The following is a 72,089-nucleotide window of genomic DNA, read 5'->3' on the forward strand; positions in this document are numbered from 1 at the left end:
TTATGCTATTGGACATAACTATAGGGACAACTACTAGGACCACAGTCTTCTTTGTAATAGATGGTCCTACTAGTTACAATGTGTTACTAGGAAGAGATTGGATACACGGAAGTCATTGCATACCCTCATCGCTCCTTCAATGCCTGGTCTTTTGGAACAACAAGGGTGAAGTAGAGGTGGTGCAGACCGATCATAGGTCTTTTGTCGCAAAAGCAAACTCGGTGGAAAGGTTCATGTACGAAGGAAACTATGGACCTGTTAGGATTGTCCAAGATGGGGAAGAAACTCAAATCGTCACACAGAGTGAAGAGCCATTTTCAGTGGACGCACTCACTGAAATGTTCACCCAAATGAGACCAAATATAGTGGTCTTAGAAGAGCCAGTAATTGGCAAAAGAATAATCAAGGAATTTTGAATGGATTCTAAGCTACAAAAGTAAATGACCGATATTCAGGCCTTCAAAACCAAATTAATGGCTTTCAATAAAGAATGCAAGGACAAAACGAAAGAAAAGGCAGCCCTAAGAGCGCTGAAAGAAAAATGGGCAGTATTCGAGTTAGAACAAAGCATTGGCCGAAAAGTCAACAAGGTGGATTGTTTAGAAGAAAAAGTACTTACAAGGGAGCTGGACGACGAAGTGATGCGGATCATCAAACCTGGATAGGCTCAAGCGCAAGATCCTCTGATCAAAATAAATATTGGCAATGAAGGAGAAGATCGTCCAACATTCATCAGCCAGATGCTCGATCAAGAGGTTAGTGATAAATTAATCGCTTTGCTAAAGGAGTATAAAGATTATTTTGCTTGGGAATATGAACAAATGCCTGGTTTAGATAGAGACTTGGTGGAACATAGGTTACCAACTAAGCCTAATTTTAAACCTCATAGGCAGCCTCCTAGACGTTTTGCTCCTAATGTACTCCCTAAGATTAAGAAAGAGATAGAGCGATTATTGAAAGCAGGCTTTATTAGAACAGCCAAGTATGTCGAATGGTTGTCCAATATCGTGCCAGTACTAAAAAAGAATGGTAAACTAAGTGTGTACATAGACTTTAGGAATTTAAACATAGCTACACCCAAAGATGAGTATCCAATGCCCACGATGGATTCTTTAGTAGACTCAACTGCCAGACACGTCATGTATTCTTGCATGGATGGGTATTCAGGATACAATCAAATTTATATAGTTGAAGAAGACATACACAAAACTGCATTTAGATGCCCTGAGTCTCTAGGATGTTTTGAATGGGTGGTCATGCCTTTCGGCCTAAAAATGCAGGAGCAACTTATCAAAGGGCAATGAATTTAATCTTTCACGATATGATAGGCAAGTTTGTTGAAGTGTATGTAGATGATATAGTGGTCAAATCCATTAAAGAAAATGACCATTTCGAACAGTTGAGATGTTTGTTTGAGCGAATGAAGCAATATAAGTTAAAGTTGAATCCCTTGAAATGTGCATTTGGTGTTAATGTAGGGAATTTTCTTGGTTTCTTGGTACATAAAAGAGGGATTGAAACTTGATAAAAATAAAGTGAAGGCCATTTTAGAGGCCAAACCACCTAGCAACAAAAAAGAATTGCAAAGGTTTCTAGGCCAAGTAAATTTTTTAAGACGCTTTATTTCTAATTGTGCAGGGTGAACTAAAGTCTTTTGGCCGCTCTTAAAGCTGAAAAATTAGGACGAGTTCGTCTGAAAAGAAGAACATCAAAAGACTTTTGAAAACCTGAAGACATATTTATTAAGTCCACCAGTGTTGGTGTCACCAATCCAAAAGCGGCCAATGAAAGTGTACGTATCGGCTGAAAAAGAATCAATAGTTGGAATGGTCACGCAGGAAGACCAATTTGGTGAAGAAAGGGCAATTTACTACTTAAGTAGGCGGTTAACAAAATGTAAATGTAATTACTCTGCTATAAAAAATTATGTCTTACATTGTATTTCACATATATAAAATTAAGGGCTTATTTACGGCCCGTAACCGTTTATTTAATTTCTAAAGTAAATTTAGTTAAGTATATGTTCTCTCGTCCTATTTTACACCAAAGGGTAGGCCTTTGGACATTAGCTTTATCAGAATTCGAGATACAATATATACCTCAAAAGGCAGTCAAAAATCAGGCTTTGACTAACTTTCTAACCGATCATCCATGCCTTGACATGACTGAAGAAATTGAATAGAAATCAATTCGTTCGAGCTAAAACCTTGGATATTGTATTTCGATGGGTCAAAAACCTCTAAAGGTACAGGAGTAGGAGTAGCATTGATTAATCCTTTAGGGACTTGCTACAAGTTCGCGTTCACTTTAGACAGGATGTGCACCAACAATCAAGCCGAATATGAAGCCTTAATCGTAGGCCTAGAACTAATGATAGATATGGGAGTAAAAAATGTAATCGTTAGGGGCGATTCTCAATTGGTAATTCACCAATTGATTGGTGATTTTAAATGCCAAAGTGATTCCATTATAAGTCAATATGAGATTGCCCAAGAATTGTTAGAAGAATTCGACCAAGTAGAATTTCAATGCGTTAATAGTATATATAACAACGTAGCAAATGAGTTGGCCCAAATGGCCTTAGGGTACTCAAAGGTTTTGAATTGGAAGTCTACTTGGGAGTATGGAACCATATTGCCCGTGACCCAAAGAAGGGCGAGAAGTATTGAACTTCACTGCATACAAGATGGAGATGCAATGGATTGGAGAACAAAGATTAAAAGGTTCCTTAAAGAACCTAATAGAGGGATTAGTAGGAAAATGAAGCTGTGTTTGCTGAACTATACACTAATAGATGAAGAATTGTTTAAGAAACGCTCTAATGGTGTATTGCTAAAGTGTGTAAGTTTGCAAGAAGCCAGGACGATCATGGCTGAGGTGCACGAAGGGATATGTGGAGCTCATCAAACTGGCCAAAGGATGAGATGGTTAATTATTAAGAGTGGATATTTTTGGCCAAAGATGAGAGAATTATGCGTTCAGTATGCAAAAAGTTGTTTAGCATGCCAAAAGCATGGTCCAATACAAAGGGCGTCAGCACGAGAGATGACACCTATTATTAAACATTGGCCGTTCAAGGGTTGGGCAATAGACCTGATAGGGAAGATTTATCCCCCATCGTCCAAACAACATACTTTTGTTATAGTTGCAACCGACTATTTTACCAAGTGGGTAGAGGCGATACCTTTGAAAGAGATCACCCAAAAGAATATCATAGAGTTTATCCGTGATCACATCATCTATAGGTTTGGAATTCCACAAACGTTGATGGTAGATCACGGAACATCTTTGAATGGGGATCAAGTGAACAAATTTTTGAGCGAGTTTGAGGTTAAATTAGTAAACTCCACACCATATTACGCTCAATCCAATGGACAAGCAAAATTTTCTAATAAGATTCTAAAAAATATCATCAGAAAAATGATAGATGAAAATGTCAGAAATTGGCACGAATGTCTGAATAAAGCCTTATGGGCTTATAGAACATCACATCGGTCAAGTACCAAAATTACTCCTTTCCAACTTACTTATGGACAGGAGGCCGTTTTGCCTATGGAAATCAACGTGCAATCGATTAGAGTGTGCTTGCAACATAAGTTAAATGATGATGAGTATACCGAATCACTAGTTCAAAATTTATTGGGGTTGGACGAATTAAAGTTAGACGTCCTAGATAAATTGCAAGTTCAAAAACAAAGAATGGCTAAATTTTATAATAAAAAAGTCATAGCCAAGTCGTTCAGCCTAGGCGAATTAGTTTGGAAGACAATACTCCCTTTGGATAGCAAGGATCCAAAGTACGGGAAGTGGTCGCCTAATTAGGAAGGACCATACAAAGTAAACAGTGTGTTGCCCAATGGAACATATCATTTGGAAGATTTAGATGGCACCGAGCACGTAAGATTCATCAACGGTAAATATTTGAAAAAATATGTTCCTTCTTTATGGGAAAGTGAACAGATAAAAGCGTAATCAAAACATGTTGAACGATTAAGGATAAAAGGTCAAAGCGAAATACGTTCAAATAAATTTCTTTATTATCAAACGTTCATTACAAAGTTCCAAGATACAAATAATAGATGCTCTACAAGCTACAATTAAAAGTAAGCTAATCTCCCGGTTGATCGCTGAGTAAGAGGGTGGACTGGCCTCGCACCGCTTTCCTAAATGCATCGCTGCAATGGCGGATAAAGAGACTGAGAAGCACTCTCAGCATGTAAGGTGGCCCGCTAGCATCCCAAAAATTGTCTTCTATCATCGAACCCCTTGTAAAGAACAAAGAGACGATGAGAAGAACTTTAATGGGAAAAACTTCGCTGCTGGCCAAAAAATATTTCCTATATCTCCCATATCAAAGGTGACATCAAGACAAGTAATAAAATGGGCGGACCAAACAATCCATTTTTATAGAAGACGAAGGTTTTGGATTGATTGTCAGAATGCCAAACAATTGCAGCAAATTGGTTTTGAAGAAGAGAATGAAAATGAAGATGGAAGATGGAAAGTGCGAAGCATATGTGCATTTATAGGAGGTGGAGATGAAGAGACAGAATATGAGCAACCACATTCTGTCTAGTAAATGGAATTAAGTAGCCCAAAGTCTTGGGAAAAGAGGTGGAAATATCACGAGAAAATGTGCAAGATTTTTAGCACAAAGTAGTTAAATACTTGAAGGATTGGCGATTAAAAGACAAACGTCAAATAAATGCACAAGAAGTTAACGTAGATGTTCATTAATGATGTACAAGGTTACAAAGGGAAAGTCAAATTCGAAATTACAAAAAAGAAAAAAAGTTAAGGCATTATATGTCTTAATTACAATCCGCCCCATACCGAATGAATTCTTTCCCTAAGTTTTCCCCAGTCCTCGTTCTGCCGAGAGGAAGTGATGTTCAATTCGGCCACAACATCATCGTCAACTTTCAACTTCTTGTACTGCTCGACCAAAGACTTAGTTCGCTCAATTCCTTGGGAGGCGTTACGCTTTTTAGCAGCCATTCTCGCCTTGCAATCGTCCATTTTGGCGTGAAGTTCCTTCATCTGAGTAGCCAAACTAGCCATCAAAGAGTCTTCAATCATGACTTCGGAAGAGATTTCTTTCAACTCGTCCTTAGCTTTGTTGATCTCCAAAAGCAAAGACTCTTTTTCAGATACGGCGCGAAGATATTGAGTACTTTTGGCCTTCAGTTCAACATTCTTGACCAGCAAGGAGAGGACCTCGGAATGGATAACTTTCAACGTCGCTTTAAAATCAGCAGAAAGATTGAGCGACGGAAGTGTCAATGCTTGCTTCAACTTCGCATTCAAATGCTCAAGCTTATCCTTATGTCTAGCAGCACTAGCCTTACCAATGTCCATATCCATGAAGGACACGTACTCAAATATCGACTGCTTGAGGAACTTCATATCTTCCTCTGAAGAAGTAGCAGGACGACCAGCTGGAGCAGGGCAAGATGTCTTGACTTGCCCCCAGGAAGCAGACAAGTCTTGAATGGAATGCACAATCTTATCAGCATCCTGCATAGAAAATTGCCAATATTGAAGATTCTCACTACAACGAACAAGATGGAAGTAAAAGTGAAGTAAAGATTATTTCATCAATAATCTTGGAAGATGGCATATCCCCAGCCAAGTCTGCCACCTGTGGCTCCACCATTCGTGAGGACTTCCCCTTGTCTAAGCGAGAAGATGTTGCCACAACGGGCAGACTCATAGGAGCATCTGCAGAACTCAAAAGCAACAAATCAGAAACCAATAGCACAAGCAAAGGTAAAGCATCAAAAAACTGAATTACCTTCTGCTTCGATGTTTGGGGGGTCGACGCCCTGGGAAGAAGGTGGCTCATCCGTTGGTTGTGATGAGGATTCTGGGACTGAAGATATCTCTTTAAGCATGGTCCCTTCATCAGCTGGTTTGGATGAAGCAGCCTCAGCGGAGGATGATGGAGCAGGAGCTGCCGACACCAAGGCCTTCGAAGGAGAGGTTGAACTTTTCTGAGAAGTCCAAATAAACCATCAGCACACAGAAAAGTTTCAAGTATGGAAAAGCATGCTTGTGAGTAAATTAATTTAATTACCTTTCTCCTGATGATAAGAGGGGTATCATCATCATCATCAACATCATCCTCCAGAATGGGAGATGATGAGGCTGGCCGTTTGCGGCTCAGGCACTTTTGACTACAGTAGGCTTGGCAGGGAGAGACGAAGATGGACGAGCAGACTGTTTAGCGCGACGAGACGGAGAAGGACTCCGGATGGACAAAGGGGTGACTAAAACAGGAGAAGGGGAAGAAAAGCTTGGCTGGTCCAGTGAATTAAAGACACGATTGGCATCAGTCGCAAACAATCTGCACTTCACTGATGGCCAGAGTTGTTCAAAGAGGGGATGGATGGCACGGCTAGAATTGAAGGGGGCTAATGAAAAATGACTCGTCAAAAGAAGATTGCGAGCATTTATAGCCTCTGTCTCCGCCTTATTAATAATATGGAAGCGGTTTATCAAGTTCCTTGAATAGCAAGGAGGAACATGCTAGGTTTGACTGAAACCAAGTTGGCGAGCAAAAAATTGGGGAGCATATATTTCTACCCCAGCCTTGGCATTGGTCCCAGTCAAAATATCATGAAATAACTCCCTCCCGGTTAAAAACTGGATCCAAATGAGCAGAGAGGTGCTTGCGCTGTCTATAGTGGAGGGAGGATGTACATAGTTTGGAGTCAAAAAGGGAGGAAAAGGAAAGAAGGAAGGGATTGAATCCAAAGAATAAAAGAATGAAAAAATGTCCTTTCTAGATATATTTACAGGAGCCAGGGGCTCAATGGCTAGCCTATAGCAGCTAGCAGAAGGACAAGAAAATGATGAAGCACCAAGCGGTGGAAAATAGGATCTCAACCACATTTGAGTGAACCAAAGAGGTCCACTGCCAGTGGGAAATGCACCATTATTCAATTGAGATTGAAGAGAAGCAATGCCTCTATAGAGGCAGCCAAAAAGAAAGAACATAAATTCAGAGGCCTACCACGTGCCAATTCGTGCGCTATGGGTAAATAGCTCAGGGAGGGCTTTATGTTTGGCACACACAAAACATATTTACAAAACCAAACCAGAAGAAAGGCCACTCGCTCAGTATGGGAAAGCTCAGCGCTCGAGTGATTATGAAGGGTTTGCAGGCTTGAATAAGACTCGGTGAGGTTTTTACCAAACTTTGGGGCACCACCAGTACCAGGAAAAATGGTATCGCCCAAAGGTGGCAGATTCACTAGGGCCCCAACATCCCTTAAAGTAATAGACATGGGGCCAAGTGGGAAAACAAAGGTATTATACTCAAAAGACCAAAAACTTAAAGCGATCAAAAAAAGTGCTGAATCAAAAGTAGGGGGTTGAAGAGAGATTTCTAACAAATCAAAAATCCTAACATTATAAAAAAGTACCTTAGTAGGACCATGGTCCACAAGGCGAGCATGCCACCTACGGAAAACTACATTAGATTTAGGTCAAGTGCGAATACCTCTTTCGCGAAGTGGCCCCAGCAGTAGAGAGTTTAGAAATGGAGGGCCTTGAGTACAAGGGAACAGCTGGCCCACCGCCGCTTGTTCGACTGCCTCTGCATTATTGAAAAAAGGACCTAGGTAGAACTCATTGAGTTCGACATTGGCAGGTGCGAGAAAGTTCGGAGTTATGTATGGACGATTAAGGAGTTTCTGAAAGTCTTCAAAACTAAAGAAGTCGCCAGATTGAGATGTGAAGTAGCCATTAGGGACGAAATGGAGTTTTTCAGAGTTACGTAGTAGGAAAGCAAAGAGATGAACAGTAAAATTGTGAGAGAGAAGATCGAAAAAAGTGAGGCGTGATTTAATGGTGTAGTGAAATGACGTATTTGGGGGTTATAAGGGTTTGCAAAACGTCGCACCTTTTCAAGCTATGGAAGAAAACAATGATTGAAATTCATGGAAATTTCGAATGTTGCTGGAAACACAAAGTGAATATGACAAAATTTAATAATTTGTATTAATTCTGCCATATTGGGGGGTAAGTGTTGACACATAAAAATTCAACCCAAATCGAACGGCCCAAGGAATGAAGTCCAATTGGAGGATCCCCAAATCAGATAGCCCGAAAAACGAAGTCCAATCAGACAATTCAGGATGAAGGCCCAAATAGGAAGGCCCATGAATGTGGTAACACCATCGCCCAAACTTGTAAGTCGCCCAGGATCTGAGCGAATGGAGTGTCATGCAGTCGCCCAGAGCTGCTACTCTATTCTCGCCCAAACCTTCGAGTCGCCCAAGGTCTTAGCAAACACGAAGTGTTATGGTTATCAAGAAGCGTAGTTATCAAAGCAGTTATTAAGCAGCCCTATCACGTTCCACGATTCAAGGAATTCAATTAAAGACGGTTGAATGACAAAGAGTAATGGCAGTAGTTAGAAAAAGCAGTCCCATGACAAGTTGGCCATTACGAGAAAAGTGGGCAGTTATAGAACGATCAAGCATGTTTTTAGGCGGTTGATCACAAAGAGACATCCAGAGAGTATAAAAGGAAGAAAAGACATAGAGCAAAAAACCCCGAATCAAAAACTCTCGAACAGAGAACATGTAACTTTAAATTTCTTAGTTTAGATTTAAACACTTCTTTCAGTAACTCGTGTGCTTGTGCCCCTTGGAGGTATTCTGTTTTTACTTTCCGATTGTAAAGTCATCGCCAATAAAGAACACCCATTTTTGGGACTTTGTCTCAAGAAGTTTGTCCCTTGCACAATCGTCTGATCCCTTTTTAATTGTTAGCGACGAACCCGCGCGAAACAGTTTTCCTTACAAGGAGATTCTTAGCCTCTTATGTCTCCTGTAACTCATTTTAGGCCTTCACATCAGCATCATCAGTAGCTTTCTCCTGATGCCTACGAGCTTTTTCCTCTTCCATAGTAGCCTTATCGATGTCTAATGCCTCTTCGTTTGCTCTTTGTAAAGCTTGTTTTTTAGAGAAATTACTAGAGGTACAACAATGGCTATCAAAGAAATGGGGTGCCTCTTCCCTTCTACGAGAAATGCTTTGCAAAAATTGCAAGAGCAAGGGCTTAAGGAAGACCTGAATCACTTGATATAACTTGGTTTTTAATGAGTTCGATTTCAATGATACAATTGTTTTTTCAAGATTATTTCCGTGTGGTACCAAGGTAGGCCCTAGTTCAAAGTGACATGATCATATAGCTTGACTAGTGATATAGGCAAATCTTGGCATTAGCTACGCCGAACTACAACCCATCCTCACCCTAACCCAAATTCACTTACAGCCTGTTTGGGAGTGATTTTTTGCCCCAAAAAATTAATTTTTTGACCATTATTTCACTATTCCAGCCGTTATATTTGACTTCTTCTCTCACAAGTGGACCCCAATTTTTTCCTAATGATCAAAAAATCAATTTTCAAAATCACTGCCAAACATGCTCTTAATTTCTCTCTCTCTCTCTCTCTCTCTCTCTCTCTCTCTCTCTCGTATATTCTTTTTTTTTTTTTTTTTCCCGGGGACATAGAGACTCTGTCCATTCAAAGAGTAGGCCATGTCGAAAATAAAAGAGCCATCCAATTACTTATGATCCAAAAGAAAAAAAAAATGAATATCTTGGCCCAAATCTCCAGTCCCAATGCCAAAGCCTAATCCATCTCGTTACCTTCATCTGTTTTACCCGCTGTCCGCAAATCAAATTTTCAAAATCCAATTTTCCTCAATCTCCAGGTCCAACCCATAAATCAAAAACCCATTTCTAATTGTCTTCTCTTCATCTCTTCTCCATTGTTCCAATGTGAACGCATGTTAGAAATTATAAGTTCTATTTTATTTTTAATATCTAAAAAAATCTAGTTCAGTTTTTCAAATTGGACCTCTATCCTCCCTCCGGTCGTCCTCTATTCAATTAAATCTGAAATTTTCACTAAATTATACTGAATTGCAACTGCAAACCTATATGTGTATGCATGTTAATTGTTATTTGTTCTTGATTTAAATGTTTCCATTGTTCAAGATTTTAGATTTTTTATTCTAAAATTTTGAAATTTCTTCGTAAAAGTTTCACAATTAGATTAATTTCTCTTTCACAATGGCCAATGCCTACTTGGTCAAGAAGTTTAAAACTATAAAAAATTGAAAAAGTGTGATTGGATTTGGGTGAATTTTAGAAAGTAATACATTATACATTGGATGCAACTTAGAGATGACAATCGGACTCGTCGGGCCTTATATTAAAAATAATAATAATAATAATAATAATAAAAGGCATCAACATGCTGCCTATATATTAAAAATAAAATAAAATAAACCGAGCCTACCTAGCTCAATAATCTGGCCGAGCCTTGATTTCTTGGTCAAGCAGAAACTCGACTTAACTCAGGCTCACAAAAAAACTCGGACCATTTTACTCGAGTCGAAATTAAGCCTGAGTTTCAGCTCTACTCGTTGACACCACTAGCGCAACTTCTCATTTATAGCTTATACATTTGGGAAAGTAAATAAATTATACATATTTGCATTGATCTGTTTCCTAAATTTGTATTTCATCTTTTATAGCACGCTTAGGTGTGCTGTTAGCATGTCACCAGTAGATTTGGAAGCTGCAGACATACAGCTTGAAGGAAAAAAAAATTGAATATACGTCCCTTGCCTAGTGAGTTCCTAATCTCATTACCTGTTGCCTTGTCAACAAAATATTGAGATGGAATGTTGTTGCCTAGTTGGCAAATTAGTTAATTATTGTTGTAAGTTGTTGCCTTGTTGTGATATTTGTACGCTTGCACAGAAATTCTATCTTGGAGATTTTCAAAGCAAGATATTCATACTTTGAAATATAAGTTGCGACATTATGAGCTAGATATAAAGAGTGTACCTCAATTTCAAGTATCTATATTTGTTGAGTTATGTTGACAATTGATTGAGAGTAGAAGGTCGGAGACCTATATTATGGTTAATAGACTAATTCATGTTGTATTAACTTTACCTATTTCTATTGTAACTATTGAATGAGCATTTTCAGCAAATGAAACATGTAAAGACAGAACTTCGTAAGAGAATAGAGGATAACTTTCTTGCTGATTGTATGACATTCTTCATCGAACGAAAACTTGTTGAGAAGATATAGATTTGTTTATAGATAAATTTTATGTTTCAAAACAGGGAACAAATTCAAATTAGATGAATTTTACTTTAATAATAAATATGAATTTATTATATTGACTTTGAATTTTGGGCGCAAGCCCTTGCGCTCAAAATTCTTGGATTTGCTCATGACTAGTGAACCATTGAAATGAGATTATGTGTCAAGAATCCAATAAGCCTTCCCTCTTTCTATAAATACTTGCATTAGGACACTTGGTAAATGTAATTGCAACCTTCTATCAACAATACAAACCTGACTCCCGCATTTTTTTTTTTTGCCATAGCATCATTGTTACACTCAACATACTTTCTAGTCATGTACGTGTAACAAATGCATTCCAAGTGCGCATGTAACACATTCTTGGAAAAGAAGGGAGGTGGTATCCATTGACGTAGGATCCTAACCAGATTCAAATGTTAACACTAGACATAATGTAGAGAGAAATTCGAGCGATCTTGGTGATAAAAAGTTATAGAATGAGAGAATAATAAAATAAGAAAATATAATTCAGAGAGTCAAAGCTAAAATGTACATTTTTTATTATTATTATTTATTAAAGCACCATTACAACCTCGTGTTTTTTTAGGCTCCATCAAAATAGGATCGAGATGGTTAGAATTCCCTAGCGATGGGGTTCCAAAGATGGGCCCATATATAGGGTTCCAATGAGAGTTACAGATTGATTTTTTATTATTATTATTTATTAAAGCACCATTACAACCTCGTGTTTTTTTAGGCTCCATCAAAATAGGATCGAGAGGGTTAGAATTCCCTAGCGATCGGGTTCCAAAGATGGGCCCATATATAAGGTTCCAATGAGAGTTACAAATTGATTAAGATATAAAATTTTTAGAGTAAGTAGAACTATCATCTAAATATTTTGACAAGATAAAGTAGTCAATCATCAATCTCTATTATTTTACAACATATATAAAAATATATCTTTTCATATTTATATACTCTTCATTCAAATTCGGCAGACTTATTAATTAGTCCACTTGCTTGTTAGAATGACGTATAAAGCACTCCTCATGTGGTCAATAATTAAGCTGAAAGTCAAATTCCATACGTATCGTAGGGTTCATATGCTGGCGTTAGTTGAGACCGCATAAACAGCCTTGGTACAGTTTGAAACCGTGGCCGGCCCAAGTTGCCTCCACCGCCCATATTTTCTCGACATAGAAGCAATCTCCGAATATGCGCACATTTGATCCCTACAGTGCTATGCAATTGGCCTAACAACTAACTCAGACTTCAACTATTAATTAATTTTATTTAGAAATAATAAAGGAGATTGTAGTGAACACTATATATACCTTATTATTAAAAATCTACTCACTTTATTTTCTTAAAATCTACTTACTTGAAAAAGATAATATAGTTAATTATTTAGAAAAAAGAAATTACTTAGGGCCTATTTGATGGTCACCCAAATTCCATGGAAAATGGAATTCGTTTTTCAACTTTCACTTTTTGCCATGTTTGATAAGTTTTTTTTCCATGGAATTCTTTTTCTTGTTTGTCTCCAAAACCGGACTTTTCTTGGTATTTCTTGAAAACCAAGAATTGGTTTTCTAAGTACTGTACACATTTTTTTTTTAATTTTTTGTTGACAATGAAAACAAATTTTTAAAAAGATAGATAATTTTCTTTAAAAAAAAATTCAATGGAAACAAATTTCATCATACAAGTAAAATATATTCCTTTAATTGACAATTTTCATGTAAAATAAAGTCAAACGAACCCCAAAAAACACTTTTATTTCAACATTTTTAACGTGGAAAATTATACCAATCAAAGACAATAATTTACAATTCACAGGAAAACAATTTCTATGCAACTCTGGAATTCGTTTTCAATTCAATTCAATTCCATTTTTGCAATCAAACGAATCCTTAAAGAATAAACTTATTTTGCTAACATAGTGGAAATATTTTGTCATTGCAATTATTGGGAGTGAAAAGGCCAATGCAGCAAAGAATGATCAAAGTTCGTAGTGCATGATCAATATTTGTTTAAGAAAGGGATTGTTAAACAAAAGAAATGCTATCGTCTCATTGGTAACTTCCCTAAATCAAGGTGAGAGTCATGGCTGGATATGAACGATATGGGTTCTCAAGTTTGAATTTTTAAAGTTTTATCCTAGTAGTTCCAAAGTAAACTCGCGATAATGATTTTGTCGGTGCAGATTGAAAAGAAAATAGGGATATACGTAGATCGTTCAACCTATTTGAAATGTTAGATATTCCTGGTCATTGGAGGCAATCTTTATAGAAACAAGAATTGACGGAATAAAAATGTATTCCCTAATTACCCAACACTCAATTGAATAAAAAATTTCAGTCTTGTGACAATGTAACGTTGTTGAAACTGACAACCCATCATCCAACCTATGAGCAATAAGAAGATAAAGCCAACTAAACCTCATAAAATCTTGCCATCGATAATTGTGTAGAAATTTAATTATAATTTCTAGTATGTATTTATAAACACAATATAATATTTCTACAAAGTTCTAATTTCATTAAAGAATAAATTAATGAAACAATCATTGGCGAGAAAAAATAAATAAATAAATAAAAAATAAAACAGTATAGTAAAATTTCCAAAATTAATTTCCTAAATTCAGAATTCCATGTCTAATTGATTCCTATTCAAAAGATTTCCAGTTTCGACTGTAAGAAGTGACGCGACTTTTTCAACGGATGTGGGCTTTCAACTTCGTCTTCACCGGAGCTGAATCCCGGCCAAAATTCCGGCGAGGCTGGAAGGTTCAAGTCAAAGTTCCGGTGACTGACAGTGGAGCCAATACCCTCCAATGAACTCACTGCACTGCTGGCAAAAGCGCCACTGTTACTGGCTGCGCCACCTTCGTAGTGGCGTCTTTTATGACCCCCTAAGGCCTGGCCAGTGGGAAAACACCTGTGGCAAATAGTACACTCGTAGGTCCTCCCGCTGCCACTGCCACCACTCGTGGTGGCTGAGAGAGTGGTGGAATTTGTTGATTGGTCATCTCCTCCGCTACGTCCGGCGGACTTCCGGTGGCTCGCCTTGTGTCCGCCCAGAGCTTGGTAAGAGCCAAAGGCCTTGTTGCAAACTGAACATTTGTACAACACCTTGGAAGAATCCAACGTCATCATCACTGGCGGTGCCGGGGGCAGCGGAAGAGGAGTCTGTGAGCGTTTCTGTTGATTCTCCACCGTGGAGCCACCGCTGCGAGCCAACATAATAAGACATAGAGCTAAATATTCTTCTTCACTAAGTTCATGGCTATCAACACTTCGTTGTCGCTTTGATCGCTTACCCTTTATACATGGCTCAACAGATCCAAGACTGGTGTTCTCAAGTGAAAACACGGGAATCCGTGTAGTGGGCGAATTCAAAGCTTCAAGGGCCATATCAAGAACTTGCTTCAACTGAAAACCTGAAATTACTAAGAAAGATTTGAAAGAATATGAGAGTGGAAGTGAGGAAGGTTTATGCATATTCATATGAATATATAGGATTAAGGAGTGGGGTGGAGGGGGGAAGTTGCTTGACAGGTGATGAGAAAGTAAGGTAGTTGCTCAAGTTGCTGAAAAAAAAAAGAATATTACTAATAATAGAATATAGATAGAAGCAAGTTTGGTTCAGATTATTTAAGTGGATTAGAAAGAAAGAGGACTGAGGAGCGAGTGAAGACTGGGAGACTAAGAAATAGGACTGAGTCAGAAGTCAAGAGTCAAAATCCATACACGGTCTTAGAATACACCATGTAATTGCAGCAGCCATCATAAATCCCATGTTTTAACTTTTTAGTGGGGAAATTTGCAACATGGTTTTCGTATTATAAGCCTTCGACCCCATTTTGAGGAAAATAATGTATTTTAAATGGTAAATTGATGATAAATATATGGTCAAAAATTAAAAAAAATAATTTTAATTTTTGTGTGTGTGTGTGTCTATATATATATATATATATATATGTGTGTGTGTGTGTGTATAAGTTTTGAAAAAATTAATTTATAAAAGGATGGAGCTTAAACAAGGACTTATTTTTTAGAATAAATTTTATAAAAATGAATTTTAAGACAAAGTTTTTTAAAAAGAAAAAAATAAAAATAAAATTATGAATTTACGTACAAAAATATTATATTGAACCAATATGATTAAAAATAAATTTGAGAAAAAATAAGTTTTAAAGAATTTATACCAAATATGGACTATAGGTCACTCGGTCAATTTTTGAAGCAAAATACAGCCTAATTTTTGCCCAATAAGAATTAGATAAAATAAGAAATTTTTCTAGGGGACTGTTTGATTTTTCTAATAGTTGATTAAAGTTGATGAATTTCATAAAATATATGGTGAAAAGTTAATAAAAATTGTGGATTTAAGATATTATGTGGTTAAAAATGTAGTTTGATTAACTTTTTACTAAACAAAAACTTTACAAAACACGCACTAATGCACAATAAAAACAAAAGAAAAAAAGAAGAAACGGAAGCGAAGAATAACAAAATACATTACATACAAGAATAGGGTTGGGCAAAACTTTCGAATTGAACCGGACCCGAACCGAGCAGTTCTTAATAAGTTAAATACCTAAATGGATATCTGAATCAAGAATCGACAGATCCAATTCGGTTCTTGGCTCTAGATTAAGAACCGAATCTCCCTAATTTTTTAAATTTATTTATTTTAAATAAACCAAATTATTTTATTTTTTCTAAATAAATTTGTAACTAGTTAATTCAGCTCAAACCCCATAAATATGATTTTCCTTTTTCTAATTTTTAGTTCAAGCACAACTTAATCAAATTGACATAAATTTTACAAAAATATGTTATTCTAACGTAGTTTCATTTTTACCATTCTGAAGAAATCAAATTGAAACTCGACAGCGTCTCTTTTAATTATTGTAAGTTCACTATATTCCTCTTCCTATTATTTTAACAATCAAATTTATGCAAAAAAAAAAAAAAAATACTCAGCAAAAGAGAAACGCAAAAAACATATAAAATTAGACTACGTTATTTTTTAAGAACTAAAATTGAACATGTCATTAGTTGAATTAATGTAGATTTGTAAATATTAAAAAAAATTAATTATAGTACAGAATCTAGGAATCAAATGGAATTGAACTAAACTGAAAGAATTGAATCGAACGGAACTGAATCTAAGCGATTCTATAATTAAATTTGAACCCGACGGTTCAACCTACTAAATACCTGAAAATTTTGAGTCCGGTTCGATTCTACGTAAAATCTAATTGAACTAGACCATGCCCAGGCCTATACAAGAACATTTTCCAATATTGTTATTACTCAACAATACGAGGAAAAATAAGATGTGAAGGGACAACACAACTTTGATTTGTTGCCTCGTACTATATTTTATATGAAATTAATATGCAATTGACACCCTTAATTACAAAATGTAATGCTAAACATGTCAACCAAATTCGATTGAAAAACTGATTCTCAAGCCATTTTGTGCTAACTATTTAAACTTTATAAACGTTGGAACTTCCAGATAACCACCAACATGTGCCCGACTTTGACACTCGAATAGTCGACTAAAGATAACTGTGTAACAATTTTCGTGTTTACGAAATATCCAAAGTATAAATGGTGATTTTGGATATTGAAATAGCTAGACTAACACTTTCGATGTCTACTCCTACGGACATCCACCAAATTTCAACATGTTGCCTTGTTTCCATCGCCTACTGAATTTTCACATTGCACGTGCAGTCATCCTAAGCATCGTCGTTGGTTGGGGGAAAGGGGAATGCATTGCCCATGCTTTAATATTTCAACAAACAGGGTCTGGAATAGGGTAGTCGAGTTGGTGGAGTAGATGAGTGCGGAGATCTTTGGTTACGAGTTCAATTCTCCCTATCAACACTTTTTTGGTCGAACTTGTCACACCGGGCTTATCTAGTACTATTTACCTAGCTGGCTTCGGGTGAGGCTATGGGTTCCCCCATAATAAAAAAAAAAAAAACAGGGTTTGGCATTTTACCATTTGAAGCATTTAGATCCATTTCAATTTTTATTTAATTTAAATCATATTAAAAAAAATTAGATGCACACTAAGTCAAAAGTAGATAAAATGGGATGGATGGAAGTCGATTATGACATTTGTTTTGGATATGCAACAACAATTGAAATATTTGAATAATATTCATAAAATTGAAGTGCATTGTAATGGTTTAATATGAAAGTTGAATACTCATGATTTGAAATCCACAAGCAAAAGTGATTGACTAGTGTAGTGATTTTATAAAAATCCGCTTACCTTGTTGTTTGAAAGAAGATAAAGCTTTAGATAGTGCTAGTTAGAAGCATATAGCTTCATGAGAGAATTTTTTAGTCGGTGACAATTTGTATCCATTAAATAAATCATTGGCTCGTTGTATTTAATGAGATACGAAGTCACTTGTAATGGTAAGTCTAGACATATATGTCATAAACATAATACTGTAAAGAAGTTGATCTCAAATGGTATAAACTCGTGGTTCCACTAAGAGAAAGCATTTACCAAGAGATCAAGTATACTGCATATTGATGGGAACGTGCTTAGAGCATATTATATAAGAATCTTTGAAATGGTAATCCAACATTGTTGATTGGAGATCCCAAGCTCTTGATTTAATGGGACAACTAAAGTATGAAAATTCAATAAGTAATTGGAATTAACTCCCGGTCATTCATATGATAAGAAAAATGTTATTTGCAGAGAGTTTTAGGTTAAGTTACACTTTTAATGATTCATATATCTTGGACAAACCAAGTAGGGTAATGCGGATACTCTTAATAGGAGATCCCCTATATAAGTGTAAAGATAGGCCATTTTTATGAGAATGTTTCAAGCCTTGAATTTTCTAAAGCACTTATAAAATCTAAGAGTTGTTCAAGTGGGGGATTATGGAAATGCAAATAGCTTTTTGCTTGAACTCTCTTTGGAATTTGCATAGTCATTTATATTGAATTTTAGTAATGTGGGGGATTATTGAAAATTTGCATATGAAATTTATTTTGATTAATTCTTAATTATTTAAGTGAAAATTGTTATTTGATTAATGGAAAGTTAATGCAACTTTAAATCATTTAAATACGTGAATTGTTGAAAAATGACGTAAAATATTATAGAATATTCTAGAAAATTATTTTGCTGAAAAAGATGTGTCCTTCTATATGAAAGATTGTGGCTTTTGGTATTATTATTTTTCAATAGATGCGTTTCTTTAAATATAAGGACTAATTCAAATAGTCATTCTCTTTCATAGATTGTGTCTTCTGATACAAATCTTTTCAATATTTATATATAAACTACATGTGTTTTTTTTCATTAATTCATTCACTTCATGATTGTATTATCATACTAATGTATATTCACTTCAAAATTCTCAATTTATTTGGAGTTAAGTTTTATATCGAGAGGGTTCAAAATAAAAATAGGTTCGTTGGTACACGTAATTTGGAGTGCTCCTATTGCGGGATGTGATCATTGTATTTTGAGAGACAAATACTAGAAAATCGTTAGCACACATGTGTGGCAGTATCGTCTTAAAGAGAAGGAGTCAAACTCTTACTTCGACCAAATTCGTATGCAGACATTTCTCGTTTCTACTTTACGTATTTGATTTTGGTAAGTTAAAATTCCATCCAATTTTATGAACATAAAATATATTTTATTTGAATATAATTTATGAACGTCTATTTTTCAAACAATATGGGTATGATTATCCTAAGAAGTTTGATGGTAATAAACGTAAATAGACCAAAATGCCCTTACAAAAATGGGTCACCTGCTAATCAAATAAGTGGATGATTTCCATTAATTTGAACCGACTCGCACTAAAATTAATAGTTAGGGGAGATGAACATGAAAAAAATTAAATGAATGAAGATTCCAATGCTTTCATTGACAACGTTTCAATTAAATTATAAGTTACGATTAAAATATATAACTTATTTGTTTTTGAGTTATAAAAAACTAGAATAAATAGAATAAAATTATTTATTTACTTTTAAGCAAATTTATTCATAAAATAATCTTTTTAAGCTCGGTCAAACATGCTCGCAGTCGCAGACCGGAATTGCAGTTAAATAAATATTGTAACAAAATAGCAGCAGCCAAATAAGAATGAATTCGACCCGTGTTGGGCCGAGTCAAGCTATGGATAGCTACCAGTTTTGTTTAGGTACATACTCAGAGCATAGGCTTCTGTTTTCTTTAATCGAATTGTACTTTTTTTTGTATAATTAATTAAGCCCTGTTTAACAATCATTAAAATATAATTTTATTTTCTCAAACTCATTTCAATCACATTATTACAATAAAATATTTACATATAAACTAAAAACTTTTTTATACTTTTTAATCATATATTCTTAAAAAAATTACTTTTTAAAACTTATCTTTTTTCAAAAATCTATTTTTAATGGTGGTAAAAAATGAGACCGAGTGTTCTATTAATTAGAATAATAAAAGATTACAATCCACGTGTGTTGCTCAAAGTATTTTTACTACCAATTGTGGGTGAATTATGCTACAAGTACAGTAGCTTTGACATTATGGTTGACAACCCTCTCATATACAAGAAGTGAGACTCACGATTAAAATAATCGCAGACCCCAAGATTGTGAGGGGATTGTCATTCAGCATTATTCATTGTGGGAGCCTGGAAACTTTGTGAACTGGTTAATCAAAAATGTTAATTAGAAAGAATTAAAATTAATACAAACCACTACAAATGTAAATTTAAAGTAGACTACCTTTGGTGAGAACTCAACTGATTATTTACTATACCAGGTATGTGACATCCAAACGAAATGTATGAATAAAATTTGGTAAAGTTAACATTAATTGTTAATCTATTGCAATTTTAATATTTTAGTTGAAATTTAGGTCGCTTGATGGCATGTGAACCAAAATTAAAAAGTGCTAGCTCCAATGACTTGGCTCTTGAAGCCGCAGGGTAGGGATGGGCTTATCCACTTCTAACTCATTTTTCTCACTAGTTGGCCTGCAAGCGGCTCCAAAGTTTGGTTGAGTCAGTCGGAGTTGGTTGGCTTGACAGCACTAGATGACATATTTTAATCTGTTTGAGCAGACGAGAAATGGTCCGTTACCAATCTTTCTTATACACCGAACGCTTGCGGCTTAAAGCTAAGCCTATGGGGCGCTTCATTCTGCCATCTTTCTAAATCAAGACCAGGCCCGGCTCGAGTTGTTCCAACAATTGGCGGGGAGCACCTTAGTACAAAGTGGATATCGAGGATTGCCTGATAGTGCCAACGCTATCTATGAAAATTTTTCGTATTAGCAAACCCATACTAATGCTAGGACTTGTCGCACGAATATTTGGACCAAAAACCACTGAATTTCACTTCAAATTGAATTCACCATCTATGAAGGGATATTGAATGCCATACATCTATCTATGAAGGGATATTGAATGCCATACATTTCTTGAACTTTACTGTTTACCTATCTCTGATAATCCTCTTAGGTCTTTTCTTCAGCAACTTTTGACCCCACCGACCAAGAAGGAATCAATCTTCCTTCTTACCGAAAAGTTCTTAAAAATTTGTCTTAGCATCCTCCTTCATTCCCTCCAATGAAGGAGAAAAGGGCTTTTTCCTTGGCCTTGGGCAATTTTTTCGTGATAGCATTAGGAGTTGTAGGGGAAGTGGAGGAAGCAAATGAATGATCCAAACAACATCCCATAATTTCATTTGAATTTAGTGTCAACTTGTCTATTATGTCCTTCATAAAAAGCTACATTTTGAAATGATATTCTCGATATTTTAAATGTCGTTCTCGACATTTGATTTTTTTATCAATTTGTCAAGAATTTTGAGAAGTGACTTTCATGAGAAGTTACATTAAAATAATGTTTCGTGACATTTCATATGTCATTCTCGACATTTGAACACTGTTTCATTTGTCTATAATGACATTTCATTATGAATATGACATTTCTCTATATTAAAAAATGTCGTTTTCGACATTTCTGAATCAATGAAAAACATAGCATTTATTGTGATTTGACATGTATACTTTTTGAAATAAATATAACAGGTTATGTGTCAAAATTTTATTGGCCAATAACAATATTGCAAAAATATCCATTTTATTGTCTTAGTGTGGAATTATAAATTGTTAATTAATGTATTTTGGACTAAATTCTTTCAAATTAGACATTTTTATAATGGTGGACATTTTTGCAAATGACTAGATAAAAATGGACATTTTGTGAAATTTCCTCAATTTTTATATACATTCTGTACCACTTTTATGATGTACTAATTTTTATTATTTTAAAATTTTTAAATATTATTTTCTAGAAAGAATAATATATATTTTTTATATTAAGAATACTTTCAATAAATTTTGATAAAAATTAGTGAAATGCCGGACAACCAAATAAGTTGCAAGACAAAGTATACTAACCGAAGCGTGTATGACCTAGTCATGAGATTTTACTAGCAAAGTGAATGAATAGAGAAAGACTAGCAAAGTAAATTGCAAGTTTATATAGAAGGATGGGATTAATTGTTTATTTAGGGCATCTAAAAATAATAACATGTGTATTTGACCAAAACCTCAGTCGTCTTTGGTATAACACCTTACTCAATTTTCAAACTTAATGTATTCTGTGTTATTTTGACCAAATGTATTGTCAATTGGGCTTTCTAAAATATTGGCACCAAACATTTAGACCATGATCCAACGTGTTGACATTACAATATATCATTTTTAATCATTGGTATTATTTATTATTATTTTTTTTTTTTTCAATTTTTAAAAATTGGAGACAGCCATTCGCAATGACAGTTTCCGCCTAAATTCTTGTAATTCATTTGACCGAAGGTTGGAATTAGAAGTGAAAGCACTAAAGATTGGAACAATTACTTTTAATCGATATCAAATTAACAAAAGCCAATTATAACTAGAAGCCCCAACTTAAGTATTTTAGAGTCATATGCAACGAAGAATTGATAAGAAAAATTATACGGGTGGTGAATTGCTACCCCCAACTACGAATAGTTTATGATTCAACGAAGATTTGAGAGGAAAATTATGCAAGTGGTGAATTGTTACCCACAACTATGAATAGTTTATGATAATTTCCCTAATTTCTATCCCTTGTTTCGTACATTGGGAAGCAAATAAAAAGAAAAACACTTGTTACTCCTAATAAAAGCAACCATTGTCATGTCTGCAAAAATCAAAAGATTTATGATGATTCTCTACAACTATATTTTGGGGAATTTGGTGAGACAGTCGGGTTTCCTAATAATATTGGACAAATGGCCTTTGACCAATACAAAAAAGAGAAAAAAAAAATCAGAATAGTTTAATTGATAAAATGACCAAACTATCCTTCACATTTTAACACAAAAATCCTTCCAAATTCCCTCATTCACCCATTTTCTCCTCAGGTAAAAACTATTCTCCCAAATTTAAAAATCAATGTCTCTCTTCTTCTTCCCCTTTGTGGAAATCTCCCGAAATCGACTATAAATTTGTGGAGATTCCTCTCCTTACTATTGCGACTATGAAAGTGAGCACAAATTAAAAGTATGGCTTCTTCATCTCATGCCTTCTCAAGTCGAGAATCATAGGTTGTAATCATGATATTGATCAATTATTATTCACATTTTTATAGTTTAAACTGCTGTTAAATAGAAATAAATGATAGAATGATTTTGTTGTTTAGACATTTAAATACTGTAGAGGATAAGAGAGCTTTATCAATTTATTTATGTGATTGATGTTATTAATTTCTCCAAAATAATGAAAAGCCAATAGCATTGTGAACTTCTTCAGTATAAACGTGTGGATGATAATTGGGAGTGGGATTTAATTCCGCATATAATTAAAAATCAGTGTGGTAGCCTTCTCCTTTTATTAGCCCCCTGATCAGCTTCTTGCCTTCGTCTCTCAACCATCAGCATTGGATTTAGGAGCACCTTGGTAAAGCTAGTTGATGAGTCACTTTCAAAGTGGTACGATGGCCTTCGTATATGAGATTTTTTCGGAGAATATGGTCAATTTATGTGAAGGGCATGTAAAACATTGGTTAACCTTATGAAAAGTATGGTTGTACAATAGATATTTGGGGGAAAAAAATAAAAGCTATAGAAAGTTGAATTTCATATTATGCAAGAATATTTATTTAAAAGTGACAAAAAGTTTTATTGTGACGAATACTTTTGTGGTGGTATTCCGTTAAAACTTAATTGCATCTGGAGATAATGAATGCAATTTTGAACATTTTGGATATGAGGGTTATTATTTGGTAGATTGGGAAGAGTGAATCCGCCCTCTTGTCTTGCTCAACGTTGTTACTAGGGTGAAGTGCCTGTATTTATCAATTTAAAGTTGTACATTAATGAAATTTGTTTTCCTTTAGTCACCCTCTTAGTTTTTCTTGTTAACTTTAAATACAGAAGGCTTTTTTTTAACTATGCTTTGATAATAATGAAAAGATTCTCGAGATGTCTGAATTTCGTTGTTGGTTAATCAGAGTAGTGACTCCATTTAAATTGTAGGAGTGACAAAAAGCGTACATTGAATTTGAATCTTGCTAAACAGAATTATTTGATTAATGAGAATTTCTTTGGTAATGCATAGTAATCGTGGCCTTATGCTTTACTTTACTGTATTTATCTGATTTGAAATAAATGGATTGATAACATTTGACATTCGGTCCTTTTTGTGTGTTAGTAGTTACGTATTTGAAACACTATCTAAAGCAGTTTATACGTCAAATCATTGATACTAACTTGTAAATCATTATTTGCATTGTATATTATAGAGGTGTGACACATTTAAGGCGTTAGTCTGAGGTTGAAGTGACAATGTTTCATAGCTTTGCTACAATTTTGTGTTGCCTTGGAGCTTTCCATGTGTAGACATGAAATACAAATTACCAGGTGAGAGTTTGTGCAACATATTTAGAACTATGCATTGATGCCTATTATTTGAAGACAATGATGATTTGATGATGTTTCTGTATGTCAAAAATGGTTTTTTGGGCTTAGTTTATGAATGGGGAGTTGAAGTTCATATAAGTTCCGGGTGTATTTTAGATATACATAATAAATTTATTTAGTTCTTGCTATGTTTTATAGTTTTGATTGTTGGGTGTTGTATAAACTAACCAAAAGATGAAGGTATGGGACATAATTATTTAAACTAATTGTGAAGAAGTGCATTATGCTACCTCTTATCTTCTTTTCAGTATGAGAGCTTGTTTAGTAACATATATCAGACTCTCATACTCTAGTTAAATATTCAAATGTGGGTTAGAGAGAACGTAATCGCTTCAAAATCATTTTGAAGTTTGACTTAGAATAAGCTTTGGTTGGTCAGGCATCTTTAAGGGTACATATTGAAAATAGTTTAACCAAATTATGCAAAGTTGAAATTTTAGGACAGGATGCATCTATGTGTTCATACTAAAATGGGTAATTTGCACTGAGAATACATACTAACAAGTAGAGATAGTGCAAGTGATGTAACCTATAATTCTTCTTTCAATAATCCATGTTGCTTTCTTAACTTCGATGGCATGTATATGTGTATGTTTACATTTGTATACATCTTTAGTACTTTAGCATGGCCACACTTGATTTGCCTTTGAGAAACATAGTTCACAATGAAATGAGAGTAAATTTTAGATATAGATAAGTTCATTTCTCTATTGTGTTCCCTAGAGCTTGTAAGTTATTTTTGTCTAAATTTGGTAAATGATTGTTTTGAGAAATAAGATTTATAACTTAATTAATGTTTTACATTTTACAATAGGAAAAATGGATGCTGAAGACGTAGTGAACGTGAAGATAAGTAATAGGTGTAGGATGAAATTGATTGATGAAGTTTTCTATAGCTTAGATGACAAGTATCAGGACCTATTCACAAATTGTTGCTTTGGACATTTGTTAAGCTTGAAAAACATAAAGCTTGCATCCCAATTAGTCCACCAGTTGATTATGACGTCGATAAGTACCTCAAAAGAAAATGAAGTATGGATTAAAGTTGGAGACAAGTTTGCAAAATTTGGATTGCAAGAATTCACATTGGTGATTGGGCTTAAAGTTGGGGATTTGGAGAACGAGAATCCGACACTAGGATAAAATTGTAGACTCGTGAAAGAACGTTTCAAGCGTTGCAAGGCAAAATAAAAAGGTTTATTGTTAGATGTTTTCAAACGTTGCAAGCATAAGAACAATAAATATAAGTTGGGTCTCCTCATCATATTGATGTACGTGCTTTTGGCAGCAGAGGAGAATACATATAACCCATGGTGGTTTTATTTGGTGGATGATCTTGATAGATTTAACAACTATTTGTGGGGAAAAAGTCATACGAGTACACTATTAGAGTGTTTAAACGTAAGTTGGAAAAAATGTTGAAGAGTTATACGACTTCTCAGCGATATCCTTATTCTCTGCATGGATTTTCCCTTGCAATTATGTAATATGTAATATGTTCTAAAATCATTTAAACATTACATTTTCTTTTTAATTATGTTACTTATGATTGTACATATTTGGGCGTTTGAAGCAATTCCTAGTGTTGGAAAGAAATTCGATCGTGTAACAGATGATTCCAGAATTCCAAGAATGATAGCCTAGGAAATGTGCAAGCAAGTTAGAGGGGATATCCTTTGCACATTTTTTGTATCGTCAAATGTGAGTTTTGTTTATCAAAATATACATAGTGTATCGATAACTATAACAAAACAATTTGCTGAATAATTATACATTTTTGTATTTTCAGATAGAGGTACATTGTGTGCTAAATCCTACAAATGATGAATTGTTGGAGCTGTTTTGGAAGGAATCTGGACCTTCTAATGATGAAGTGGATCCTAAGCTGGATAATGTCACTTCAGAGGATGAAGGCCAAAAAATTCTGAAAGTGATGATGCATAATCAAGTTCCGATCGCCCACAATGTCCTAAGACGTCGGATCGACTATCTGTTTCTAGCCATCTACATTCATCTAAAACAACTAGACGACCCTCTCCTTCTTATGACTATATCACTCATATACTAAAACAAGAAATAAGAAGAGTTGAAGAGAGGCTGTGAGGTGAGATGTCAGAGCGCTTCGATCGAGTAGAAAGAAAAATTGATTTCTTTCTCCAATTGACTGGTAGAGGTGGAGTTCAGTCTAAGAGAAGCGAATTTGATGATCGAGCTTTTAGTACAGCAATCAACTAAACAAAAAGGCAAGAGAGCAACATGAGGTGATTATTGAAGAATGATCTCATGAAGAAGTCACATTGAATAAGCAAAACAAGGCTTTTCCTACATATGATGATGGTATATTCTCTCTTTTACTTTTTACAATAAACTACAAATAATTTTTATGTTGGGTCCCATTTGTGGGATTTGGGCAAGATCCTTCATCCGTCATAGTTGTGTTCCAACAACAGCCTTTAGTCTGGACTGGAGAGAATTTTTAGACCGAAGAAGCTCGACAAGATGAGGTAATAGAGAAGGCGGTTGGGACGAAAGATGATTCAAACATATTTAACAAAGGTAAAATTAATTTACATTTCAATATTGTGTGTTAAAATGGATTGAATTGTGTTTCATCAACTTTTATAGACGATTCTGGGGAGCTTTCAACATCTTCACATGTTTTCCAACCTAGTAATAAAATCATTGAGATTGACGATCCGAATTCTGAGTTGACTGTTGGAAAGGGCATCGAGTTAAGAGAAAAGCAACCGTGATGCTTTCTCCATACACTAATCCCTTAAGGAGGAGAAAATTGTTGAACATTCAAGTATATGATCCTTTAAGGAAAGTAGATCCTACAAAAGTTGAAGACCTCAACAAGTGGTTGGCAAATGCATCGCAGAGGTAATTTATTTTATTCCAGTGAAAAATCAAATTTCTTCTTTGTTAATTTCCAACAAAACGTTAAATCTTCAGCTTATAGCATTAATTGCCTTTGAATTGCATGCTAGACCACTTCTTTATGGTTTGTTTTGGTGTATTATACGGTCTGTCATCCAAAACTATATAAGGTAGGTAAAATAAATGACGGACTCGCATCTTGATAAGAGTTTGAGTCAAATAATAAATTCAATTAGTCAAGTCTAAAATGAGTCGACGTCTACTGGAACTCGCATTGGTTCAACTATTGGCTCCCTCTGAAACCTAAGTCATTTGTGTTGATTAAGATCAATAGCAAATTGGTTCCTAAACTTCTCGGTGGCATATCGATATCCTTTTTCCATTCTTGTTCAATTCATTTCTTTTCCAACGCATTCAATTGAACCCTCCAATTGTCATTATGTGCTCAGAATCATCTACTAAATTTGTGCAATTTAGTCTCTAAACTTTTGATTTTTCTATTTTGCCATTTTCTCCAATTCCATTAATTTACATCGAACTATACTAACAAATGAAATTTATATAAAATTAAGACTCAATTTATCCAAATTAACAATAATTGATCTAGTTTAATGACTCAGATAAGTGCATAAAAATATAAAATAGACTTATCAAATACTTCCAAACTCGAACAATTATTTGTCTGCTTAACTGAAACAAAAATTTTCACAAACATGGGTAGGTAATCTGTAGCTAGGCTTAAAATTGTAAATTTTGAGTTATACTATGAAATGCTTCAAAATCACATTACTAAAATTAATCTCTACTTATCCAATGCAAAACCAACATACGCACGTGAAGATGTATGTAACATATCATAGTCATAAATTAATTCAATTCTTGACCTTCAATGGTTAAATATTTTATTTCTTCACTTGTAAGGAAAAAAGTGATCCTTCCTAGTTGCATTGTCGACAAGTAAATATAGTCTTCTCCTGATCTTCTAGTGCTATAGGAATATGATTATAGCCTAAATACCCATCCAGAAAGTAGTAATGTAATTGTCAAACGAGTCTCTTTAACATCTTATCAATGAAAGAAAGGAAAAATGCGATCCTTCCTAGCTGCATTGTTGAGTTTGTGATGGTCAATATAAACTCTTCAATCTATGACTATGCTTTGAGGAATCAACTTGTTGTTTTCATTAACCAGATTATAATTCCTCCATTCTCTAGTACTACATATATTGGACTAACTTAATTACTATTTGATATAGGATATATGTCCAAGCATTCAATAATTTCAGTACTTCTGCCTTCACAGCCTCCTACATATTTGAATTTAATCTAAGATGCCGCTCTATTGACAATTTAAACTCTTATTCCATCAAAATTTTGTACATATAAGGAGAAGGGATGATCTCTTTTATGTTAAGATAGTCCTCCAATTGCTGTTTTATGATCTCGAAGTACCCTCAATAGTTGATCTTCTTCATCTTTGTTAAAAACATTTAAGATGATTATTGGAGGTGTATTTTTCTCTTCCAAGAAGGCATAATGTGAGTGTGAAGGCAACTGTTTAAGTTCATGAACTGGATCTTTTTGAATTGATGGTAAAGGTATTGTAGGGTCTTTACCTAGATCTAACTGTGTCAGATTCAAAATTGGAAGATTGCCTTTCAACTACTGAACACATTCTTCTATCTTTTTTTAGTCAGATGATAGTTCTTTAGAATGAGCCAATTGTGCCTCAAGTGGATCTTAAGGATGATAAATTTGAATACCTCCATCATTGCCGTATTTATTATATCAATTACACAAAAAGAATCTGGTTCATCATCGAATTTGAGTGCATCGAAGACGTTGCTGGTCGATTCTTCACTATTCATCCTAAGGGTCAATAGTTCATTCTGCATATCAATCAATGCTCTATCAATAGTGAAAAATGGATAATCTAGTATGAGAGAGATGTTTTGTCTTCTTTCATGTTATGATGATAAAGTCTGCTGGGAATAAAAATTTGTCAATCTTCACTAAAATATCTTCAACAATCCTCATTATGTACTTGATTGATCTGTCTGCCAACTATAGTATAACTAAAGTAGCTTTTGCTTTCCCTAAATCTAGTTTCCTAAAAAGAGACAAAGGCGTTAAATTAACAATTGCTTTTAAATCACGTGATGCCTGTTCTATGCGTTTATTACCAATGTAACAAGGAATAGTAAATTTTTTTGGATCTTTTAATTTTGGCAGTAAGTTGTTTTTGAAGTATTACACTGCATCCTTTGATCAGCATTACCATTTCATTATCTTTTAGCTTCCTTTTATTTAGGAATACGTCCTTCATAAATTTCGCATACTCAGGCATTTGGGCTAAGGCTTTGCAAATGGTACATTGATGTGAATCTTTCTGAACACCTCCAAACACTTCGCGAACTACTTATCAAGCTTGTATTTTTGCAATTTTTACGAGAATGGTATGTATTTCTTGATAGCAATGGTTGCCTTAAATTGTAGACTATCTGATGTATCTACCTAAATTTCCTCTATTAAGCTGATCTACGTGTTCCTCACTCATAGTAGAAACTTTTTCTGTGGTAATAGATGGTCTTTTCAATGTTATTTCTGGTAATTGAACTTCAATTCGAGTAGTGATGGCATGTATTTGTTCTTTAGGATTTGCTTTTGTATTGCTTGGTAAAGTCCCTTGAGTTCTGCCTACTAGTGCAGTTACCACCTGACCCATTCGATTTTCCAAAATTTTAATTGTAGCATGATGGTTTTGAAGAATAGTTTTATCTTAGTAATCTTCGGATTCAATAATTCCACAACTGATGACCTTCTAGGTTGCTATTACTGTTGTTGAAACTCCAGCGGTCTTGCTTGGAAATTATCTCCCTATCCTTATCCTTGTCCTTGATTATTAGTCCATGAGAAATTTGGGTGATTCCTCTACTCCGGATTATATGTGTTGGAGTACTTATCGCTTTGTTGCCACTAAAAGTTTTGCGTTTAACTAACCTCCTTGGGTTGGTTCATTTGCATGGAGGCTATAGGACAAATTTTAGCAGTATGATCTGCCCCGCAATCTGTGCAAATGGTGTTGGCTGGTATACCATGCTCACATTCCGAATAAGGCTATCTAACTTCTTTGTCAATGATTTCATTTGGGTTGCTAATCATGTAGCTAAGTCAATGTTGTAAATTCATGCTATTTTCCTTGACACACCCTGTTTATTGCCACATAGACTGATTTTCTATTATTTTCTCAAAAAGATTTGAGGCATTGTCTAAGGGAATATCCATGATTGATCCTCTTGTTATAGTGTCGACCATGTTATGGTATTCAATATGCAGGATTGTATAGAAGATATAGATCTCTACATTTTCAGGAATATCCAAATTGGGCATTTTTTGAAGTAATCACTGAATTTTCCCCATGTTTTTAAATAGCTCTTGAGGTCCTTTTACTTGAATTTATGGAGTTAATTTATGATTCAAGGGGAATTTTCGTACCATGTTATTTCATAAAATGATGCTCCCAAAAGGCAGAAAGTAGTGAAATCAGTCATTCTCATACACATTCCTTTAAAGTATGAGGAAATAGGCACATTTGAAAAGCGTCATCTGATGAATTTGTGACTAATCACCTCACAATCGAATAATGAAATTAAGCATGCAAGATTAATCAAGAACAACATGAAATTAACTAAACTACTTATCTTGAATTAAAAATAAATAAGAAATAAGTTTCATCTTCATCTAGTATGTGAAAAGAGTTAGCCTAACATATTGATATGTAAATTATACAAAATGTTTTGGAATAACATTACCCGGAATCGAAATAATGAATGGTAAGTGAAAAATCATATTTCTCTTTCTTTAATTTTCAAACCCAACTTTGAATCTTCATCTTCTTGAATTAATTGCCCCTAATAGACATATTCTTTGTGGTGTTTCTTTTGTGTATTATGTGGTCTGTTTTCCAAAATGGCCTTTGATAAAATGGATGATAGAATCATATCCCGATAAGAGTTTGAGTCAAATAATGTTGGCGCCCTGTAATTCTTCATGAATGCGCAGACTTTTTCTTTGGAGCCCGTGCCGTTTGTGTAGTTTGCGACCAATTCCAAATTGGTCCTTAAACTTCTCTGTAGCAAATTTAGGTCATTTTCCCACTCTTGTTTAGTCCCTTTGCTTTTTCAATGAGCCCAATTGAATCCTAAAACTCTCCAATTATCATCATGTGCCCCAAATCAACTATTGAAATTGTGCAATTTTAGTCCGGAGCTTTTGATTTCTTCTATTTTAGTCCATTTTATGCTCATTTTCTCCAATTCCATCTATTTGTATCGAGCTTTATCTAAAAAATGAAATTCGTATAAAATTAAACTTCAACTCATCCAAGTTAACAATAATCGATTTAGTTTAACAATCTAGATTAACAAAGAAATTTTGGAGGGGCTTATGTTTCAAAAAAGATTGGTTTTAAATTCCTCATTTATTGAACACACATTTTTGTTCACCAAATATTAAGTCACACACACACACACACAAACACATGTTGCCTTAAGTGAATTTGTGAATATGTTTTTGTCAAATCTAAATATTATCCTTTAAAGAAGAGTGCTCTGTAACTAAGGAATTGAGATCAACTTTTTAAATGAGAAATCTACTAAGTTAAGAAAAATATCGGTAGATCTACAGATTCTATACGTCTAAGTTCCCAAAAATAGGATATATTTGAAAAACAATTATATGAATATGTTTAATAAGTATGTGACTGAGTCAATGTCAAGATTAAGGGCAAAGATAAGGCAATAATTGTGATGGATACCTTCACGAAGTCATACGAGCACTGCCACGCTATTGGTTGTAAAAATCATTTTGAAAATGATTTAGGTTTCCTCTGATCTGTAGGAGGATGGCCAACCTCAAGAAATAAAGTGGTATTATAAAGAGTGATCAATTTCTATTGGCAAAGTCTGAGACGAGGCTTGTGCTTCGCTTTATGATTCTCCAAGTGGCTTTCGAATTTCAGATTCAAATTTTTTATTTTCCCCGCACAGAGTGGAATGAGGATTATAAGACGTGATACATGCAATGCTCTTATAATTATTGATAATTAGAAACATGAAGTTAAGAATACTTTCAAGATAAAAATGTTTGATGTAGACTTAAAATGACTACGAGTGTTATTAATGTCCCGAGATTGAGACCCATTTGGAGCATTAGACACTGAGCCATGAATAACGTGCAGATGGTACGATCACTCATAGCTGGACCCAACTGCATAGTAACCTGTGTTTTTACCCTGCAAATGAAAAATCCTCGTCAATTAGGAGCGTCGCATTGCTAAAAAGTAGCTCAATACAACTACAAAGACCTCCTTGTGTACGAAATTTATGGTTAACGCAGTAGTAGCAGCACAAGTAGCATACTAAATAGCTCGACCAAATCACACAACCTATGCACTTTTAGATTCATCTACCAGTTCATAATGCACCCTGATATTTAACTGACGGTAATGATAAGAACAATATAATATAGAACTTTATGCCATCTTGCATAATAAGATTAGGGGATCTCAACCTAAACTAGGGATTATAGTCCTATACACATCCTATGATGCTGTGAAATCAAAATAGACATCTATGATCTAACTACGAGAACAGGATAACGTGTGGGATTTCAGCCAGTACGACAAGGCAAGGAGACCAACAAAACTGTACGTGCCACATGAAGAGAGTACTAACTTCCCTTTCTTGTTGTGTTAGAAGAGAGGAGGAAACCCTGCTAGTGAGAGTGAGAGGGTAACAAAAGTTCAGAGCCAACTACCTGGGATAACATCCGTTGTTTGTTTAGCAATTGTGTCCTTGCTTTGTTGAGAACTGAGTTAGGAGATTTATACATCCTCTGCAATTGCAAAAAACAGTGTAATGAGATAAGCACCCCAAAAATAAAAATAAAAAAACGAAATAATAATAATAATAATTTACCAACAACCAGCACCCACCTTTACATGCGCACACGGGAAAAGAAGTGCAGAAGTACTATTGTAAAGCCAATGAGAACAAAACTAAAATAGAACAGACAACAAAGAGAGAGGTTCAAGCACAAAGCTAACACATCAAATTGATTCTTCTAACAGCCCCACAAATTAGGCCCCTGTTTGGCCCCATTTTCTAAAACCATTTTTCCCCAAACTCATTTTCAACTACACATTTCATGGGTTCCACAGCTTTTATCAACTGTTCAACCACACATTTCATAATCATTTATCAAAATCTGATAAAAATCTAATTTTTATCTAAACCAAACAAGGGCTAGATAAAATCAACTTGAAAACTAGACTGAAGTACACCAGAAAGAGGTTTTTTGAGTTTAGAAGGTCAAACCAACTAAATGACTATTAAGACTGAAGGAAACATTAAGACTGGGTTTTGAAAACAAAAAAGAACTCAATATGGTGTTATTTTCTAAAATTTCTACTTCATTCAATTTTGCTTCCAAGAGATTAATATATCTTTGTTCAAAAAATTGAGAACAATCTTTTCAAGGATAAGCATAAATGAAATGAGCACATACTACAATGATGTTTAATTGCAAACTCTTCGCATTTATATCATAGTTGATCCAGCACTTTGAGAGCACCATGTGATATACATACCATCATTAGAGCTTCAAAAGTGGAACTATATATATGCTACGATGTAAAGTTCACACAGGTGCATCATTTCAGTAATGCAAGATTTTAGAAGTTCCAAAGCACATGATAAAGACGGGTCCACTGTATCTCAAAGATTTAATGAGAGAAGGAAGACATCTACCATTATTCACCATGAATATAGTAAAAGTGAAAAATCAAATGAATTGTTCAACAACTTAATCAGAGCCAGGGAACTAGAAGATCAATATCAAGATTTGGCAACAGAGCCAAGAAGATAGTGGCTTGCCAAAGATGATTGCAGGAAGAATACTGCAGACTAACCTTTTCACCTCCAGACATGCGATGCTCAACACCTGACAGTAACTTTTTCTTTGGGGAGAAGCCAAAGACATCATGAAGAAATAAGTTCTCCTGTATGAACAAAGAAAGAATGGATGATATTAAGCACAGCAATAGAGAAATCGAGCATAAATCCATTTGGCTTTGGACAAAAAATCACCTGCATATGCTTCACAAATCCTCCCCCGAGAAAATGCTTCAGAAAGTTTAACTGCTGAAATGCACATGTCAAAAATTGCTGCTCATAGAAACTGTTGCCCACTATAAGTAAATGAAGAAGGAACAGACCTGTATCAGCTGTGCCCATGTAGTAGTGTTTAACAACTCCCCGCCAATCTTCACTGAGGTCTCTGGAACATATCCATCCTAAAATTGCAACATTGATAAAAAGATCAGAAAACCAGAGAGAATAGGAATTATACCTGTAAAATTAAAATCCTATACCTCAAGAAATTCAAGGATATCTCGAAATGTATTCCTCTGATTATTGAGATCTTTCTTGGCGGAACCTTTACCCCCTGCCTCAACAGAAAGGTTTCTCATTTGGTTTAGAACTTTTGTCCTTAACCCCTGAATGTAAACCAATTGTCTCTGACCATTCTCTCCATCAGTGGAAATGTCACTAGATCCTTTGGCTTCAGCAGAGAACTTCTCTAAGCTGCCTATTTCAAAAATTAAAGCAAGTGCTTCACCAGCTGCAATGCGTAGAGATCTGTCTTCCTTGTCTAGAAGAGAAGAAAAATATGAAATTGACCTGCATCATTCATGGAGACATTTAACACCATTAATAAGCTGCGAAATACATTACACATTGACCCATTTCAATATGAACACAAAAAAATATCAAGACAAACAAAAATTGCTCACTCTTGCCAACTTTTGGGGTTGAGAGCCCACCCATCCATAGTGGTGAGGAGAAATGACCAAGCAGACACAACCATGGTTATCATAGCTGGTAAAGGTTTAGCTGCAGCCACCTGAAATCGGATCCAGACTCATGAGACATCCTCAAATTTATAGCTGGTGAAGGCAGTCATGACCACTAATATCAATGGACAAAATTTATAAAATAAGAACCAAACAACCAAATGCTTAAATAAAATGCCACTCTTAAAAATATACCAATACAAATAATGTGAAAGATCAAGTACTAATATAATTAATTTGAAATACAACAATAGAAACATTGCTTGACATTCATTGATAAAACAAAAACATAGTCTGTAATGAACAAAAATAAACTAACCCATGATCAAACCAAAAGCATATCAAACCAAGGAAACAGACACCGCCACATCAATTGGGCCCAACTACGGTAAACTAAACGGATGTCAATGCAAGAAAGTATAAAATACATACGTTGGGACCTAATTTTGGATGAGCCACTTGCCACATTATTTGCATCGATTTCTCTGTTTCCTCCGGTTCTTCTCCACCAATGAAAGTAATAATAGCCAAACACTCCAGCAACTGCAATTTTTTTCAATATGATTTCCAAAGGTTAAGTATCATAACAAGTCACAGAAGTAGTCAAATATCAATTCAAAATAAAAATGTTAATGCTACAGTCAGACATACAGATGATATCTTAGATGGTTCAGAACGAGATTTCAGAGCTTCTGATATGGGAGATAAAGATTCTTCCAAAATTTCCTGTGCTTTCTCCCCAGGTCCAATTGTCAGGGCCAGAAGTCCTATCAACAAATTATTGGATTATATACCACTGTTATGCAATTAAGCCCCCGTTTGGTATAGATTAAAATCAGTTTTTTTAGTAGATTTTGATAAAAGTTAACGAAATGTGTGGTTAGATAGTAGTGAATCCTATTAAATGTGTGGTTAAAATTAATTATTGACTTTGACTTGAGATTTTAATTTGATTTTAATCTAAACAGGCGCTAAATATAAGATCAAGATTTTAATGTGAGAAGTAGAAATAATTACCAATGACACGCGATGCCAAAGCAATCTCCTTGGCAGAACCCTTCTTGATCGAATTCAAACATTGATGCAAGAGTGTAGCAAACCTAGATCAAGAAACACTACATGATTACCAGAACTCAACAGGATGATACAACACGTGCATTAGAAAAAATGAAATTCCATTATCTCTAGTGAATCAAGATACTACGATAAAAAACTCAATAGCTAGGGAGTAATATTAAGTACAATGAGTCTTATAGCAGGATTACTCGAATTAACCAAGTGTAATCCCCAATCCTCCAGGCTCCAACATAAGAAAATTTATAGAGCTACCCTTCCCCTCTTTTCCCTTCCTGTCTCTTACCACCCATCAATAATTAATTCAAAGCATATTGAATGCACATAAACTTATTGCAGTCAAATCATGCAAAAAGAAAAAGAAAAAAAAAAAGATCACATACAGAAACTATCAATAATATTTGAAAAACACAAATCTATGCTCAAATACCTATAAAGTATAAACAAAACAAAATAGAATAACATTTGAAATAGGGAATTAGCATACTTGTTTTCAACAAACTCATGCTGTAAGCTGTTATTAAAGGCTTCAATAATGGAAGCCAAAGCCTTCTCTCTTGTGGATCCTCTGTAGAAGGCAAACAAAATACATAATAAATAGAATTCCTTCTAGTTTCTTTAAATCTGAAAATACTAATTTTCAGTGTTCTCTTGGAACTGCAGCCAATATCCAAAGTTAACACCTTAGCAACTTTCACTTAACAACTTATTAAATGACAACGGACTGAACATTTTAAACAATACCTTTTCTCGAACAAAGCATCCAAATATTGATCAAGTAAACTATCTTTATCCACTTGCAGTTCTTCAACATTTGAAAATACCATATTTTCTGATCGCATGGTTGACGATGATGAGCTCACACTAGCTGCATCATCACTATCCAACATAGTAACATTCTTTTTTTTAGAACTTCCTATAAGATTACAGCACATAAGGCAGGTTAAAACACAAAGCTAAGGATTTCTGAACAAGAAAATATAAGCAAAGAAATCTAACGAGAAAACACAAACCAAGGCAATTATAAAGTAATGCGAAATTCCTAACTTCTGTGGACCACAAGCTACACACGTTTCCAACAGAAACTGAAAAAAGATTTGAGCCGGCACATTTCCAACCAAAAATGTCAAGCTTTAAGACATTCAAAAGTTAATAACCAGAACAATGAGTTTGTAAGAAAGTTTCTAAATTAACCCCCACGTGCTAAATATGTCGTGTCTTACTAAGCACGAATCCAAGAACTTACTACAGAGAAGTCCGACTCCAAAATGAGATAATTATCATAAACTAAACAATACGAAAATCTCAATCAATTTTTAAATATTTAAATACGGAGATCTAATCAAACAATGAAATCGTTTCACTGGTGCTAACAATAATGTACCTAATTAATTTAGACAATTTTCAACTTCCAAGAGACCACGCAAACGAAACAATTATGGCTTTCCACAATCAATTGCTAATAAATCAAATAGAAACTAACAATAAGTAGAAAAACCATAAAAATGAAATTCCAGTAACAAATTAACTCAAAGTATTCAAAAAACTTACTTTTACCCATGGTGTCATTAAGCTCTTCGTACCGACTCTGACGATTATTAACTAATTAACGCTAAAAAGAAACAATACTAGGTTGACTATAAATTGGACAATGAAGAGAAGCTATAAAAACAAAAAATTTGCATGATTCAGAATGAATCAAAGAACGATTAACGTTAGAACAAAACAACAAATTCTCAATTGAATCTAATATCAATATATCCATTAAGGAATTTGGTTTTGAAAAGAGAGAATCTAGTCCAGAACCGATTTGTGAGGCTGGAGAAATAGCGAATAATTCCAGAGGAGGAAAACGGGGCGCAATTTATAAAATGGGAGATTTCGATTTAAGGGCATGTTTGGATAAGCCTTAAAATAAAGTAAATTTTAAGTAATTTTCGCTTAGTTTGGATAATTGTTTTGAAATAGTTTCTAAACATTGAACAATCTAAGTCCTAAGAACGCAATAAGGATAGAAATAGAACGGGGCACTTATTCCCCATCATATTGCGAATTTTCGAGGTAGGGGTTGAGAATGGAGATTATCGAACCCCCTTTTTTCAAAAATTATTAATTAAAAACTAATTTTTAATCATACATTTTTTCACGATAACAAATTTTTAAAATTTTTTTAACCGTACATTCTTCAATAAATTACTATCTTGCAAATTACACTTTCCCAGAAAATAGGGTTCAAACAAGGGCTAAAATATCCATCTGTTTACCCTATCCATTTCTCGATTTACCATTTTAATATTATTATTTTACTTTTGTGAAATACCAATAAAATTATAAAAAGTAAAATTTCAGCAAGAAAATGAAATCCAAAAAAAAGCTAACTTATAAGTAAATTTTATGAGCTTATCCAAACATGGTATTAGCATATTTTATTTTTCTTTTTGGATTATGAGGAGGGCAACTTTCAAGGTGGGTGTTTGGAATACTCTTGGCTGAGTGCGGAAGGGAGTAGAAAGGCTGTGGTGTGGGTGATGACTTGGATAGATCTGGATCGTTAATTTTGAGGATCAGTGGGACCTACTTGACACTTGGTGTCGGTATAACACGCACGTTTAGCCAGCAGCCACTAAATTCAAAGGCTGTGGTCCGCAGATTTCTCTTTCGTTTGTCATTAAATGTCGGTAACGTGAAGCATGCGGTTGATAAGCATATACGACTAAACTTTAAAATAAAAGTAAGATTTAAAATCCTTTTTAACTCACTTGGAAAAAATATTATGTACGTACCAATTTTGTAGGGTATAAAATTTATATTTTAATTTAAATTAAAATCAATAATTGGTTTTAATCACATGTTTTATGTGCTACTAAACTTTTTCGACTACAATTTCATCAACATATCAAAATTTACTAAAAATCTGATTTTACTATCCACCAAACAAATGCAGTGTTTTAGTACATATCTATTTAGAGGGTGTTTAAGCCTCATTTTTATGAAAAAAAAAATACATTTTACTATAGTAGATTGTTGGGAAATGTGTTGTTGAAAAATAATGAGAAATTATTGATTTACATGTAATATTATTTTAATGAAAAATGAGTTGTTGAAAAGAAAATAGAGAAAATGTATTTTTTTTAAAAAGGGAATCAAACAAAGCCTAGTTTTTTGATAAGGACATAAATTTGAATAAAATTTTAATTTTGTCAAAAAAAATATAAGTGAAAATTACCAAAATAATCAATTTTTGACTTTGCATTTACAATAATGTCACCTTTTTTAAATATTTGCAAGATTGTTAATTTTGGAAAATTTTGGGCATTTTTGCCCCTCTAAATAATTCAAATACTTTACATGTCCTTTATTAAAAATTGATTTGACTAGATGAAAAAATAGTACAAAAAGTTTTAAAATATCATATCAAATGCTCTTGCACTATTTAATATATATATATATATATATAAGAATCTTCTCATTCTCTAAATCTAAACAGGTCAATTTCCTCTTGCTCAAAGTTGTCAGTGACGCTAAAGTTCTCCATTTTTGTCCAAGCTTGAAGCCAAATGACTGTTAATCAGTCCACCGTCGACGAAGATCACCATTAATATCTTGAGGTTTTATTTATTTTTCTTTATTTTTACATTTGTTGCTCTCTTCTCTTCTGATTTTCAAATTTAGGGGTATTTTTTTTTATTTTTCACAATTTTGGTCCTGAATTGGTACAATATGTCTCTTTTTTGTTGTCTATTTTTCTAGTGCTATAAAAATGTTAACATTTTGGTTTATGTAAGTTATTTATGAATTTATTTTTTACAATTATGTTTTTCATTTTTCTTTCATGTAAATAATGATTATTGGTTATTATTGGACAAATTGAGATTGAGTTTAATTTTTGAGTTTGTGAAATGAGTTAAGATTGAATTGGGTATATTTTGGTCAACATGCACAAATAAACTCGATTAAATGTGTCTTTATATGATTATTTCGAGTTATTTGAATGTTGTTTGAAGTGTTGAGTCATTCTATTTTCATTTTTGAAAATATCTTTGCATTTATATATAAACTTATGGCTGAGTATATGAAAAGTGGTGCTATTGGAAGTTATAAGTATAAAACATATCATGTTTGTCATAATTTGGCCCTTCATCTCTTGGAAAACCAATATGAATGTGAAATGTAATATCCATTCTGATAGTAATGAAATCATCTGTCGACAGATGAATTGTCATTCTCAATAGGTAGGCTCTAAAATTATTGACAGTTGATTGCAGAAGCCAAATTTTGTTAAGCTTCTCTTCTTCGTGTGATTTTAGGGGTTAAAATGTATAACATATCATTTGAGCACCATTATTACTTCATGAATTATAGACATAATAGTTATGAATCCATCTGTAGATATATACTGTCATTCTAGATAGAGAAGTCACCGACCCAAAAGGTGCTTGCCTGGACTATCGGAGGGTATATCGACTAGTTAGGTAAATGAGGGGATTGGTATGTATTATCACTTTAATTTAAAGATGCAATTATCCCACTGTTTGAAGTTTTTATCTTCATGATTTCAAATATGATTGTTTCATATGACGATGCTGACCTGAAAGTTGTTAGCCCAAACTACTAAAAGATCCATTGACTAGATGGGTAAAAGAGGCAATTGGTATGTGTTACTACTTTCAACTTTAAAAAACAAATATTAGAATGTTTTGATTTCTTAACCTTGGCATTTAAAACTTAATTATTTCGAATGAAGGTGTTGAATCGAAAGGTAAATGATCGGACATTCACGAAGTTCCCTATGGTTGTGGCAATCAGTAAGTTCCATAATGTGGTAGTTATACATTGTCAAATTCTTATGTTTTATGTTAAATATGTTTAGTTGAAGATAAACGTATCATTTCGATGTTATACTTCAAATTTTGGTAGAATCTATTATTTTCTTCCATTATTAAATTTTGGTACCTAATACAACACAAATCACTTTTGCATAGGAGCATACATTGATGTACCATTGACATCAACCATACCCATTCAAGGTGACAATGATGTTAATGCAAATATGCAACAATCGACATCTGTTTGAGTGTCTACTGCATTTACTAGGACTCCATTCACAAGGGATGTTAAATCAAGCAACATTAGATACATTGTAAGAATTAACTAGGAAAATAGTCACATATTCTCAAGGATAACATAACAGTTGTTTTAAGTAGTTAATGATGTGATAGTACTTTTAGATGTATTTATTTCACTATAAAAACGTATCACGATAGTAGTTTTGTGTAGCTTTTTACTTTAAAATGTTTTATAGTTTCTATTAGTGATGCAAATAATTTAGTTTGCTACTCCTAAGTGAAATTCAATGGTAACATAGTTGAATTTGTTAATTTTGCAACTATTATGCTTATGTGTGGACTATATTTATGGTCTCTAGTTTTTATCAGGGATTCAAGTGATAATGTATGTACATAATGCTGTGTATTTGAATATTTGTTACATTGAAATTTTTAGTGTATTTACTCAATTGCAATGAACGGTCGAAAATTATCGATACAATTTGTCATGACCAAGTGTCGAGGATGACAGAAACAATCCGTCGGGACTGATAGATGAACTGTCGAGCTGTCATGCAATATGTTGTCTATGGATCTGTATTTTACTTGTGAAATTGAACATATAATTGCCTGTCTACGAATGATGTGGAAATGATAATGACGTTGTAAGTTGAAAATAGTAATGTGAAAATAGTAATGTAAGTTGAGAATGTACTGGGGAATACTGCAAGTTGAAAATACCTTTATGCAAAATATGTACACTCCAATGAAATCAATAAGTTATAAACATGATAAAAAAGAATAAAGATTACGAAAACGTTAAATTAATGATTTTTTTAAAGTACAAAAAGTACTCCACCTCTAATATTGCAGTAAATAATTTAATCCAATTTTGTAATTGTTCTCTTTCTTTTCTCCATAGTAATACAATTTAACGTTAGTGGTGTTTATCATTTATGCGTCAATTGATTCCATTATTTACAATTTACAAAAAATATGTTTTGTGAGGATTAAAATTAGATTTTTTAGTCGATTGTGATAACAGTTTTTGAATCGTGTGGTTGAATTATTTTTAACAGTAGTAGAGTTTGATAATGACAACATAAAGAGCAATAATGGCCGCAAACGATAATGACAACAAAACTATAATATAACTTGATAATGTACAACACAGTAGGGAGAACATTGGACATACAACGTTAACAACGACATTGAGCGGTTGTTTAAGAAACTTGTATTACATTGGAAGTTGAACAAACTTTCCCCTATACGACATGATGAATCTCAAGTGAAGACTCATACCTGAAATGTTAAGATTGCAAATGTGAGAATTTTGCACATTCCATATATCGACATTTAATACCATCAAATTGGAGCTTTCGAATATTTAGATTCATATAATAGTAAAAAGGAAAATAAAAGGTTTCAACAGTTTTCAAGTGTCGAAATTGACAGTTAAATTGTCTATCCTGATAGTGAGTAAATGTCGAGTTCGACAGTCCAAATGTCTAACCTGACGGTTTCGACGACACTACTCAATAGTTGACTTGCCAAAATTTCGAGGAAGTTTGAAAACCATGTATTTGGTTCTTTGGAAGAAATTGTTGAAAACATTAATGGTGATAATCAATTCTCAACTACAATATCATAATATATTCCCAAAAATAAATAAGGAATGACTCAATGTTTCATTAAATATGAAATCTTTCACATTTTTCTAGAGGATGTTGATATTTTTTCCCTTTGAAAAGTATATAAAAAATAAAACACATTAATGAATAAGACATTCAAAAAGTTCAATTAAATATAATCATGTTATATTAAACATCTAAAATAGTAAACTATGAGATGAAAATATAAATAATTTTTAGTAGCTCACATTTGAGATTGATCAATAGATTTTCTTTGTTGATGATAGAATGAAAATGAAGAAGAAGAAGATAGAGTTTGTGTTCATACATGTTTTGTGTGTGTGTGTGTGTGTGTTATTTTTTTATTTTTATTTATTTTTTATTTTTTACTTTTCATCCATTTTTTTTTAACAAAAATTCATATTATACAATATAATAATCATATCTTAAATGTTTAAAATATATAAAACAAATCATCACATCACACCATTAATTACATTCAAATCAAGCATTTATTACTCCTAAAAAGGTGTCATAAAGGGTAAAATGGACATTTTGCATAAAAAAGTGACAATTTTGGAAGAAATTGGTGCAAATGAAATTTTTTTATGCATTTTCAATTTTAGTGATATTTATGTAAATTCCCCAAAATATAATTACAGTTATGAAAATTTGTACTTTTTTTTCAAACTTGACCCACTAATCTTACGAGTGATCCTTACTTGATGTCTTAGCTAGATCGGTGTTTTAGTTGGATTTCAAAACTGTGACTATAATTATTTATTGCCTCTTAATTAAATTGGAAGAATTATTGTAATTATTTAATAATGTTTTAAATCTCGGTCCAGGCATTGAACTTAAAAAAAGGATAAATGATTGAGGGTCAAAATGTTCATTCGGGATTTGATTGGAGGTAATAAATAAATAAATAAATAAATAAAAATTTATAAACATTTTAATTTTAATTTGACAACAATATATAATTAAATTTTCACATCACCGATTCAAAATAAACACAAGTGTGTCAAATACATGTTTTTTAATATAAAACTTAATAGTTTGTAATTTGTTGATCACTTAAAAATTTATTCCAATTTTATTAAATAATTTGTGAGATGAAAAATAAAAATTGTTCCAACAATCTATAGAAAATTGAGTAATTTGTAAAAAAAAATAAAAAATTAGAGAATGCTAGAGTTGGAATTTATTGAGATTGAAAAATTAACATAAGAAATCTTGGTGGTATATTGATGTAAAAAATTAATAATAATAATAATAATAATAATAATAATAATAATAATAATAAATTTCATGTGATAAATATGAAGGTTATTATTTTGTGATGTTAGGGAAAATTGATATAATTAAATATTTTAGGCTATACGATATGACAATAAATGACAAGGTTATATAATTATTACATGATATGGTGAATAACAAGTAAATGAATGTTATAGTTGTTCTATAGCGACATAATGAGATGATATATTTGGGTTATTAAGTTAATTGGTTTTGCCAAGATCATTTGTTGGATTATTATGTTATATTATATATACAATTTGGAAGCTTTGAGCCAAATTTGACGTAAAGGTGAATTTAATGAAGTTTTAGCAGTGTAAATTTTGAGTTATTTTTTTTATGTATTTTTGGATTTCGCGGATAAAGTATTCCATTCTTCTCGAGATCTATACGTTATAGAACATATGGATGATATGTGGATAGTTTAATGTCTAAGACGATCATCAAATTTAAATTTTATTCAATTGTGGAACAATATCTTTAGGTTATATTATTAATTGAAGGTTTTCGTGTGATATACAAGAAAGCTTATGCATTGGTGCTAGACTAGTAGCCTCTTTATATGGAATAAGAGTATAGAATTGTCATTGATTAAATGTTATAATTGTCTCTTCATAGGAAGAAAGAGCACCAAAATTGTGTGGGTTTAGAAATATAAAAGTTTTGCCATTAGATAAAATTCTGAGGAAATATTTACTCTTGTATCTAGAGTTGATGAGGGTTTGATTTATGATAATGAATTATGTTAAGGTTTAGAATGTGTTTTGAAGTAAAATGATGAATTATGGATTATACGATAGATTATTGAAGAGGCATGATTAAACCATGATTTATAGTTGGGTATATTGAGGTTGAATTTAAAAATTTTAGTGTTATCACATTGCGAGAAACACCGATACTTATTTATTATCGAAGTTTAGAGTATATTTTATTCGAAGGGGTTGAAATTGAAGTTGTGTATATATTATCATTGGATGATATGGAATTAAAGGAAAAGAACACCAAATTGAGATATCTCAATTGTTTTGTTTGGGGGGATTCCAAATACACGGAATGAAGACAAAATAGTACTTAAATCATTGTGGATAGATTGATAAAGGTTACAAGATTCTTTTTAAAGAATAGTCAGTTAATGAGATACATTAATAATATATGTATAGATAAGGAAGTGATTTAAATGGTTCAAGAGTATCCATCTTTGGTTTTGTCATATGGAGTTAGAGAACTAAATTGAATTGTGTAGTTTTTTTTAATAGAATGCCGGAGACTATGAAGACGAGTTTAGAATATATGCTATCAACACATGTGTTGCTATTTTAAGGGGGCTAAGATACTTATTCATTGAGATAAATGTTAGAAAAGAAGTTATTAAGGTGGGCTGGAGAAATCATTCTAGAGAAGGCATTATGGAAGATTAAATTTGTGCGACATATATTTATTGGTTTGAATCCTAACTGGATGAATTTTGAGGACGAAATTCTTTGAAGGGGTAAAATTGTTACACCCCATTCATTATAGTCAAAGTCAATAAATTATTCAGTCAAATTCTTGGTCAAATAGGGACTTAAATGTAGTAAATCATTTTATTGGGACTTGGATTGATCAAATTATTTTATTGGGGTCCATTTTACAAATTTACAATACTTGAGGTTATAACATGGACATCATTTAAAATTTAGAATTTAATTTACAAGTATGGAAGTTTAATGCCTAAATGTTATGCTTAATTGAAGAAGGGGGATTTTCTTTGCAAATTTTAGTTGTGGCCCATTTAAAAACCACTTGTTCATTTCATTACACATAGAAAAACATATGCAAGAATCTGGAAACTGGAAACGGGGCAGAAGCTGGGAGAATTCGAGAAAGAGAGGGAGAAAGAGAGAAAAAGGAAAAAAGAAGGAAATGGAAGAGGCTGATGATTTTTGTAAGTTTGGGTTCTTCATTTCTTCAGCTTATCACTTTTTTTAGAGAGGTAAGTTAATTAAATTTCTAGGGTTTATGGAACATTCATTTATATTCGAAGTTTAGCAAGAATTAGAGATTATTATTATGTTTTTGAGGTATTAAACAAGAATATATCAAAGGAATGTATATTTGAAAATTTGTGATAAAGATAATGGAATTTTGAAGGGGTTTGTGAGATAAGTGTTTACTCTTTGATTTTCTTGTGATTATATAATACTGATCACTTAAATTAGGGATTTGAGATTGGAATTTCCCATTTTTTTAAAAGTAATTTTCGGGTTACTGTAGTATAGGTGCTGTTTCTGATAGTGTGCACAGAATGGTGCCACTTCTGTCAATAGTTTTGGTGTCAAATATCAATATTGAGAAATTGGTGTCACATTTCAATATTCTGGAATTTTAGTGCTGTCTTTGTCAAACCTTTGATTTTCTCATTTTAAAGGCTTGAATGAAGTTTTATGACAAGTATTGAGATTTATGTATTGGAATAAATTATGCATAGGGGTTTTATATGTATAAGTTATTGATTTTAAGGAAGTGAGAGTAATTTAATGGATTTAATAATGCATGGTATTTAGTTGATAAATCATTAAAGAGAAGAAAGTTAGAGAATTGGAAATGTAAGAGTAAGTATAGAAGTTGAGAAGTTAAGTGGTGGATTTATATTAATTTAATTGTTAGATTTTAATTCGAGAAATTATACCGTTATTTCAGGCGGGAATGTGGAAGCTTGGAAATCTTCGTCAATTTAAGCAAATTTCTATCCATAGATCTGTGAGTGGAAAAATATAAATATTTTTAAAGTATTTATAAATTAAGTTTATTGTTAAAGTATGTGCAATTATATGCAATTATGTGTTCGAATTAAATGATTTTTATGGAAATATCTTTTATTATAATATATGTGGGATTTCAAAGATTGTATACGTTACATTGTGAATTGGAATATGAGATATGATTTTGAGATCGACCAGAAGAGTACCCGTGATTATATATTTCTTCTAGTTCACTGAGGGGCCTTGACCGTGTTCTATACTACACTGAGGGGTCATGGACCGAGGATGAAGGGGTCTCGACCGTGTACATCTAGTTCACTGAGGGGCCCTGGTCGTGTTCTAGAATTGATTTTGAGAGGTCTTTGAGATCGACTTTCGTTCACGGAGGAGCTAAAGGTCTGTGGCGAAAGTTCTTTACCCGAAAGGCGGATTACATATTTCAATCAGAGGGTATATTTTTGGTGGATTTTTCAGTACGTTTGATGTGATGAGATTATAGTATGGTTATCAGCTAATGTCTATATCATGATTTTGAGATGATATTTTACGACCTTATGTGAATATTTCACTTTTTGGTTATAATTATATGATGTTATCTTCTAAATTATTAAATGATATGAACTTCATTTTCGATAGAAATGTAAAATTGAAAAAGTATAATTATTTTCGAACTGCTCCACTCACTGAGTTATCAACTCATATATTTTTCTATAATTTTTCCTACAGGTGAAAATTGATTTTTTTTAGTTGGAAGAGCCTAATGATTTCGGAATAAGAGCCACACGACATGTTGAATATTATAACTCATATTGATGAAGCACGAAGTAAAAATTTTGGGCCCATCGCATTATGTTTTTATAAATATTTGATTTTGTTGCATTTTTTTTGAAATAACTCATAGTTAGCCTTGATGATAGATTTGACATCGAGTGAGCATCTATCATCGGCGCACATCACGTTTCGGGTCCACTAGGGTGATTCGGGACGGGTCGTGTCACTTTTTAACTACACATTCTCCAAAAAATTAATATTTCAAAATGAATTCCTCAAAATCTCATTAAAATGGTGCCCAAACAAGAGTTGAAGTTTATCATTTCCACATAAGAGGTGTGTCCATTGAAGATATGAAGAAATGGATATAAAAGAGCTCCATGGTTGGAAAAATGGGAAAATGGAATGCGAATATCTAATGTTACCTTTTCATTATTTATCTATTATTATTTTTCAAAAAATATGTTTTGGGAATGACCAAATCTGTAAAATTTCACAAGCTTTCGGTCAATTGGTCGGTTGCCTGTTAATTCACCGTTTCCTATTATGTGCTTACTATTTTTGTCTTTTTTTAAGAATCGGACCGAACTTGTCAATTTTTTCAATTGAACCGATCAATCGATCCAATTTTAAGTAGATGTATTCAATTAAGACTTTTGAAAATTTCATGGATTTTTTTAAGTAATGATTTTTGTGAATTTCGTGAACTTTTTTGGATTTATATGGAATTAAAGGAAGTCTTTTGAAGACTTATATAGACTTTCATTTTAAAATTTTTATAAATTTTTGTAGAATTTAAAAAAGGGAAAAACACATAACTACTACATTATAAAAACATATTTCACAATTTACAAACTCTCTAAAAACTTTCATTAAACAATAGATAAATTAAAAATAGAAAAATATATAATTAGATAATATAATATACTCTAAATTTGGATTAAAAAAAATACTAATTTCCTACAAATTAGTTAATATACCATATTTAAAGATATTTATCAATTTCCTCGCATTATCAAAGACTATTTTCTCTCTACACAAAGAAATCACCGAAACACTCTCCAAAATCATGAAAATTTCACCCTCATTCCACAATTTCGAGTTACAATTAATTAATAAAGTCACAATCCCGTCGACATATGATTTTCATTGTTCTAGAGAAGTCGAAGCTCGGATATGGAGGAATTGGATTTTCCCTACGTAAAAATTGAAGTTTTGTGATCGTGAAAACTCTACAAAATAAATTTTAACGCTAATCTTCGATTTCAAGCTGTAATAAATCAATAACGTCACAATCTCGCTGACATACTTCTAATTTTCATTGTTTTGGAGAAGTTGAAACTCGACTATAGAAGAATTAAATCAACCAAAGCAAAAAATCGAAGTTCTGTGTTCTGATTTTGAAGGTAAGCTTATAATAACTTAATATAAGCTTATGATTTTGAAGGCATTGAAGTTTTTGAATCTAATGAAACATTTACCTAATCATGATCAAAGATTTCTCCCTATTAAAAATAAGCTATATTTTGTCCAGTGTGTGACGTGTGTTTTCTCATTAACCATTAATAGTATGTAATTTTTATTTTCAATTTATGGTTATGAACATGTTGATTTGTAGTCATCTATGATTGTTTATGTGATTCATCACATTAATACATGTTTCTGTTAACTGTGACGATTAAGTTAAATAAATTGTGACATATATATTAATGTCTTGACAGTCCATAAATAAAATTAGTTTAATCTGTTATTAATGTCACTGCATTGAAAATTAACTCTCTATGACCCTATATTTGTTGATCGTATGTAAATTTATTTAAATTGATTTATCTGTGACTTCTTCATTTGTGGCCTATAGTGATCAATGTCATTGTATTTGAATGTTTCTTGATTTTAATGCATAAAGTGTGACATGCTGTTATCCGTGTATGGTCAAGGATGGCAATTTTGCACGTTTGCCTATTATACAATAGTCATATGTCACTCATACTAGTGAATGATATATGCAAGTATGATGATTTGGTTGAGCTTGTTATTTCAGAATTGAGGTTTAATCATGCAGAAGTAGCTGCGAGATTAACATATTCTTTGAATTTTACTTTACCTCCAGTTCGGATACTAAGCAATAATAATGTCTTAACGTATTTGAGGCTAAAATCTTTGGATGGGATTGTATCGAATTATCCTATTACGGTTGTGTTATCACTATAGATTCATGGCAGTCAACATGTGCATTGCAATGCCTTGATTCGTTGACTACATCTGTTGAGTCATCAGCTAATGTATTTTCTTTACAACAAATAGCTCAGGATATTTATGACTTAGTTATGACTGTTGAGAAAGGAAACATTAAAGAAGATGTCACATTGGTATCTGAAGCATATGCTAGAGAAGTAGTAGAGGGAAATGTTTTTCGCAACAAGGAAATACTTAAAATGAGCTTGGCTTTCTATGCTATACAAAACAAATTTGAATATAAGTTATTGAGATCGGACAAGAATGAGTATGTGATAAAGTATTCACATGACGATTACAAGTGGATATTTAGATCTTCAGGCTTGGGAAAAACGAAAATATTTAAGATCAGGGAAATTTGTAATGGTCACACATGCTCGACTAACATTGTTTTAAGATCTCATCGACAAGCATCTAACTCAATGATGTCAAACTGCATCAGGTTCAAATGCACTTCTTCACGTACAATATACACTCCTAAAGATATCTCGAATGACATGTTACAAAAATATGGAGTATTGGTGAATTACATGAATGCATGGAGGTCATGTAAACAGACATTAAAATTGATTATAGCTGATCCAAAGACATCGTTTTAGTTGCTACCATCTTATTTCTTTATGCTAGAGCGTATGAATATGGGGATAATCACAAGAATAGAAACAGATAATTTGGATAAATTTAACTATTGTTTTATGGCTTTGGATGCATCGATTGGTAGTTAGAAATATTATAGGCCAGTAATTGTAGTTGATGATACATATTTACATAATTATTACGAGGGTATACTCGTTACAGCTTGTATGCAAGATGCAAACAACATCTTATACTAGCTTTTGGGATTGGGGACAATGAAAATGATAAGTCATGAAGATGATTTCTTGAGATGTTGAAGAGGGCAAATGGATCAAGAGATGGATTATGTATAGTATCGGATAGACACAATAGCATAAGAAATGCCATTGAATTCGTATGTCTAGAGATAATGCACGGATTTGTTCGTATCATTTGCTTAAAAATTTGAAGACCCATTACGTAAAATCAGGTCACAATATCACACATACATTCAATGCTATTGTACGAGTGTATACAGTTGATGAATTTGAATATCAAATACAACAATTGGACTTAGTCAATAAAGAGATCAGAGGATATCTCGTATGTGACTGTCTATAACTTATATTGTTATTGCCTGTGACTTGTTCTGTAATATTATTTAGTGTGACTATCCGTGACCATACTTGTTTAACGTCTAAACTATATTTAATTTATTATGACATGTTACATTATTTTATTATAATATAGATGAACTAAATTTTTTCTGTAGTTGAAAATTGGATATGAAAGATGGTCCAGATTGCACATGTCAACAAATCATACCCTACCATGATTTCGAACATAGTTGAATATGTAAATGCAGTCACAAAGGCAACCACAAATTACCGTATTAAAGTACTTCTTGAGTCATTAAGGAAAATGGTCCAATCTTGATTTGGCAAGAATAGGGACAATGCACATAGCATTTTTACAAAGCTTACAACCAAATACGAAAAGTTATTGAGAGAAATAAGCCATGATGTGCAAAATTTGTAGATAATTACAATGTTTAATACATAGAATTATGATAGTCATATTTATAACTATAGCCCTCTTAAATTCACAATACTAACTTGTTTATTTAATTTCAGATTTTCCCATCAAGTCATGCTTTGTTTGAAGTATGATATGATTTGTCATCAGACATAATTGATATAACTCAATGCACATATGGTTGTAGAATTTTTTAAGTGGATCAACTTTCATGTCTACGTGCATTAGCAGTGTTTGCAATATTGAAGATTGATGTTTATAATTTCTATTTGAATTATTACATAACGGATGCATATGTGAATACCAACAAGGAGACGGTTATGCTTGTAGGTAATAGAGTACCAGACGGTGTGAAGAGCATAACTCTGCTTGTCCCAAATCAAAAAAAGATGTTCTGGTTGTCATATTGAGACGAGGAAGAAGTCAGTGTGCAAGAGATCACAAATTGTGAAATGTAGAAGATGTGGTGAATCTGGTTACAATCATAGAACTTACATGGACCCGATGTCACTTAATTAAATCTAGCAAAAATTGAAAGCAAAGAAACAAACCAAACTATTTCACGTAGCTTATTGTAATATGTTAAACATGACAATACTCTTTATAGTTTCACCCCCATTTAATTGTTGATTCGTCACCTAGGTGTTTTTGGATTATAGTTTCAAATTTTTTCAGTGTGACTTTACCATTTATGAGTTGTAAAACATGATATTAATTGTGACATATGAAAAGGTTTATATTGTGTTGTCTATGAACATATTTAGTTTAGCATTTCAGGTTTTGACAGGTTCTTTTAGGTTGTATATTCAGTTATGTACTTCTATTTTGTTTCTGATGTTGTAACCATATGTGATTATTTGTGCATGTTGTGACCTTATGTGACCGATTAATTTCGATGAATTAGGAATACGAGTTGTATGTTTGTAAACAAATCGTTATTAACAGATTATTAGTGGAAGTGACCTGTAGGTTTAAATTTTTGACTAATTATGACTAATTGTGACCTAATTGTTTCAACATGAATAGCACATATGTCTGAATGTGACGATTTGTGACTTGGGGTAATTAGCACGTCCCTACATTTCAAGGTTTTTATGAAAAACATCCATACATTTCGTTTTTTGGCAATTTCACAATCACCTTTATCTTTTCTTGCGGAAAACATGCTTCCATCCACTCCCCGTTAAATTACTCCATTAGAACAAATAAAATGGGATTTTTCTTTTCAAATCGCAAGGGTAACGTTGTCCAACCAATTTGAGAAATAAGACTTAAGGGCCTCTGACATCAATGATATGGGTGTTATGAAAATTACAGAAGGAAATGAATATGGAAGAAGTTATTGTAGGAAAATGGAAAGAGAATTGTAGAGAGAGTGGTGGGGTGGTTGAGCTTATGGAGTGCTTGGAAAGAGAAGCAATTATGGGGGAAGATGAAGGAAAAATGGGCTGCTAATTACAAAAGGACTATATGAGGGCCCAAATCTTTGATAGAAGTTTTAGAGTTTTCAAGGATTTAAAAGAAAGCACGGATGATTCTTGATTTTAATTAGCTTATTTATAAATACTTATTTTTGCTTTTTTCTCCATTTGCATACAAAATGTTTGAGACATTGGAGTTTGTAACAATAATGTAGAAATATATCTTTTGAGTTTTGTATTCTACTTTGCTTAAATATGTGGTTGTTCATGTAGCACAGAAGTTCCTGTTGGTGTTATCTCTGCTGCACAGAAATTCTTGTTGGCTCAAAATACTTTGGATGGTTTTCACAATTTTTAACAAAGGTAGGGATGTTTTACGCAAAGACAATGTAAAGATAGTGATTTTTTTTTTCTGCAAAGACAATTAAAAGGTGGGGATTGTTACCACAAGTTCAATTTCATGCTTAAATGGAAAGAAGACCCGTTCATCTTCATTATCTTCTACATTCATATGTATTGTCCATTCACAGAATCACATTTTAATTGGTCTTCTCACTTTATCCTTTATTTACTCCCTTCATAAGCACATGGCAATCGTATAGAGAAAATTCGATTATGATTTTGTTGTATTACTTTCTAGCTGGTGAAAATCATATCTTGAATCTTATGACAGAAAGAATAAGAAAAAAAATTCCATGATTAAATTCAGTCTAATGCTAAAAAATTCCATGTAATTTTCCCAACACAGTAGTGACAAAGCGGCGGTTGTATTGCATTTGTTTGTAGGCATGGCTGTAGGGCTTTTTCTTCTTATCCTACTTCATTTATAGCCAAAGCCAACAACAACTGCAGTGACTTCTTCTTAACTTGGGTTGAATGGGAAAATTATGTATCTTCTGATTTTTGTTACTTGGTTGATTTGAGTTCCAAGTGATGGCAGGAGATAATGTGAAGGAAGAAATTGGTTGGACAATGTTATCCTTTCCCTTTGAAAAGAAAAATTCGATTTTACTTGTTTTAACAGATCATTTTAACGGTGAGTAGACGAAATGACGTTTTTCGCAAGAAAAGGTAAATGTGAGAGTGAAATTGCCAAAAAAGAAAGGTAGGGATTTTTTTCACAAAAATTATGAAAGGTAGGGACGTTTTGTGCTAATTACCCTTGTGACTTGTCTGTAATTGACAAAACTTGTTCAAACATGTGTAATATATATTTTGTTTACCAAACATCATACAGTACTACAATGAATATAACAAAAACAAATACAATAATTTCTTTATAAATTCTATATACAAATACTTGTTCAGAAACTATACATGATCACAAAAGCATCGACCAACAAATCATACAAAAAATATCCATCGAAAAAATCATCGCCAGTTAAGTGTACACTCTGACATACATCAATCTAATCTACCATAAACATCAACTCAATCAACAATTTCATCACTAACCTGACATTGTTTTGCCTCTTCCACCCCTTCATAAACTATATTGTCTTTGTATGTTTTGTTGCTAGAATTGAAAATGTACAGGACACATTTATTAATATCCAACTATCCTAGCATCCAATGAGCCCGATCGTTGGCATGATGGGTAGAAGAACGTATTCAACCTCTCTCCAAGATGTATTAAATGCTAATCTTTCACCATTGATGGTTTTGAGAAGTTTCTGCTTTTCATTCACGATGCCTGGGTCTTCGACAAAATTGAGGTATAATTTTTGAATTGACATGTCAAAGATGCTGTTTGTGGTTGTTGCCTTCATCTTCACACTATTCCCTGACTTTACAAGTTGTCTAATGTAATAAAAGCAAGCATCCAAATACTGTAACGAGTAAAAAATAACATGCAAAAGTAACATCAAAATCGATCGTCGCATTATTTTGAACTTTCTCTCTTTAAGTTTGGTTTGCAATTTTCTTTATCAACATTTGAATATAATTGTTAGAAATAAACTCAATTTGTTAACAAGAAGTCAACCACACGTCAACATAGTATGTTGGGATGAAGTGGACGAAGGAAGGTTATTGGGTCTAGAATATGTTTAGATTAATTTTGAAAAAGTAATGATAATTAAAAAACAGTTAAAGACAGCTCAAGATAGAAAAAAGAACTATGGAGATAGATACAGAAGAAACCTTGAACTTGAAGCTGGAGATAGAGTTTTTCTGCGATTATTGCCATGGTACGGTGTTATCAGATTTGGTAAATAGGGTAAATTGAGCTTGATGTATAGTGGCCAATATGAGATTGTTGAACACATCTGTCTAGTTGTTTATCGATTGGCTTTGCCAATGGAATTGTCTAGAATTCACGATTTATTTCATGTTTCCATGCTTCATAAGTATATTCTAGATCTATCTCATGTTTTGGAATCACAACGAGTAGAGTTGAAATGGAAATCTTTTATGTGAAGAAGAACCAATTCTGATATTGGACATAAATGAACATGTCTTGCATAGTAAGAACATTCCTTTAGTTAAAGTCTTATAGCGGAATCATGATAGAAGAACTGACATGGAAAAGTGAAGAGCAGATATATTCTCAATATCCATGGCTTTTTCATACTTAGTCAGTTGAATTTCGAGGACGAATTTTTTTTAAGAAGGTGAGTTTTTTAATACCTTATTTTATTAAACAAGTCAATAGTAAAAAATGTCAACCTTTGAAAAGGAAAGAGGAAGAAGAAAAAATATGGAAAAATTAGCCAATGTTGTTAGAAAATAAATGGTTTTACTATTAATTTTGAATTCTTCAATTCCAAAGGTAATTAAAAAGTTACTTATTGAATAATTATGTTTAATTTTAAAGTCGTTAGGTTATTAGTTTAAATTCAATTTTATTGAAAGGAAACAATTGAATTAAATATAATAAGCTAGGAAACTATGTTAAAAGGAAAGAAAAATAGTTTAAGTGATTAAAAGAATTGGAAAAATTGCTTAAGTATAAAAAGATTAAAATTTAGTATCGCCTATTTAATTATTGAAGTTACATAAGATAGTTAATTGTTAATCTAAAAATTATATCATATTTAAGACGACAATACGGAGATCGGGACAACCTAGCAATCGAGTTGATTTTGCATACATAGTTCTTTGAGTGGGAAAAACTTAAATATTTTCAAGTGTTGACAAATTAGGTATATTATTACATTATGTGCAATTATGTGAATTATATATTCAATTATATTATTATTATGAAAGTTTCTTTCAGTATGATATATGTGGAACTTCCTAGATTGGATATGGATCATTTGTGAATTAGAATCTACGACATGTTTTATTGACCACTATTATGGTACGACATGTGATTGTGTTGGTCGCAAATTGCTCCCAAGGGTAATTAGGGGATGTGCTTTTGGTTATCACGGGAGGAATGACCACTTGCTTGTGCCGTTGTGATATGACGATTATTGGCATCTCGGGTAGAATACTCTTGGGGTGATCATAGGGGCTGTCAGGTGATGTAACTCTAGTCATCACAAGAGGATGGTCCACTCGCCTGTGATATTGTGTATATTGACATCTCGAGTGGGATACTTCTTGAGTGATTATAAGGGTTGTACCTCTGATGATCAAAGGAAGATGGGCCACTTGACTATGCCCAATTTGATTATTGATTACTGATGTTGATATTATGTAGAGATCTATCTAGTACCTAGTAGTTGTGTCAAGGACCCAATAAAATGAAAGTTTCAAATGAAAATATTTTGAGTTTATAGTGATGAATTTATCATGTCTACGAGATAATATTTTTCAGTATTATTAGAATGATTCCTATCTTAATTATTATTATTATGTAATGTTATATCATGATTTGTTAAGTTATATATACTCGATTTTGATAACAATGTAAAAATGGAAAGTATATTTATTTTCGAACTTTTCTAGGCACTGAGCTATCAACTCATATATTTTTTCATAGTTTTTCTTATTAGGTAACAATTGAGTTTATGAGCATCTTTTGGAATAGAGCCTTTGATTTTGGAGTCATAGCCATACGATAGAGTTTGTCAGTATGACTCACCTCTTGGTGCCTGTAGTTAGTGTTTTGGGATACATGTTCATTTTTGGATGTGATTTTGTATCACTTGTAGATATTTATAGAGCTCGCTGTGTATTTTGCATCCATATGTACATTTCTTGTTATTTTCATAGTAAAAGTTGAAATTTTGACTTATTTCTATTGCATTCTATTTATCTTTTGGGATTTGCGCATAGTGAATTATAAGTCGATTAGTCATATTTATAAGGGAGATCATGCCAAAATTTTGTTAAAATAATTTATAAAAAGGTGCATATTGTAATAGTCTTGATGATGGGTCTAACTTTGGGTTGGTATCTATAATCGGAGCACGTCACATTCCTGGTCCACTAGCATTACTCGGTGTGGGGGCGTGTCAAGTGACCTGTGACATATAAACATGATTCGTGATTAGTTCTGTATGATTTATGACCTATGAACATGTATCTATGACAAAGGCACAATGAACTATGACTTGGTATATGTGACTTGCGACCTATCAAAACTACTGACACCATCAGCACATATGAAAATAGCGTTTAACATATACTCCGAAAACATGTGACCACCACCAAACCACCTAAAAAAAAAATCACAAACACCACCTCAAAAATCACTCTAAAACACCGACTATGTTGCATATTTGAAAACCACCTCAAAAAGCACTCTAAAATTGCGACGCTCAGATCGCCGAGCATGTTTAGCAACAAACACTTTCATTAATCATACCTCTTAAATCTCAGCATTTTCTTACCTTCATCTATCCTTGTGATTATCCGAACACTTTCATTAATCTATTCATCAATCTCCCATACACCACCCCAATTAAACTTTGCCACTTCCTCTTCTCCAAATCTACTAAGCTTAGAGAATCACAGATTTTTCCTCATCAACCTAATTTCTTGTAGGTGAGTTTAACATATTTAGTGCCCTTTTTGATTAAAAATATGTAAAGTGAAATAGTATTTGAAAATGAAGAGTAACGGTAGAGAGAGAATGAATAGGATAGATAGAGAAGGGAGAAGAAAATGAAAATGCTTTTAAAGTGAAATGGGGGCGGAGATGGGGTGGAAATGAGTAGGTAGATTAATTTAGTCTGATAATATTATTGTTCAAAATTAAAAAAATTGAATTATCACCTGAATTTGTACAAATAACTTTCAAAATATTTTTAAAAATGGAACTTAAATAGCATGTCTTGGTGTAATTTCCATTTGGAAAAATTAACATAGACTATTTGAGATGGGATTAACTACGTTCTTCATGAATGTTGTCAAAGAAAATTTTCATTGGGAGATGCAAAGATCGTTGCTACAGAGTATGTCTCTGCAACACTGAAAGTTGGAAAAGAGCCATATATTAATAGTTTCAGTAATAAGCATTGAATATTGCTAAATATGATCTTTGAAAAAGTTTTTAACAATAGACAACAAACGTTGCTAAAGAGTATATTTTTGTGACAATTAACGAACGTTGTAAGAGATACACATATTAATAATTTCATCAAAAAGGCACTGAATTCGTTGCTGTAAGATGAGATTTTAATAATTGTCATTGAACCTTGCAAAAAATGTGAAATATGTAAATTTTTTGCAACGATCAATGAACGTTACAAAAGACGATATTCACAAGATACATTAAAATATGTTGCCAAATGTCAATTATGTTTATGAACAACAATATACACTTATTATATGTTACGATAGACCCTTTTTAGTAACGCACAATTATTGAATGTTGCTTTTACATGTTGTAAAAGGTCCTTTTTGTTGTAGCGAACAATTGTCACTACGTTTATGGGCTTTTAACGAGACTATTTTACATTTGAGCAGGTGAATAATTCTTAGGAAAAAAAATCTTAGAAAGATTTCTCACATTTAATTTTTATCATTTCTCTTGAAATGATAAAAAGTGGCATTGTTTGATGCACAAAGGTATCTTAAGCTGCTTATTTCATGAATTTCGAGAAACAATTTCTACCATCATGAATTTTTCATTAATGATCCATGCCTAATCTTGTCATATTTTAACCCCTCATTCACATTCACATGCTACCACTTACTATTATACTTTTTAGTCCAAATAATATACACATACACGTGAAAATTGTAGAGGGATCAAGTTTCTATTACTCCTCCTTTCAAATTTCACTGTAAGTGCGCTGCTTATGTTGAATTATTGTTATGCTATGAATATCAAGAAAATTATTATGGGTCCCATAAGTTACGATATGATTATGATTATGTTAGGAGGGCCGAAGTTTAGTAGCACTACACATAAGAATTCTTACCACCTATGTTCGGTAAAATTCTTATGTCTCCATTATGTTGATTATGATTATTATGCTCTTTTAAGTTATACACAATGATAATTCATGGTGTACTTATTGATATTTTATAAATCTCACTCGATGATAATTCCCCTACAAGGCGGCAACCTGCATTCCGACCACACCCACGTTTTAAATCTACCACCTAATACTTCACCCCACCTAGCCCCCGGGCCCTATTGTGATTTAGCAACTAAAGCTGGACAAGATCTTGAGGCTTTGAAATGGGTTTCACACCAGTGGGGTGAGTAGTTGAAGACAGATTCAATTTGATTCCCTAATTTGTTGCAATCATGTAATTCTTCCGATCCAACTAATGGTGAATTGAAATCACAACTGGGACAATTGATGCCAAGATCCTATGCTAGGGTATTAAATGGGTCTCAAGTAAAATAATTTGACCTAGGAATTTCTCTGGATTTAAATTACATCAAACCACTCTGTGTTAATGGTCGAATGAAGGTGGTTCATCCTATTGAAGTGGCGGCTTCAGGTTGCGAATTTTGGAGAACAACATTGGTTGGACACTTTGTTGGGAGAAAGTTATCTTTTCTAGTCGTGAACTCCATTGCTCATAAGTTATAGGATAGATATGGCCTTAAGGAGGTTCTATCCTCAGATGTTGGTTTCTATTTCTTTAGGTTCGATTCTGTTCGTCAAGCTCTCTTAGTCCTTGAAGGAACGCCATGGCATATGGCTAATATGCCACTTATCCTAAAGCGTTGGCAACCTAATATGACTCTGACCAAGGAGAACCTACGTTGCATTCTTATTTAGGTGAAGCTTTATAATATCCCGTTTGAGTACTTGATAATGGAGGGGTTGAATCATGTAGCAAGTGCTGTAGGTCGTCCTTTACACACGGATGCGATCATTCTTACACGTAAATGTCCTAGCTTTTCACGTGTTTGTATAGAGATTAATGCTGTGGAAGTGTTAGTGGAAGATTTTGATTTTTGCCATGCAAATGGAGAGTGGATTACTATTTGTGCTGAGTTTGAATGGATCCCCATAAAATGCACGGAATGTGGGGTATTTTACCACTCTTGCACTTCACATACTAAGCCTAGGAAAAAACTTTCCAAGGTTTGGGTTGCTAAGGATAAGGCTGGCCAGAGTGGTGTTGCTAATGATAAACCACCTATAGATAATGGATGGACTCATGTCTCGCATAAGAGGAAGTCCTCCAGAAGTGTCGATGATGGTATTGCTATTCCTATCCAAGTAGATGGCATCCATACTTTGGCAGATAATTCTAAGGTGATCCAGCGAGAGGCTGATCAACAATCTTCGCATAGTGATATTGATAAGTAGCTAGTGGTTTTCAAGAAGACTCATGGAGAGATTGATAAGTCATTTGAACCTAGTGAGACCTTGATAACCAGAGGGTGGTATTGAAGCCCAATGAGAATACTGAACTTGGGGAAGAAGGGAAAGTGTCTCCAGTTTCACTTGCCATTTTGAATGAAGAGGATAGTCATACTTCTATCCCTCATTCTAACTCGTTGGCAAAAAAAGCTATTGATTCACTTCAGAAGAAGAAGAATGGGCCAGGAGGCAAGCACAAAAAGGGAAAGAAGCACCACTCCCCTAGGGGAGGCAGATGGCGTTAGGCATATTGAGGGTGTGATTTTCTCCTTGACTTTAATTATGTTTTTTGGATGCTCGAATGTCAGAGGGTCAAATGACCCTCTTAAAAAATCTGAAGTAAAGAGCCTCATCTCTTCCAAGAAGCTTTCTTTGTGTGAATAGGTGGAAACTAAAGTTAAGGAGAAGAATAAAAATAAGTTGGCAAACGCCATCTTCAAGTCTTGGAATGTCCCTACTAATTATAATTGTTCTCCGCTTGGCAGAATTTGGATATGTTGGAATCCAAATGATGTTCATGTTTTGCTGGTGGGTAGCTTAGCTCAAGCTATCCATGTCCATGTTAATGTATGCAATGGTAAATGCAGTTCTATAGTGTCAGTGGTATACGGGGATAACGTCCCAGTTAAGCGTGGCAATCTATGGGTTGATTTAGTAGCTAGACATGGAGGATTTACATGTTTTCCTTGGTTGGTCATGGGGGACTTCAATTCTGTTATCTCCCTTTCAGATGTGGCAGGTAATTCTTCTTCTTGGCATGCATGGAAAGACGATCTTAGGAATTGCATGGCAACTGCGGGTTTGGATGATTTAAAGTTTGATAATTGTTTATATACATGGTCTAATAAGTATGTATTTGATCCTATTCTCAAGAAACTAGATTGGGTATTGGTGAATTTGGAGCGAGAGGAAGAGTTTCAGGGATCGGAAGCTACTTTTGTTAGTGCTAGTGTGTCGGATCATTTTCCTATGGTTGTGAAATTTGTAGAGTTTCCACGTAGGAAGATTCCATTCTGTTTCTTTGATTATTAGATGGATCACTAAGATTTTTTTCCTTTGGTGACTCAGATACGGGGTGAAGCGGTCGTGGGAACTCCTATATATTTTCTGTGTTTGAAGTTGAAAAAGCTGAAGCTTGCCCTGAAAGATTTTAATAAGGAGCATTTTTCAAATCTACCTAGTAGAATTACTCGAGCTTGAATTGATTAAGAGCATGTTCAGTGTTTGATTCAGCATTACCTTTGGACTCATCTTTATATAATGAGGAGGTTCAATTACAAAAGGAATTTTTCGAGTTAAGTAAGGCTAATGAAGGCTTCTTGAGACAAAAAGCTCGTGTTAAATGGCCGAATTTAGGGGACCAGAATACTGCTTTCTTCTTCAAGGCTATGAAAAGTCACTATGGCAAGAATAAGGTGGTTTCCATTTGTAGAGAAGATGGTACTAGAGTTGAGGAACCGTATGAGACTAGTCAAGTTATTGTTGAATTCTATCAAAATCTCCTTGGACAACAGCCTAGTGGTGAGAGGCTAGATATAGACTTGCTTCAAAAAGCTCTTCCCAAAAATATCTTAATGGTACAGAAAGAATCCCTTGATAGAGATGTGTTGTTTGATAAGATTAAGGAGGTTTTGTTCTCTTTGAAAGACAACAAGTCTCTGAGACATAATGGTTTTAATGCAGGTTTCTTCAAGAGGACTTGGAACATTGTGGGGAATGGTTTTCTACGTGCAACAAGTCTTTCTTTGACTCGAGCAATCTATTGAAGCAAGTTAATGCTACCACTATTGCATTGGTCCCTAAGATTCCAAATCCTTCTCAAGTAAAGGACTTTAGGCCTATCTCTTGTTGCAATATTATTTATAAATGTGTTGCTAAGCTTATTGCCAATAGAGTCAAGATGGTGCTTCCAGACATTGTTGGACCTCAACAAATTGCTTTTGTTAAAGGTAGACATATTATTGATAATATTCTTTTTTCCCAAGAGTTGCTGAGGAATTATCACCGTGGTGGAGGACTGCATAGATCTGCTCTTAAAGTCGATCTCATGAAAGCTTATGATTTTGTTCACTAAGATTTTCTCCTTGCGGTTCTAAGGGTGCTTGGTTTTCCGGAGAGGATTGTTGTGTGGATTACTGAGTGTATCACTTCCACTCGATTTTCGATTTCAATTAATGGCGAGTTGCATGGTTTCTTTCCTAATGAGGGAGGTTTGAGACAAGGAGATCCTTTGTCGCCCTATTTATTTGTCTTGGCAATGGAGGTCTTTTCAGATTTAATGGGTTTAATGGTTGCTAAGCAAGATTTCAAATACCATTGGAGTTGTGAGGAGGAAAAGATCACCCACTTGTGTTTTGCTGACGATCTTATGGTTTTTTGTAGAGTTGATGTTGGTTCTGAATCTTTTATTAATGCTTGGTTTAATCGATTCAAAGCTCTTTTTGGTCTTATTCCAAATCCAGAGAAGATTAATCTATTTGTTAGTGGTGTTTCTTCATATCTTAAGGATCACTTGCTAGATGTTTTAGGGTATAAGGAGGGCGTGTTACCGGTACGTTATCTTGGTGTCCCACTCATCTCTACCAAATTGCGAGCTTTGGATCGTAAGGTGTTGGTGGATCGAATTATAACTAGAGCGAAGAGTTGAACTTGCCGAGCAGTCTCGTATGCGGGTATTTTACAGCTTATTAAGTCTATACTATTTTCTATTCAGGTATATTGGTCTTCTATATTTATTTTACCAAAAGCTGTGATCAAACAAGTGGAAGCTACTCTACGAACTTTCTTATGGAAGGGTTGTGACCTTAACACCGATGGGACTAAAGTGGTTTGGACAAAAATTTGTATGCCTAAGGATGATGGTGGTTTGGGTCTACGAAGCATGGAGATTTGGAATAAGGCTGTCATGTTAAAGCACCTTTGGTCCCTTTGTATGAATTCAGCCTCCTCTTGTGGGTTTCATGGGCATGATGCTACTTAATTAGAGGTAGGAGCATTTAAGAATTGAAGTGTCCTAAAGATTGTTCTTGAAGATGGAGGAAGATTCTTGGACTTCGGGATATGGGAAGGGACAAAATGAAATTCAGTGTTGGTAATTGTAGACGTTATTTGCTTTGGTTTGATAATTGACATCCTCTTGGCCCTTTAGAGAAGATTCTTGTTGAGAGAATCATTCATGAATCTAGATTGAACAAACAAGCTAAGGTGGCTGATATTATTGAGGGCGATACTTGGAGTTGACCATCAGCTCGTTCCTCTGTGTTGTCTAACTTTATGCGAGACACACTTGATACCTTTCGACTAGATAGTACTAGAGAGGATATCTTGCAATGGATGAATGATGTGCATGGAGTCTTCTCCGTTTGGAGTGCTTGGGACTCTCTTCGAGTTCACTGCCCTAGGGTGACCTGGTATCACATTGTCTGGTTCTGTAAATGTATTCCTTGTCATGCATTTATCCTTTGGCTAGCAATTCAAGGTGGCCTCTATACACAGACCAAGCTTATTTGCTTTGGTTTGGTACAGTCTATGTGTTGTGTGCTGTGTGGTTGTTCTGAGCGTGTTTGGCATTCTTTGCATGCAAAATGTAACCTGCCTTGGGTTCAGCAGAGTTGGCCAAATACTCTTTCTTGGATGGAGCAGTTTCTTGAGAGGTCTATGCACTCTATTGTTATCCGTTTGATGTTTGTAGCTTCGATTTATGCTATTTGGCATGAGCGTAATGCTAGGACCCATGGCGAAGCTCCTAAACACGAGTCTGTTGTTATTTGAGACATTATTTTTTCTATTTGTGCACGAGTAAAGCACGAGTAAGGGATTGGTTCCATCTAATGAAAATAGATGGTTCCAACGCTCATGAGGTTTTTCTGCGAATATTTTTATTGATATTGTTAGGATTAAGCACTAATCTAGATTCTTATTGGTGCTGGGATGACTTATTTTCCTAGCATATTTTCTGGGGTATGCCCTTGTAATTTTGTACTTTACTTTCACAAGTTCAATATAATACACTTACCTTGTAAAAAAACAAAGGTATCTTAAATTTCTGCTCATTTTACTATGTATGTTTGTTGGATGATTCAGTACTTTGGAAAATCTTGTTATACGGTTTGTCCCTCTTATTAATTTTCCGATTTGGGAGTCTCTTGGTTACTATTTAGAAGCTGAAATAAATGTGAAAAGTTGATTTTTATTTTTTCCCAACTATTTCTATGAGTTTAGGCTAACTATCAACATATTTTTCATACAACACCCAACAATACTACGTCTCATCATGCACGTTATGAAGCACCACATTACTTTATATTAATCCAACTTATTACTAAATATTACTATTTTATATTTTCAGCAACATAAATATATTTACAATATCACTATCAAACCACATGCATCGTATGGGTTCCTAATTAGTTGAATTAAATGAGAATACATTTCCATTAACAATGTTAAACTATTTCGTAGGAACATCAATGCACTGGAAACACAGACTATGATTTGCAATCCAAAAGTCGATCCATTTGATTGAATATTGCGAATTTGAACATTAAACATTCATTGATGTACGTAAAATACCTTTTAAATGGAAGAATTGACAAAATATCAACTTTCATATTCATTAAAAACATAATAAAAGTAAATCCTAATCAGGGTTTTACTGGAAACAAAAAAAGAAAATTCTATCTAACCTTATAGAAGAAAACAAACTCAAGAAAGTTATTAATAGGAACAAACTCCTACTCAAGTAAAACTCCTGCTAGTCATAAAATGATAAAAACTCCTATTTTAACTAAATTAAATAAAAACCGTCCAGCGCTACCAAAGACTACTGCGTCAAACTATCTACCATTTATAATAGAAGCATATAATTGAAATTTCTAATCTAACAAGGAGCTTGCTTCGGCGCTTCTAAACGAATGTAGTCATACATGACTCCAATGAAAGCACGCCCACCTCTCGATTGCTTTAAATAGATTGTGTTTGTACCATTCATAAATTGAATACCCTGTATCTTGATACTATATAACCAATACAATCCGTAAATTCCATGCCTTGCAATTGCATTATCCTTGCCAATTCGCATTGTAGTGAAGTAAGGGGCTGGTGCATTTGGATTGTTGATTCGAACCTAAGAATGTGCAGTAAAAATTAGATATATTCTTACATTTATCAAATTTCAGTCAGAATTTGTTAGTACATACTTGAATTTCAGCATAGGTAGCAGATGCCAATGCTAGCTGCAATGTATAGGATCCTTTCTCGAAAACATTTGTTAAATCAAATGAAATCTGCCATGTTGTGGGTTGATAATTATTTTCACTTATTTTTCTGCGACATAAAATTATGATCAAAGTTAGCAAGATTATATATATAGGTTAAAAATAGGGGAATAAGTAAGAATGTGTTAAAAACCTATTGACATGAGCGAAAAACCAGTCGTATCTGTATTCACTAATGCCAATTCTGTATACTAAATCTTGATTCGGATATAAATCTGTGTATCGATCCCACAACCCATATTGTCTAAACCTGAATGAATATGGTTAACAGTGATCATTAAAAATCATGAAGCATATTATTTCACAATGGATGGAATGTTCATTGTGTTCGGAGAGCTTACTTATCAGCATGTTTGATAGATAATTGAGTCGTGAACCCTGGTGCTGGATCGGGGACATAAAACTCAGCAGCTGTACGATCAGGAATTCCGATTTCCCATAGAGTTGGACCATTTCTTGGAGGTTCATATATAAGATCGCCTAGCTGGATTTGGCTCCATATACCTATAAATGTTCTCTTATAGTTAAGTAGCAGCAGAAAAAATGCCGAAAACATTTGTAAATATAATTTATGAAACGTTCAAATAAAAATGGAAAGACTTATATGTTGTCTTGAGTTGAAAACCTGGTTTGATGACAATATCCTTTTTGTACTTATAATCGCCTATAAATCCGATAACCCAAGCATTCAAATGATAAGTGCTTGCTCTAACATTTCTTATTGTGAAGTAGCCCATTTCATCAGTTTCAGTCCAAAATTGATAACCCTGTGAATAATAATGAAAAAGAAATTTATATGCAATTGACCACCTTATCTAATGTTAATTGTATATAAATAAACATATAAATTCAAGCAAAATATTACCTTAGTCTCTTCTTGCCAAGATCCCAAATGTCCAGGTGGAGCCAACCCTACATATGCTGATTTTGCTGGTATGAGTTCTAAACTCATGTACTTGTCGAACACAAAGAGCCGACCACTAATGGCTCCTCGTTCATTGGCATGAGGAAAGTCTTTTGAAAGAGGGAAATCATATGGCCATTTCTTGGTTTCTATTAGCATCTGATAAGGTAAAACGAATGACAGAGATGAATTATTTTAGGTAGAAAAAGGAAAAAAAATAATCCGACATTGGCACTCGATATTTTATTAATAAATAAAAAAAATAAAATAAAATAAAAATTGTTATTCATATTGTTAGGTTGACTTGTGTCCAGTGTTCTCTATTGAACATGCAGTTAGAATTTTCAAGGTTCTAGTGAATGATGGAATTTAGTTGCTTGAAGAGTACCTGGTTCTTAGCATCTGCCCAGAGTGTACTTGGCGTATTCCACAGATCTGAGTTCAGATATATAAAAACAGGGCCGAATACCTTTTTCCATGGCTCTCCATCTCGTAATGCAATTCTAAAATCTGGGCCGGCATAATGGCTACTTAAAAATATCTATACATGGATGAATGAAAGAGAGTTACTAAGAAAGAAAGCTGTATTTATTAAAGGAATGTTAACCAGAATCCGAATTCGACTAGCAATATTTAACCATATCTTGAAAATATATATCTTGTGAGATTGTCTAAAATTACTAGTAAGCAAGTGATGAGATTGACAAGTACTTACAGCTAAAGTAGTCGGGCCAACATGGGATGTGAGATCAGGTTTCAGAGGGCCACCAGCACGAAACTCGTAGCTTGGTGTTATTATCCAGAAACCTACGCTTCGATTAGTGCTAATCCACCCGTGCAACAAGTCATCCTTGTTTTTGCGTGAGTACTGGTACTTGTCATCCACCTTTTTGTAAAACACATTTATTAAATCTGTTTTTGTTGGCACAATGTGCATTTTGTAGAATGCCTCTGTGTGGGAGCAATTTTAAACAGATATTAATCCATTTTAAGATTGTTGCTGATGCACTAGTCCCCATTTGTGCCGTTAATTTTGACTCCATATGAAACAGAATACCAAAATTATCCTTTAACAAAGGGGGCATATTGGTTATTCTATTTGAACATGGTCAACAATTGTAGCTACGTTTACGTATAACGGTATGATTTTCTCTACAAATTTTATGAAAATTTCTCCCAGACAGGCGCCTCGATCTAAGTTGTTGGATTAATAGTTAAAGACTTACCTCGCCTTTAATAGTTGGACTGTGAGGGTTTTTCAATAGAACAGCTTCTTTATATGCAAGAGCTTGACCTGTGGTTCGATCATGTTCTGTTGGCATGGTCCTTTGCATATCGTCTGATATAGCTATATAATCGAACCTAATCATATCATATTAATTAACAACAAATTTCTTTAACAACTAAGCGAGTAACAAAGTGAAAGTTAACCTAAAATCTCACATATCCTTGTTAAGCTTGAATGCTATTCTTGCTTCATCGATGTTTAAATCAGGCCAACCATCTAAGTGTTCCATTATTCCATATGAATAGAAACCAGATACACCACGCAACATTATAAACCTGTAAAAGACTTGCATTCATTAGGCAGAGACATCTTCTTCTTGAGTATGCAATCCTTGTTAATGAATTTAACTGTCACCTTTTGTCGATATTTAGGGGAACAACATTGTCACCAAGGGAGGACTTCCATGTTTTCATGAATGAAACTTCTATCTGATCTTCGGTTTCTACTATAACTCTGAAATTTGTCCCTTCAAGTCTGCATAAATTTTCCATTTAACTATATTTCTATTTCAATATTTAAATTAATTGAATATGTGCTCGTGTATACAAGTTCGTATGGACTACAATTCCAGAATTCCAAAAGGATCATATTTGAAAACTTACTTGTCGAAAAAGTTTTTCTTCTTTGTTGGCCTACTCCACATGATGTCCCAATACCTAAGTTTATAGCCATTGAAAGCACTTGAATTAGTACTTCCTTAAAGAAGGTTAGATAAGACCATAGAAATATCTACTGCAACATCTTTCATATATAAACATTAAGTATCTTCTCACGTAGCGGTACATAAGATATGATACACGTATTATGAAGTGACTAGTTAACTTTCATATATTTAATCGAGAATGTGAAATATTATAACTAAAATCGAACATTATTCACTACCTCAATATTCATTTCAAAACTACTCACCCTCTTCCAGATTCTGTGAAGCGATATTCCAATATGTTCTCAATTTCTTTGTACTGGATTCCTACGATCATACCACTAGGGGAAGATAACGTGAGACTAACAATACCATTGTCCATCACCACCTGAAAAAAATGCATTTACCAGGGAAATAAAATATCATAAGCTAAGTACTTATTACCTTTAAATGAATGGTAGGGGTAATTTAGCCTTACATGATCATTCAATTTATGTAGTTTGACTGCAGGAAATGGCATCTGCCCTTCAGTACTACGGTTCTGTGGAATATATCTGCTATATGGCAATGAAATAAATATGTAAATATGATTATTCATAATTATAATACGATTCAGCCAGTATCGAATTGCTCTATATCAGCAACTGTTTGCTACACTGGATGGAACGTGACTTGAAAACTTAGTGCTTGTTTGGTAGGGATTTTTATAATTGATTTTTTGACCATTAGAGATAAAATGGGTCCTAGCTGTGAGATAAAAATTCAAAAATGACGACTGGAATAATAAAATAACGGTAAAAAAATTGATTTTAATTGATTTTTAAGTTGTACCAAACAAGCTCTTAATATAAAAGTGACGTGTATCAATTATCATAGTTGTCTCTGGTCAAATCCAACATATCAAATATGAAACAAGCTCTTAATATAAAAGTGACGTGTATCAATTATCATAGTTGTCTCTGGTCAAATCCAACATATCAAATATGGGTTTTATTTACAAAAGGAAATAAAAGCGGTTTATAATACATTTACGTTTGTTACCATCAAAAAATAATTCAAGAAATATAAAGTAAAAACTAATTCTGTTGAAAGCTAATGCTTCTATTTTTATGACTTGTATGGTAAGGTGGATTATATACTGAACATGCCATTAGATGCGCAGTCGAATTATCAAACTAAAGCAATGATTTGTGGTTATCAAACCTATTTGGGGCCTTCACTGCACAATCGACATGCAAGAACAAGTGAAATGCAATTCCAAGCCACCCGAAAAATAAGTAGCTTCCTGCCTTCTCCATATATATAAACAATACTGCCAATTTCCAACAATATACACATATTCAAAATCATATGACAGTATATAAACAAATAAATCCTTCGAGCCAATTCATCAGAAAGCGTAAAATGTTAAGAGGAAAACTGAATTTCGTTATCTTTATATCTTCAACATGCTCCTTCACGTGAAGACTAACTGAAATTTTATATATTTATAGTTTCAATGTGTAGAATTTTTTATAAATGAGAGACGATGGACGATGAACAATTAGTTTAAAACTTTTGAGTTACATAAAAAGTGGCTCAACATATAAGTGAACATTAATGACACCAGAATCGTATGCTAAATGCACCACGAGTCATGACAACACCAAAATTTGTCAAATCGAATATGCCATGGAAATTTGGAAGAGCATTGACAGAAGTACCTTGAGGAGATTGTCGAGGTTCGGATCTCTAAAGGCTTTAGTATTATAACTTTTATAAGTTTGGTTCAACTTTCTTCACCAAAGTTAGAGTAGTTTTGTGAGTGTGACAACATTAAGAAAAAAGGTTATCCATTGATCTATTTATTGAGAAATGAGAAGACGCAACTCTATAGTAACTTAAGAAACGGGTAATTATGATATCCCTAGTTGAAATAAAGAACATTTTTTAATTTAATTTTAATGGATGTTTAATAAAAGCATCTTTTAAGATGGGGAAAATAACAAAGGGACTTCACCTATATGAAAAGGTTAAGTCTAATACCTTAAGTTTGCAGAAAGTTCCTTTCTTTTCATTTTTATAGCACTAGAAAATCCGGAAACGCTTTTATCTACACTTAACTTGTTCTAGAAAGATGATTTTAGGCTGATCTTAAAACCAAAAAAAAAAAAAAAAAAAGTTAAAGAACGACAAATTCACTTTCTTTAGATGATTCATTTTTGAATATTTTACTCTATGCTCTCTTTCAATCCGGACTTCAAACCCCCTTATGATTCATGCCGTATTTTCTTTTATCTTTGTATCATTTAGTTATTCTTTATTTAACGAAAGATAAGGATAAAAACGTCTTTTTACTGAGAATTTTGACTTTTCGATCGAAGATGCGGTAAAAATCGTCCATTAAGGACTCAATTGTTACAAAAGAAAAAAATATCAATGACATATTTACAATGCATTAAAGGTTGATAACCTAGTTGCTCTAATTTGTAATACTTAAAAACCCAAACTCTAATTTTCACTTTAAGATTCAAATTTTTAAAATTCGATATTGAAGAGAGTTTTGTCTACTATACAAAAATAAATGATAAAAGCAATTAATGGATTTTATTACTATGTAAATTAATTAAATTGTATGAAAATTAATTAAGTTGTGTTATGACTACACGTTATTTAGTGAGACTATTAAGTGAAATTAAAAAATGAACCACAAAAGAAGCTGAAGGCAATAAGTTTGTTTTTCTTAATGGACTACTAAATGAGATCAACAAGGAACCACCAATTGAAGAAATGGATGAGTTGCCATTTTTCTAACTGACAAATGCATTGAGGTCAATTTATTTCCTTCTCTACGGATACATTTTATAATTAATTGTGTTACTACTAATAATTTATTATTTGAATGTTAAATAAATATACATTTAAATAGTTGAATTTATTAACTTGTTTATGTACGGTTTCAAATTGTATAGGTGTATTAAGAAATTAAAGAAATTGCACTCCATATCATTTTTTGGCTTTACATTTTAAAAAAAGTCACTTTTTTCAATATCTTTGCAAGATTGTCATTTTTGGACATTTTTACCTCCTCACAGAATTTAAATACCCTACACGTCATTGAGTTGACGACATAAAAATGTTGTACAAAAAGTAAAAAAATAAAAATAAAATAAAATAAAATAAAATAAAATGTGACAACCAATTTACCTCACAATTGTACTTCAAAATCAGTACAATAATGTATAAGAACAGCAAAATTTATTCAACATCAACTCATTCCTTTTTCTTTCTTCAATACGTTTCATTGCCAATGTAATTCTATTTTCCAATTCAATCACCTACTCCACTTGCCCACACTACAACTGTAAAATTTCTTTTTTGTTATATTATATATGAAATCATTTTTATATTTTACTAAAAAACAATTTCAAGTCCTGTCAATTAATTTTTCACTTTATTTCGCTGAATTTGTTTGGTTTGTAGAAGCTGATTGTGCTATTATACTTAGCATTCTAATTTCTTGTACCTCAAAATAT

General features: G+C 33.4%; 6 protein-coding genes and 2 long non-coding RNA genes across 11 annotated transcripts; 5 read left to right on the forward strand and 3 right to left on the reverse strand.

The window, feature by feature from the left end:
* Positions 1 to 13,720: 13,720 nt before the first annotated feature.
* Positions 13,721 to 14,731, reverse strand: LOC111367404 (zinc finger protein ZAT10-like). Its single transcript, XM_022988258.1, has one exon. The coding sequence runs from the start codon at positions 14,632 to 14,634 to the stop codon at positions 13,798 to 13,800; it is 837 nt and encodes a 278-aa protein (XP_022844026.1). The 5' UTR covers positions 14,635 to 14,731; the 3' UTR covers positions 13,721 to 13,797.
* Positions 14,732 to 25,698: 10,967 nt separating this feature from the next.
* LOC111367405 lies at positions 25,699 to 29,618 on the forward strand. Of its 2 annotated transcripts, XR_002697811.1 has the most exons (5): positions 25,699 to 25,839; positions 25,928 to 26,475; positions 26,589 to 26,694; positions 26,764 to 27,021; positions 29,361 to 29,618. It is a non-coding gene; the product is annotated as an uncharacterized LOC111367405 (long non-coding RNA). The 2 variants fall into 2 exon arrangements; XR_002697810.1 differs by having other exon boundaries at positions 26,764 to 29,618.
* A 2,427-nt stretch (positions 29,619 to 32,045) lies between these two features.
* On the reverse strand, positions 32,046 to 37,850 carry LOC111367406 (interferon-related developmental regulator 2-like). 3 transcript variants are annotated; one of them, XM_022988259.1, is made up of 13 exons: positions 37,558 to 37,850; positions 36,751 to 36,922; positions 36,494 to 36,574; positions 35,950 to 36,032; positions 35,584 to 35,699; positions 35,365 to 35,475; positions 34,873 to 34,982; positions 34,450 to 34,759; positions 34,294 to 34,371; positions 34,166 to 34,219; positions 33,988 to 34,077; positions 32,835 to 32,912; positions 32,046 to 32,310 (listed from the first exon to the last, which is right to left on the reverse strand). In XM_022988259.1, the coding sequence occupies exons 1-13, from the start codon at positions 37,565 to 37,567 to the stop codon at positions 32,266 to 32,268; spliced, it is 1,338 nt and encodes a 445-aa protein (XP_022844027.1). In that variant the 5' UTR covers positions 37,568 to 37,850; the 3' UTR covers positions 32,046 to 32,265. The 3 variants fall into 3 exon arrangements, with proteins under 3 accessions (XP_022844027.1, XP_022844028.1, XP_022844029.1); XM_022988260.1 differs by having other exon boundaries at positions 34,166 to 34,216; positions 37,558 to 37,849; XM_022988261.1 differs by lacking the exon at positions 36,494 to 36,574.
* A 7,936-nt stretch (positions 37,851 to 45,786) lies between these two features.
* On the forward strand, positions 45,787 to 46,924 carry LOC111367407. The gene is made up of 2 exons (XR_002697812.1): positions 45,787 to 45,953; positions 46,661 to 46,924. It is a non-coding gene; the product is annotated as an uncharacterized LOC111367407 (long non-coding RNA).
* Positions 46,925 to 59,908: 12,984 nt separating this feature from the next.
* On the forward strand, positions 59,909 to 62,537 carry LOC111366706. The gene is made up of 7 exons (XM_022987412.1): positions 59,909 to 60,355; positions 60,481 to 60,652; positions 60,772 to 60,802; positions 60,949 to 61,435; positions 61,532 to 61,643; positions 61,697 to 62,096; positions 62,147 to 62,537. Exons 1-7 carry the CDS (start codon positions 59,909 to 59,911, stop codon positions 62,535 to 62,537), a joined length of 2,040 nt encoding a protein of 679 aa, XP_022843180.1.
* A 183-nt stretch (positions 62,538 to 62,720) lies between these two features.
* LOC111366707 lies at positions 62,721 to 63,443 on the forward strand. Its single transcript, XM_022987413.1, has 2 exons — positions 62,721 to 63,014; positions 63,177 to 63,443. Exons 1-2 carry the CDS (start codon positions 62,721 to 62,723, stop codon positions 63,441 to 63,443), a joined length of 561 nt encoding a protein of 186 aa, XP_022843181.1.
* Positions 63,444 to 63,736: 293 nt separating this feature from the next.
* LOC111366708 lies at positions 63,737 to 64,234 on the forward strand. Its single transcript, XM_022987414.1, has one exon. The coding sequence runs from the start codon at positions 63,737 to 63,739 to the stop codon at positions 64,232 to 64,234; it is 498 nt and encodes a 165-aa protein (XP_022843182.1).
* A 1,036-nt stretch (positions 64,235 to 65,270) lies between these two features.
* On the reverse strand, positions 65,271 to 69,094 carry LOC111366469 (probable rhamnogalacturonate lyase B). The gene is made up of 14 exons (XM_022987224.1): positions 69,053 to 69,094; positions 68,841 to 68,962; positions 68,534 to 68,587; positions 68,286 to 68,405; positions 68,087 to 68,206; positions 67,870 to 68,005; positions 67,359 to 67,529; positions 67,032 to 67,184; positions 66,605 to 66,802; positions 66,365 to 66,506; positions 66,081 to 66,243; positions 65,873 to 65,989; positions 65,662 to 65,788; positions 65,271 to 65,588 (listed from the first exon to the last, which is right to left on the reverse strand). The coding sequence occupies exons 1-14, from the start codon at positions 69,092 to 69,094 to the stop codon at positions 65,343 to 65,345; spliced, it is 1,911 nt and encodes a 636-aa protein (XP_022842992.1). The 3' UTR covers positions 65,271 to 65,342.
* Positions 69,095 to 72,089: the final 2,995 nt, after the last annotated feature.

Source organism: Olea europaea, chromosome 18 (genome assembly GCF_002742605.1).
Source record: "Olea europaea var. sylvestris chromosome 18, O_europaea_v1, whole genome shotgun sequence".
Classification (NCBI taxonomy): domain Eukaryota; kingdom Viridiplantae; phylum Streptophyta; class Magnoliopsida; order Lamiales; family Oleaceae; genus Olea; species Olea europaea.

Coding starts and splice junctions, on each gene's coding strand:
- LOC111367406 (XM_022988259.1), bottom strand. Junction 36,033..36,493: donor CATGAGTTTGTTGAAAACAA/GTATGCTAATTC, acceptor TTCTTGATCTAG/GTTTGCTACACTCTTGCATC. Junction 32,913..33,987: donor GCATGTCTGGAGGTGAAAAG/GTTAGTCTGCAG, acceptor TTGCAATTGCAG/AGGATGTATAAATCTCCTAA.
- LOC111366706 (XM_022987412.1), top strand. CDS start 59,909: ATGGAGGGGTTGAATCATGTAGCAAGTGCTGTAGGTCGTCCTTTACAC. Junction 61,436..61,531: donor TGTCGGATCATTTTCCTATG/GTTGTGAAATTT, acceptor TTGGTGACTCAG/ATACGGGGTGAAGCGGTCGT. Junction 62,097..62,146: donor GATAAGATTAAGGAGGTTTT/GTTCTCTTTGAA, acceptor GTTTTAATGCAG/GTTTCTTCAAGAGGACTTGG.
- LOC111366707 (XM_022987413.1), top strand. CDS start 62,721: ATGGAGGTCTTTTCAGATTTAATGGGTTTAATGGTTGCTAAGCAAGAT. Junction 63,015..63,176: donor ATAAGGAGGGCGTGTTACCG/GTACGTTATCTT, acceptor TTTTCTATTCAG/GTATATTGGTCTTCTATATT.
- LOC111366469 (XM_022987224.1), bottom strand. CDS start 69,094: ATGCCATTTCCTGCAGTCAAACTACATAAATTGAATGATCAT. Junction 68,963..69,052: donor TACATAAATTGAATGATCAT/GTAAGGCTAAAT, acceptor CATTTTTTTCAG/GTGGTGATGGACAATGGTAT. Junction 68,006..68,086: donor TTCAAGCTTAACAAGGATAT/GTGAGATTTTAG, acceptor TGATATGATTAG/GTTCGATTATATAGCTATAT.
- LOC111366708 (XM_022987414.1), top strand. CDS start 63,737: ATGCGAGACACACTTGATACCTTTCGACTAGATAGTACTAGAGAGGAT.
- LOC111367404 (XM_022988258.1), bottom strand. CDS start 14,634: ATGAATATGCATAAACCTTCCTCACTTCCACTCTCATATTCTTTCAAA.